Genomic DNA, 55,490 nt, shown 5'->3' on the forward strand with positions numbered 1-55,490 from the left:
TATATATATATATATATATATATATATATATATGATAATTGGGAAGTAATCTCCCAAGGGAGGGATGGGATTAAGGTTCTGAGGAAAGTTTCTGGAAGAAGGTAGGACTTTAGCTAACACTTAAAATAACCCAGAGAAACCAGAAGGGGAGGACGAGGGAGAGAGTTCTAGACATGTGGGACAGTCAACTGGGGAACATAGTATGTGGAATAAGTTGTAAGAAGATTGGAAACAAAGGGAAGGGTCAGAGGATTTTAGATTTGATTCTGGAAGTAATTAGTAACCACTTGAATTTATCAAATGGAGCTTGGGAAGGGGTGTGTGATATGATCAGACGTTCATTTTGGAAAGACCAATTTGAGAGAGAAGCAGAAGATGGATTAGTGCGGAGCAGTGGGGAGGAGGGGGTTGTCTTTCTAGTACTCCAAAAATTAAGAGAGTGTTAGCCACTTCTGTTCACATGAAAGCCCGGGGCTAAAAGGGCAAAGGACACACACAGATGGGAAGTTCAGCAAATGTCACATTTCCCAAGAAAATTCAGATGAGAACAAGGTAGTGCTTTTTACGTCTTCCTCATGGATATCAGCATTATTGTGGATTGCACGGAGGGGAAAGGTCATTGCAAAACTAGAATATTTGTTGTAAAGCCCCAATTTTTCAATAGAAGAGATTTCATAATACAGGGTTTTTCTGCCAAAGGTATATAGAAAACTGGGCTGGGACCCAGTACCAACAATTATTTCTAGAATTATCTCAGGGTGAAAAGAAGTAGAGGCTTCCAATTATTTAGAATTAGAATCTTAGGAAAAGAAAGACTTGTAGAAATGGATTATCTATTCCTACAGATAGATAATAGATAATAGATTCCTACAAAATCCATCAAGGAGCATTTGTTAGGTGGTGGCTGTGTGCAAGGAAGTGGGCAGAGGATAGTAGGAAAGGTAAAAATCATACCTTCCCTCCATGTAACCCTCACAATTAGGTAATTTAAGGTAGTGAAGAAAGCAACTGGACTTGGAATGAGAAAAGCTTGACTTCACGACTGAATTCTAGTAGCTCTAGAACCATAAGCAAGTCACTTAGTCTTTTTGAGAATCAGTGTCCCATCCTCATCTGTTAAATGGGCATAATAATACCTATTTTACCCACCTAATGAGCTGTTGCCAGATTAAATGAAATATCCCCCAAAGCTAATGTGTACTTGGGTTGCATTCATAGAATCATGGCTTATAGCGGAGATTCTCAATCTCAGGTCTATGAACTTTCTAAAAAATATTTTGAAAATTGTATTTCAGTATAAGTGGTTTTCCTTGTAATCTTATGTGCATAATCTTATGCATTTTAAAACATTCTTCTGGTGGTGGAGCCAAGATGGCAGCTTAGTAACAGCAAAAGCTGAAACCACTCTGATAATCTTTCCAAAAACACTTTTCCGAGAAGGGGTCCCGGTGCTTCATCAGACAGCGAAAGGGGTCCATGTCATAGAAAAGGCGAAGAACTGCTGGTTTATAGGAATAAGGAAGAAGCCAACAGTCTGTCCTGGAGAGATAACATGTGGAGTATTGTACTCGGTCCTGAATACCACCTTTTAAGAAAGATGTCAATAAATTGGAGTTATCGGAGACCAACTGGAATGGTGAAAAGCCTCAATTCTCTACTTTGTGATGAGTTGGTGAAGGAAGTGGGAATGTTCAGCCTAAGGAAGAGAAGTCTTGGGGTGAGGCACGATCATAGTCTTTAACTATTTGAAGGGCCGTTCTGTGAAGGAGAGTTTTATTAGACTTGATCAGTTTGGCTCCAGAGGACAGAATTCAGAGGAACAGTTGAAAGTTTCAAGGAGACAAATTCAAGCTTACATCAGGAAAAAACCTATGAACGATTAGCGCTCTCCATAAATGAAATGGACTGCCTCGAGGTGGGGGGTTTCCTCTCGCGGGAGACTTTTAAGAAAGGGCTGGATGACCGCTTGTTAGGGGTAGGAAAGGGGGACCAGAGATATTCTTGCTTGCTTTAGATGGCCGGAAGCTCCCTCCAACTTGAGAACATTTACTCTGCTTTGCCAACCTCAAAGGACCAAGTACGTGTCATTAATTATTATAAAAATTAATTCCTTAGCCAAGGCCACAGCACTCAGTTTGATGTCCATAAGCCATGCTCTTTCTGCCACGGCCTGGTTAGATAAAAGAATCCTGACAGGTACGTGTGGCTACTCCCCTCTGAATAGTCTCTCCTCTTGTGGTTTCCATGACAACAGATTTCCCTGACTTTCTTCCTCTTTCATGGCTAGCCACTTGAGATCTTTTCCTGACTCTTTAAGAATAATCAGCATCCTCTAATGCTTGGTCCTCTTCTCCTTCCCTTAATCTACATTTTCTTTCTTAGTGACCTCATTCTAAAACCTGTGGCTTTGGACACTTACACGTGACCCCAGCTCTTTGTCTCCGTCTCTGTCCTCTCTCTTGAATCCTGAACCCTCATTTCCATCGGCCCATTGGACGACTCTACTTGAATGTCTCACTGGCACATTCACCTCAAGTTTGCAAAACCAAATTGCTGATATTTCTCCCCACGTTCTTCTTCTCCTTCAGCCATCGCTATTTATAACGGTCCATTTCATTTTCCTCTGTTTGAACCCTGATGTTTTCTTTTACTCTTCCCCTTCTCTCCCCTCTCTTATCCATTTAGTCACTCTTATCATCTAGTCTATTTTCCTTCTGCAGCGTCTCAGTTAGCCCATCTCTATTCCCATTGCTACCACTCTAATACACTCACCTGGAAAACGATAATTTCCTAAACATGACACTCTCCCCATTCCAATCTGCTCATCCTACTGCTGCCAGACTAATTAAACATATCTGGCTATGTCACTCCTCTGCTTAAAAACCTTAGGGGGCTCCCTATTGCCTACCAAGTTTAAGTTTGAACTCCTTAGACTGGCATTCAAGGTTCTCCATAATCTTATCACCTCCAGACATTTATATCCTTGCCTCATACTGTTGCCCTTACGTACTCTACAGACTACCACCCATGATCATATTTCCCTCGGTGCCTTCTTTATATCCCACCTACTTGGAATGTGGTTTATTCTCCCCTTCCACCCATTTTCACCAGTTGAATACCTATCTGGTCTTAAAAACCCAGGTTAACTGCCTACCTCCTCCAGGAAGCCTTTCCTGATTCGTGCCAATCTTTCCTTTAGGATCTTGCTTTGTTTTCTTGTCTGATGCATTTAGCATAGATTACTTAGCATGATAAATTACACTTACTGGCTCTGTGACCCTGAGCAAGTCATTTAGCCCTGATTGCCTCAGTTCTTCATCTGTAAAATGAGTTAGGGAAGAAACTGGCAAACCACTCAGTTATCTTTGCCAAGAAAACACAGAGTCTGACGTGACCGAATGATTAAACAACAAAATAGTTGCCAGCAATGTTTGTTTTATTTTTTTCTAATAGACTATAAGTTTCATGAAGGCAGAGACTGTTTCTTAACTAAATTTCTTTAAGTAGTTATTATATTTTGCCCCTAGGAAAATTTCTCATTCCTTTCCCCATGAATTCAGTACTTGGTTCACAGTCTTTCTCTCTTCTCCATCTTCTTTCCTCATATTAGAGTCCTTGAAAATACGTGCTGGTTGTTCACTCATGTGGGACTCTTTGTGACCCCATGGACCATAACACACCAATGCTGTCCATGAGGTTTTCTTGACACAGGTACTGGAGTGGTTTTTCACGTCCTTCTCCAGTAGATCAAGGCAAACAGAGGTTAAGTGACTTGCCCAGGGTCACTCAGCAAATAAGGTATCTGAGGCTGGATTTGAACTCAGTTCTTCCTGACTCCAGACCCTGTGCTCTATCCACTGTGCTACCCAGCTGCCTCCATACCTATTGGGACCTACTCCAATACCCTAACATCCCCAGTTCCTCAATCTACTCACTTTCTATGATCTCCTTCAATCCACTTCAGCCAGACACAGAAATGCCCACCCACTCCCTGATCTTTTTATCATTCACAAATATTACTAGTCATTTTTCCACAAAAAAATTCCTTGTTCACAAAATCTGAAGTTCCTTTATCTAATCATAATTTTTTATCATTATATTTTCCCAGTGCTTTGGACCCTCTCCTTCTCTCTATTACCTCCATTCCCCTCCATCTTCAGTTTTTGTTCTGGCTTATCACCACAGTACTGACTCCATTGCCCTCTTTTTATCACTTATCACACTTTAACTACCTCCCAACCTTGGATAACTCCTGTCATCTGCCTTTTTTAACTCTTTTGTTGCTGACGGGAGGAAATCACAAAACTCTGATGACCTGATCCCCTACTCTCAGCTGATTCCCTTGCCTCATATTCAGTCCCCAAATTGAGGATATTAGGAGAGAACTACCCTTTCTCCTCCCCTCTTACATAATTTAGACATCTTCCCCAACAATCTCCTTCTCCTTTCCATTCCAGATAAAGAAGCAGCCTTTTCCTTGCTAAGGAATCTTTGACCTTATCCCATCCTTACTTCTGTAGCAAATTTTCTCCAATATCTTTTCCACTCTCACTTATCTACATTTTCCCTATCTACAAGCTTCTTCCCTTTACCATCTGGCTACAGATATCACCCGCCAACTGAAACTGCTCTTTCCAAAGAGCAGTGATGCCTTAATTACTAAATCTAATGGCTTCCTTTTCTCGATTCTCATCCTTCTTGACTTATCTTTAGTATTTTCATATTACAGATCAGCCTATACTTCTGGCTACTCACTCTTTTCTAGATTTTCATGACACTGCCCTTTCCTGGTACTCTTACAGTCTATTTGCCAGATCTCATCCAGGTCATGCCAACTAATCATGAGTCTCTCCCAAGACTTGGACCTGGGCCTTTTTCTTTTTTCCTTCTATATGATCTCACTTGGTGATCTCATCAGCCTCCATAGGTTTTATTATCATCTCTTATGCAAATAATTCCCAGATGTATATAAGCCTCAGTCTCTCCTGAATTACAGTCCTACATCACCAACTTCCTCTTTAATGTCTCAAACTGAATGTCCCATAGGTACCTCAAATTCAATGTGTCCAAAACAGAACTTGTTATCTTTTCTTCCAACCTTCCCAGTTCTTCCAAACTTTCCTATCCAAAGAAACTTCTCTGACTTTCCTATCAAGAACACCATCATCTCTCTCTCTCTCTCTCTCTCTCTCTCTCTCTCTCTCTCTCTCTCTCTCTCTCTCTGAGAGAGACAGATATAACCTCAATTCCTCACTCTCATTCACTTATTCCACAAATCAAATTTAATGTCGAATATTTCTACCTTCAGAGCATCTCTTGTATACTTCCCCATTCTCTCCACTCATTCATCCACAACCCTCATTCAGGATCTCATCACATCACCTCTCTCTTGGATTACTGCAGTTGTCTTCTGACCTTGTCTTGCCCCATTCCCATCTATCCTTTACTCAGCTGCCAAGGTCTTTTTTTTTTTTATAATGTGAAAGTCTGATGATGTTTCCCCCTGTTCCTTGAGTTCTGATGACTCCCTATTCTCATTAGCATCCACTATAAACTCCTCTGTTTGGCATTTAAAGCTCTCCACCCCCTGTCTCCTTCTTACCTCTCCATCACTTTTATTATTTACCCCCTCTCCTCCATGAATGAGATCATCTACTTACCTTGACCTGCTGCAGATCCTGGAAGGATGTTCCATCTTCCATCCCCATTCCTTTTTCACTGGTTGTTCCCTAGGCTAGAAATTCTCTCCCTCTTTACCTTCTTAACTTTCCTGACTTCCTTTATGATTCAGCTCAAACCCTTTCTTCCACAGGATGCCTTTCCTCAGGACCCCCAGCAGCTAGTGCCTCCCTCTCCCATATTACCCCCACCATTATTACCTTTCATCTTTCCTGAATGATTACTTACATATCTAGTTATTTGCATGTTATCTTCTCTCCTTTTCCTCCCACCATTAGGCTGTATGCTCCTTAGGGACATGGATAGGTTTGGATTTTTTTTTTTTGCTTTTCTCAGTTTCCCCAGCACTTAACACAGTACCTGGCACCTACAAAGTGCATAAGCTTGTTGCCTGACTGAGTTTGTTTCTCCAATCCTCCCAGCCCCAGGTCTTAGCAAAGCATTCTTCACATAGTCAACAATTAGGAAATGTCTAATGAATGATTTTGAATTACCTGTCCAAGTACCTTTGAGGCCATATTCTTTTAGCCTTGAGAATGTTTTTCAAGGGTAACATCCAAAATCATTTGACAATAAACCAGACTTCAGCTCTTAACAGGCTAAATAACCAATATAAAAAGGCAGTGATCTTCAAACATTTCAAAATTATGTACTCAGTTTTCTGGCCCATGGCCAGCAGTAACCCACAGAAGACCTTTCTGCAACATAAAAAAAGAGAATTCTCTGGCTTGCTGTGTCACTAAAATCAGGATGGAGGTGGGTAGAGACCAGAGTGAAATTAGATATTGTGTGTGTGTGAACTGGTATTGTTTAAAGTAGGCATTCTTAACCTAGAGTCCACAGACCCCAAGATCCATGGAAAGATTTCTAGAGGTCTGTATCTTGGATAGAAAAAATATATATATATATCTTTAGTTTTCATTAATCTCTAGCTGAAATTTAGCATTTCCTTTAAAATTATGACTATAAGCAACAAACTATAGTTATCATAGTATCCCTGTAACTTTGTCATCAACAGAAATCAGATATTTTCATATCATATTAGTAGTTGCCAATATCTTGAAATATCGTTTCAGCTCCTCACACCTTTGAAATTACAGTAATTATTAGATCTGCTGCTAGACATATTGCTATATCACACGTTTCTCTAAGTTCATAACTGTGTTTCAAAATGGTGGGTCACTTTACATGTATTTTATTTGATATAACTAAAAATATTATTCTGAGAAGGGATTCAGAAGCTTCACCAGACTACCAAAGGCTGACAAAAAAGAAATTAAGAACACCTTTTCCAGAAGTTTCTGTCTGCTCTCAGTTTTCCTAAATGATTTTCAGAGCCCCTTAGGTACTTCCATAAGCCCAAGGTTGGAAAATCCATAGCTAACAACAGAAAAAGAACAAGGGATAAGGAAGAGGGGGATTTTTTTCTCTTTTTGGCTCCTAAGGGGTTCATCTTGTGCTTTGCACAAAAAGAAGGGGAAAATGAGAAAATCTGTATCTGAAATCTGGGTTTCTAAATGGCTACTACATAAACTCAGGTTTCTAAAGTGCTTTGCCATCTGCAAAGTACTTGGCTCACAATAAAGGTAGAAATTGCAAGGACTAGCTGCCTTTTGATAGAGGAGTAATCTTCAACTCAGAGATGTTCAGTGGCTTGCCAAGGCAGACAGTAAGTGTTTAAACTGATCAAACGCAGACTTTCTGATCCCTAGCTCATTGTTTTAAAAAATCTATTAAGCCAAGCTGATATTGGGAATATTTATGAGCCTGAAGACATTTTACTGGTCCAACCTGGTGTGTTAATGGAGCAACTGACCCACCCTTCTCACATAAATAACAAGAGATCCACCACCCAAAGGGAGACTCATGTGGAGATATCCAGAGAGAAGCCATCAGCCTCATAATGATAGGCGGATTGTTCCATTCCTGAGTTCTCAATTACTTGAGGTACCTATCATATATAATGGAATGTCTTTCTTTCTTCAGTATATTGTCAGTCTGACCAATGGGGGATCAACCCAAGAGACAAAGAGACCAGAGTAAGGTAATATAACAAAGCTTTAATGAAGAAAAGAAGCAGCAAGGGAGAGTCCAATGCCAGTAGAGGTGGCTGTGGAGTCCCATCTGGGTGGAGGAATCATGAGATCTTATAGCATTAGGGGGCTTCAGGGGTAATACAGCTTTGGGTCACCTCTGTTGGTTGTCTCTGGGGAAGGTGAGCTACTTGGATCAACTTCATTGGATGTTCCTGAGAGAGGTGGGGAGTCCCGGTCTCAAAATTGCAGGATGTTGTTGACAACCATTTTGTTGGCTTTCTTTTGCCTAGTTGGAGTCTGTTTATTTTCTTGTTGCCTAGATGGGGTCTTTAGGTTTATCAGATATGTTCTTTTAAAACTACGTATAAATTGCATTTTTGGAAAAGGAATCCTATTTAACTATCCCCAAGGGCTCTCTATTTACAGGAAACCTATAGCGAATCCTTTTGTAAAGCAAATAACCATGCTCTAATATATCTATTTAGAGGAATGGATTTGTATAGGCTGAATTTTCTTCTTTTGAGACTGGGTCTCCCCATCTCACCTGGACTAGAAGTACAGTGGCCACCCATGGGCTCCATCCCAATATTTAACCTGCTACCTTTTTCTGACCTGGGCTGATTCGCCCTTCCTTGGGTAGCCTGGTGTTCTTCTATTTATGAGTGCTCAGCATATTACAAACACCCAACAGCTTTAGTCCCACTGCAGCCAAGTACTTCCCAAGCCAGGCAATCTACCAGCCTCAGCCTCCCCAAGACAAAAGGGAGAAGGGAGGAGAAGGGTGTGCTACCATGCCAAGCAATGTTGAGTTGTTTTTTTTTTAAGTGGGCACATCTGTAATGCTGCTATAGCAGAGAAAATGAGCACAGGGGTACTTTCAAGACCAGGAATGAATATTAGCATTACAACAATATCGCATACTTTAGAATACTTTTTATTATAAAAATGTTTTACCACCATTAACTGATTAATCTTAACAACATTCGTGGGAGGTAGATAAGCATCACAACAATTTCACTAATGAAAAACCAAGGCAGAGGGAAGTTAGGTTGCATTCAAGGGCACACTTCATGGCAAAGTTAACAATGGAATTGTCATCGAATCATTTTGAACTAAGAGTTGGCCTGAGCAACAGTGCTTTAGAAAGATTAATCTTGCAATGACTTGTGGAATGCACTGGAGTGGGAAGAGACTAATGGCAGTTGCTAAGCCCCTACAGTGGTCTAAGGAATAGGACTTAAAGCTCTATATTGCTCATGTCAACTCTTAGCTCAGAAAGATTCAGTGACTTCCTCCTGCCTACTGAAAAAAAAAAATCCAAACTCTTCAGTCTGGCATTCAAGGTGCTTCATAATCTGGCCTCATCTACCCAGTCACTCACACTTCTCTTCTCTTTATCTCATCATTCCTTCTTCCCTCATCCATCAAGTTACCTGGGGTTACGCTATCTAGTCCTAACACCAGCCTTAGATTTCCATGCACACAAATAAGCACACACAAGTACCAGATTGTCCTGAAAACAGAAGCTGAGAAAACTCATCCAATGGATGGTGTGCTTCTCTTTAGCCAAAACAACAACAACAACAACAAAAAAAAAAAACAAAAAAATCCATATTGCTTTCATTTTGAATACTTTTTGATCATGGGATACAGTGTGAAAACAAGCAATGGCTCTGAAATCAGAGGACTTTGGTTCAAATCCCACCTCTGCTATTTGCTGCCAATGGGACCTTCAGCAGGTCATATTATTTCTCCAGATCTTTTCCCTCACTTATAAAATGAGTGGAACTGGATTAGATGGTCTCTAAGTTCCCTTCCGACTCTAAAGCTATCATATGATTTCCTGCCCCGAGGCATAGACTATTCAAGATGGAAGGCGCTTTAGAAGTTATCACGTCCATCCTTCATTTTACAGGTGAAAAATCAAGGAATTGAGAGTTAAGTGGCTTGCCCAATGTCACATCGCAGTAAGTGTCTAAGGCAGGATTTGAACTCAAGTCTTCTTGACTTTATCCACACTATACTACCTATCATTTAGTCCACCCCCTCACTTTATAAAAGATGGGGAAACTGAGGCCCCAAAGGGGAAGGGACTTGCCCAGTGTCACATTGATATCTAGTGGCAGAGCTGGGTCCTGGATCATGTCTTCTGAATTCCCACACTATTCCCCTCACATTGTGCCATCTTTAATACATCGAAGCCTTGAAGAGTAGATCCATAGGGAACTAGGGAGGATTTAGAACTATGCTGACTAGAGAGGAAGCAGAGACCCAAGGAAATGGGAAAATAAGGGCCAGGCTGTTAGAAAATGAGGGATGCATCCAAAGCCCAGAAGATCTCAGGTGCCTCTTTGCTTGGCACACATAACCCTTCTGCAGACTCATTGTTTTAGGATATTCTTGGAGCTGATCCTCCAAACAAGACAGATCTTTATCCACCAAAAGCTAAGGATAATGACTTACATTTATATTTTTTTAGGGTTTGTCAAGCACTTTCCCCACAACAGCCCTGTGAGGTAGGTCATACAGGGATTATTATCCTCACATTACTGATGAGGAAATAGAGGCTCTTAAAGGTTAAGTGACTTTCCCAGGGTCACACAGCCAGAGAGTGAGAGAGTGTCTGAGGTGGACTCAAACCCAGATCTCCTAACCACAAGTCCAGCACTCTCCTTTGAGTGTCCATATAGATTGTATTCCATTCATCATTATTCCTTAGCTCATCACCTATGACCTTGGGAAATTTTGCCTTGGGAAACTAATGAACTGCCTTAGAGTTTATTAACTACTACTACTACTACTAGCTCACATTTACTTGGTGTTTCACAGTTTACAAAGCACTCTTCCTCACAACCACCCTGTGAGGTAGATAGTGCAACCATTATTGTCCCCATTTTACAGATGAGGTGACTGAGGCTCAGAGGGAGTCACAGGATTCTAGTTTTAGAGCAAGAAGAGACCTGAAGAGGTCATTTGAGTGAGTCTAAGCCCCTCATTCTATAGATGAGGAAATTGAGGCCCAGGTAGGAAGTGACTTACCCAAGGTCATATAGCTAGTACGTGGTACGTGATAGAATAGAAACTCAAATCTTCAATATTGAGAGTACGATACTCTAGTAACTGAATTTTTCCTTAGAGTGTTTATCAGCTTATGATTCCTACCTTTTTTCCCTCCAAATGGTCATTTTATGCTCAGGAAGCTCTACTCAAAATTTCTATTGAATCAGTCCACGTTGGCAAGATAGGTTGGTGAAGGAAAAGCAGCCAACCAGCTCATTACTTTCTAAATGTATAATTTTATCACATTACTATAAGCTAGCACCTTTGGCATGGCTGGTGAATGGGCCTCTCTTTGGGTGTGACTGGAAGCCCAAATAAAAGGAAATCAATAACTTAGTATTATAGAAGTAGATAGGAAATCCAGAGAAAAGGTAGGAGCCAGGAGGGCAGTACCTTCTTCAAATATACAAGGTGTGATTATAAAATAATAAGATAATGAACCAGATGTGCTCAAGTGGATGCCTTCCTTCCTCCTAGTCACTCTGGAGGTCATATACTTTATTCAATGTTATGAGCTACCATTGCTCAGAACAGTTTTAGAATTCAAACCTCTCTCTTCCTCTCTCTCTCTCTCTCTCTCTCTCTCTTTCTCACACACACACACACACACACTCTCTCTCTCTCTCTCTCTCTCTCTCTCTCTCTCTCTCTCTCTCTCTCTCTCTCTCTCCCTCTCCCTTTCTGTCTCTCTCCCTCTCCCTCTCTGTCTCATTCTTTGTCTCTGTCTCACTTTCTCTCCCTCTCTGTCTCTCTACCCTCTCTCTCTCTGTTTCTCTTAATAAACTCCTCATTATTCCAAAACTTATCTCATACGCTATCTATCTTATGTTTACAAAATCCTGGTTCTTTACGGAAGACATCTAACCTTTCTATAGAAGGCTGGTTGCTCTTGAATATCCCCTGACACACATGGCCAGGAGAATTTGGATTTCAGATCCTAGATCTATTCTTGGAAAGGATCTGAGGCTACCTAGTGCAACTCCTTTATTTTATAGTTGACGAAACAAGCCCAAGAAGGTGATCCTACTTGAATCCTAGATCACAGGTAGTAAATGTCAGAGGCAAGATTTGAACCCAAGTGCTTTGATTCCAGAGCTAGCACTCTTCCCCCCCACCCCCACTACACTGTCTTCTTGGCATATTCCTTACCCTTCGTTGCCATTTCAAGACCTTCCATTTGCCTCCATGACTGCAGTCTCTCAACTAAGTTTCATTCCATCATCCTCTCAAGTTTCATGCTTTATTTTTGTACTATTCTTTCTGAAGCTCTAGTCCTGGCTCCTCGTGACTTCTGACTATTATTTTTTTTTAATCAAATTCACCCTAAAAGAATGAAAGTAGAAAAGATTTTTTTTAAAAAAAGATCATGTTGCAACTCTGTAGCTAATCTCCTAAGAAGAGTTTCACATGTGCTCAGAGCAATGGTAGGATCACTGGACCAAGTATTTGGCCTCCCAAAAGGATCTCTTTGAAGATAACAATCCTCATTTTAACATGTACAAATTCTTGAATGTTTGTAAAAATAATCCAAATGATAATAATAAATGCTCACATTATAAATACCTTGTTATTTCATTAAAAAAGAACAACTGAAAACCAAATCCACAGAGTTCTCATATGAATCCTAATTAGACACATCACATTCAGAATGATCACACTTATAGCTATAATTCAGAACCCAAAATCACTCCTTTCTTCATCCTTAGAGGAGGTGGTTCTACAGATAAAGGAGTCAGAAAAGGAACAAGTAGTGTGTGTTCCCTGAGTGTAATCTCAGAAAAAGTTACCACCTTCCATTTGACTCAGACACTTAATTGGTCTCGTTTCGGCTGTGGGTTCACAGATTTATCTCACACACCTCTTTTCCCCAGACACCTTAGTTAAACGTGAATTCACACGTGAGTTCATCCTCTATGGTGAATTGGGGAAGGGCCTGTTAAATGATGCCACAGGCCACTCCTTGGTAAAAGTCTGCAGTTTTCTCTCCCAATACATCTTCTTTTTGTTGAGAACTTCCATCTTTATCCTGTGTTCTTCTTCTGCCATTTCACATTCTCTTTCGATCTGCTGGATTTTGGCCACGTGCACTTCATTCATCTGGATCAGCTGCAGCTGCAAAATGGACATCTGCTGATGGTGCTCTTCTTCGTGCATCTTTTTTAAAGCGCTTTCCTGGGAGGCTCTGCTCCGGTAGTTTTTATTGGTTGTTATTCTGACGGCTGAACACGAAGGTTCAGGTTGAGAGGTCCCTTCACAAACTGGGAAGTGAATGAGTTCCTTCTCCTCCTCGCATAGTTCTCGATTTGAAACGGGAAAAGGTTCTGAAAGACAAGAGCGGAAAACAGAAATTCAAAGGTTGCTCTCCCACATCAACAGCCTATACATGCAGAGGCCAGACTGGAAAAAGTAATCCCAAAATGCCTTGGGAAGGATGCCGGACAAAGAGAAGAGGGAACAGACCTTACGGCAATTTCAACTCACAGAAACCACGTGAAGTGGATTTGCATTGTCTTGGCTTCCTAATGTTAAATACTCTTTTGTAGAAAGGAAGAAAGTATTTTCTCTGTAGGACAAAACTTGGGAGTTTATTTTTGTGAGAGTCAGTAAACTCTAGAAATGGAGTTCTAGGGGCACAGGAGGTCCTAGTTGAAATCTGGCCTCGGACACTTCCCAGCTGTGTGACCCTGGGCAAGTCAATTGACCCCCATTGCCCACCCTTACTTCTCTTCTGCCTTGGAGCCAATACACAGAAGTTAAGGGTTTAAAAAAAGAAATAAATAAAAATATAGAAATGGAGTCCTAGAGTAGGAATTTCCTCCACTGACACAGTTCAGCAACTTATCTATAATTTATGACTTTCTCTAAGACACTGAAAAATTCAATGTTTACCTCTGCTGACAATATGTGTCAGAGGCAAAACTTGCTTCCAGATTTTCCTATTGGTAAGACCAGACTTGTATCCATTAAATCTTCATCTTCAGTTATAAGAACAATATTCAGAACTTTATTTTTGAAGATTTTATTTTTATTTATTTTATTATTTTTTTTTACCAATTACATGTAATAAATTTCCACATAGGTTTTCCAAAGTTATAGGATCCAAATTGTCTCCTACCCTCCTTCTCTCTCCCCTCCTGGAGCTGGTAAGCAATTCAATCTTATCCATAACTTTAAAGATTGCAAAGAGGGGACAGCTGGGTAGCTCAGTGGATTGAGAGCCAGGCCTAGAGACGGGAAGTCCTAGGTTCAAATTTGACCTCAGACACTTCCCAGCTGTGTGACCCTGGGCAAGTCACTTGACCCCCATTGCCTACCCTTACCACTCTTCTGCCTTGGAGCCAATACACAGTAATGACTCCAAGATGAAAGGTAAGGGTTTTAAAAATAAAAAATAAAGATTGCAAAGCACTTTACAAGTGATTTCTTTATATGCTTACAGCATCCCTGTAAGGTAGGTGCTATTATTATCCCAAGAGCAACATGGCACAGTGGATGAAATACTGCCAGACTTAGAGGCAGAAAGACTCATCTTCCTAAATTCAAAACTGACTTTGTCAGATACGAATTGTGTGACCTGGGGCAAGTCACTTAACCCTGTTTGCCTCAGTTTCCTCATAAGTAAAATGAGCTGGGGAAGGAAATGGTAAACCATTCCAATATCTTTTGATAAAAAAAAAAAAAAAAGCCAAATGGAGCCATGAAGAGTCAACATGACTGAACAAAAATATTATTATCTGTATTTACAGATGAAGAAATTAAAGGTAAAAGAAGTGAAGTTTCTCACAGAGCTAGGAAATGTCTAAGATGAGAAGACTCAAACTCAGATCTTCTGGAATCCAAGTCTGCTGCTCTACCTATTGTGCCACCTAATGGAAAATGAAAGCTACATTTATTCTTTTAAGCTATTAACTAAACAGCTATTGTTGGCTACTAGATAGCCATTTTCTTAATGAAATAATGAAACAACCTTAATTTCCTAGAAAAGTAATATACCTTGAAAATATGCCTAATAGTAATCCTAAAAATAAGTTATTTCCAATCATGAATTGCATTTCATTGCTATTTGTGAGCATAAAGTCCTGGTGAGAGAGGAAGGAGGTATAGGTATCATTTTTCAAGTGAAATACCTAGAAATCAGGGGCAGCTAGGTGGCTCAGTGGATTGAGAATAACCTAGAGATGGTAGGTCCTAGGTCAAACCTGATCTCAGACATGTCCTAGATGTGTGACCCTGGGCAAGTCATTGCTTATCTCTTACCACTCTTCTGCCTTGGAGCCAATACACAGTATTGACTCAAAGACAGAAGGAAGAGATTTTGGTTTTTTTTAAAGAAATCATAGAAATCACATTTATTCAAGGTAACATAGGAAGTTAATAGCAGAGAAAGGTCTTCTTTCAAGCTTCTAATTCCCAGTACACTAAGTTACATCCAGTCTACACCTGAGACATCAGGAGATGGCATAAAAAATTCTGCTCCTTTCCTGTTATTCTCTCATATCGTAGTCTCTCACTGTAAGGAGAGGGGGAATAATACCACCTATGTGATATGAACAAGACAAAGGAAATAGTAATGGATTAGGTGAAACCTTTAACCAAAGAGATCAAAAAAGAGGAAAAAGATCCACATACACAAAAATATTAATAGCAGTTCATTTTGGAGTAGCAAAACACACACAAACACAAAGACAAAAGTAAAACTAGAAACAAAGGGGATGCCCACCTATCTGAGAATATCTGAACAAATTCTGGCATATAATTTTAGTGGAACATTATTAAGCAGTGAAAAAATGACAAAAGAGATGGTTTCAGAGAAACCTGGGAAGACTTACATAAACTGATGCAGAGTGAAGTAACCAGAACCAAGAGAATCTATTTATATAATAACAACATTGTAACAACATTTTTGAAAAACCTAAGAATTTGATCAATATGATAATTGGTCATGATTCCAGAATCACTAATGATGGAACATACTGCCTACTTCTTGACAGAAAAGTGATGGATTCATTATATATGAGATATATATTTTTGGACATGGCAAATGTGTGAATTTGTTTTTCTTTATTGTTTGTTTCAAATATTGCATTTTTATTTTATTTCTCAGAGAGGGAGGGAGGATTATAGGAAAGAAGTGACTTACCAATAGTTTTGATTAAACAAAAGAAAGAAAAGAAAAGAAAGAAAATTCAATGAAACATTTTTTCCCAGAAGAAAATTTTTGCTCAGAAGAAAACAAAAAAAAAAAACTTCAAAAGGAAATAGAGAAACAGGATAGCTTTGAAAATAACATGCTAAATTCATTACATGCTTTTTTTTAAAAGCAGGTTGTACATAATAGTCATACTCCTTTTCAGTTCTGTTTTGTATATGGAAATTTTCTTCTTGATGGTTAGGAGGTGTCAAGTACAAAATAGAAACAAATTCTGACCAAGCACTTTATTTTTATTTGTTAAATCCTTCTCTTCCATTTTAGAACCAATACTGTGTATTGGTTCCAAAGCATAAGAGTGATAAGGGCTAGGCAAAAGGGGTTAAGCAACTTAGACAGGATCACACAGCTAGGAATTGTCTGAGGCCAGATTTAAACCCAAGACCTCCCTGGCTGTCAATCTACTAAGCCACCTAGCTGCCCTTGACCAAGCAATTTAAAAAAACAAATAAAGAAAAATATCAAAGGAAAAATTTTCCAAGTCCATCATAATAAAGGCACTGAGAAAAGTGGGAATTTACCTAATTGGCAAACAGCATAATACAGTAAACTATGGATTATCTTATAGGAGGGGAACTGAGGGTCCTGTAGACTATCTCTATCCAGTCACTGCCCTAAGGGTCTCTGCTCAATTCTTAGTAGATACTGTCTTGGGAAGGAGAAAGAGGTCACAGGAAAGTCTAGTTCCTCCATACGTTTCTCAAACACAAGAACTTTGCAAATCTTAAATTCTATTATTATCCAATGTGGTTTTTATTCCCACCTCAGAAAATGACAATGTACCCACTCACCTGCACAGAAAAGTTATCCTTAGGAAACTAGATTCAATAATCCTATAAGAAATCTTATAAACATTAAGAGTTATTTGAAGCCATTTCCCACTTGATAAATGGGCAAAGGACATGAATAGGCAATTTTCAGATAAAGAAATAAAAACTATCAATAAACATATGAAAAAGTGTTCTAAATCTTTTATAATTAGAGAGATGCAAAACAAAACAACTCTGAGGTACCAGCTCACACCTAGCAGATTGGCTAAAATAACATCAAAGGAAAATAATAAATGTTGGAGGGGATGTGACAAAATTGGGACATTAATGCATGGCTGGTGGAGTTGTGAATTGATCCAACCATTCTGGATGGCAATTTGAAATTGCCCAAAGGGCTTTAAATGAATGCCTGACCTTTGATCCAGCCATACCACTGCTGGGTTTGTACACCAAAGATATAATAGGGGAAAAGACTTGTACAAAAATATTTATAGCTGTGCTCTTTGTGGTGGCAAAAATTTGGAAAAAGAGGGGATGCCCTTCCATTGGGGAATAGCTAAACAAATTGTGGTATCTGTTGGTGATGGAATACTATTGTGCTGAAAGGAATAATAAACTGGAGGAATTCCATGTGAACTGGAATGACCTCCAAGAATTGATGCAGGGTGAAAGGAGCAGAACCAGGAGAACATTGTACATAGAGATTACATTGTGGCACAATCGAATATAATGGACTTCTCTACTAGCAGCAATCCAATGATCCAGGACAATTCTAAGGGACTTATGAGAAAGAATGCTATCCACATTCAGAGGAAGAACTGTGGGAGTAGAAACACAGAAGAAAAACAACTGTTTGATCATATGGGTCAGTGAGGATATGATTGGAGATGTGGACTCTAAATGATCACCTAAGTGCAAATATCAATAATATGGAAATAGGTCTTGATCAATAACACATGTAAAACCCAGTGGAAGTGTGTGTCGGGAGGGGGTGAAGGGAGGGGAGGGAAAGAACACAAATCTTGTAACCATGGAAAAATATTCTAAATTAATTAATTAAATAACACCCCCCCTCCCCTGAAGTTATTTGAGGCAGCGAGATGGCTCAGTAGATTGACAGTCATGTCTAGAGATGGGAGCTCTTGGGTTCAGATACTTCCTAGTTGCACCCTGGGTATATCACTTAACCCCCACTGCCTAGCCCTTATTGCATTTGGAACCAATACATAGTATTAGTATAAGCAGACAAAAACCAAAAAGTTATTCACTGGGTTTAAAGCAGGCATGACACAAAGAAAACTTATCAATGTATCATATTAACTTCTATAATTATCTTAGCAGATAAGTGGTTACATTTTATCCACTAACTTTCAAAATATGTTCTTTATTATAGATCTTAAATAGAAAAGAATAATGTTTTGATTATTGTAGTAAAAAATTCATATTTAAAATCAAGAATTGAAATCATACTGGCTAGAAAAATTTCCCCTTAAAAATACAAACAAGGTCCCCTGCAACTAATACAGTAAAGAAATGTTGGTTGCCATTTTCAAAAATGAAAAATAAATGTCATAAATACAGTAAATAAGAAATATAAATTTCATATTATATAGACAACATTGATGAAAACTTAGAAAATCCAAGGGAATAATTTAAAATAACAAGTTCAAAATGCCTTCGGCACTCTGTGTAATTATAATGATCAAGCTTGGGCCCTAAGAAGAGATGAGAAATTGCACCTTCTTTCCTTCTTTGCAGAATATCAGGGACTGTTGGTGTGGAACCTCGCACATATTGTCAGATTTAGTTGAAGTGCTAGACCAGCCTTGTTGAACTGCTTTTTGCTTTATTCTTTGTTAGAAAGGATGGTGGGAGCTGGGGGATGGGATATATTTGGAAATGAAGGTAATGTAAAAACAAAAGATATCTACAAAGAATATTTTAAAGGAGCTGCAAGGTTGAGCTTTATAATTAAAAATCAATTGTATTCCAATATAATAACAACACAGATAGAAAATAAAATGAAAAAATAGGGTGATAGAAAACATTTAATAGTTAGCTATTAGACCCAGTAATAAGTTATTTATGTAAATAAAAATATTAAATTCCAGTGAAAGCAATAAAAGAAAGTATTATTAAATGGGGAAATGCTTTATTATGCATCAGAAGACTAAATTAATGGAGATTTAATGTAATATCAATTTTAGTCCCTGTGGGAAATTCTAAAGAATATGAAAAATTGATATTAAAAATTATTTAGGAATAAGAATACCAAAGAATTTGAAAAGGAACTTGGTCCACCAGACTTTCTTAATCTTAAGAATTGCTTAAAATTCTTCAGTGGTTTCCCATAACCTCTAAAAATAAATTCATCAGCCTTGAGCTCAAGATCTTCCCTAATCTGTCTCCGACTTACATCTCCAACTTTATTTCAAAGTTTTTCTCTCACTCTTCTCACTCTCGTCTTCTGTGATTTCAATTTGATCGGCCAATTTATTGATATCTCTCAACTTTGTTGTGAGAGTCTGACAAGTAGGCTATCTATGTTGACACTTATGTTGGCAGCTAGGTGACACGTTGGATAGAATGCTGGACTTGGTAAAAATATGGCAAAAAATACGAATTATCTGCTGGTTCTGTTTAATTGTTTGTTATAAGAGATATTTCAAGGTTAGGGTTGGGGGTAGAGTGGAAGAATATATTGGGAAATGAGTTTAATATAACAAAGCCCCAAAGAGCATAAATTTTTTTAAATGCCAATAAAAGCTTACTGTCCAGATACATAAAGTGATATATGTGATATTACCGATTACATTTGCTAAACAGTAAAAGAAGATCCTCTTCTTAGCAGAGAGGTAATGGACAAGAGGTACCAAATGAGACGTACAAATTAAGAGATAATAAAAGTGTGGAGTTGGTTTGGGTGATACATTTATCTGCTGCAAAGGGCTTTTATTTTTATTATGGCAGGGAATTGGAGGCAATAGCAAATTAATGATAGAGATACTATAAAAAGGAAGGAAAGAAAAGAACATCAAAGGATGATTAAAGAGTAGAAGTTAAAGTTCAGAAGGTGCCAAATAAAGAGGATGACATTGGATCCACCATATAACATTTAAAACATAGAAAAACACACTCTGTAGCTAATTTAAAAACAAACATTGGCTAAAATGAAAGAAGGGGAGAGTAATGAATGCTGGAGGGGATGTGGCAAAACTGGGACATTAATGCATTGCTAGTGGAGTTGTGAACTGATCCAACCATTCTGGCTGGCAATTTGGAACTATGCTCAAAGGGCTATAAAAGAATGCCTGCCCTTTGAACCAGCCATACCATTGTTGGGTTTGTACCCCAAAGAGATCATAGACAAAAAGACTTGTACAAAAATATTTATAGCTGCACTTTTTGTGGTGGCAAAGCACTGGAAAAGGAGGGTATGTCCTTCAATTGGGGAATGGCTGAACAAATTGTGGTATATGCTGGTGATGGAATACTATTGTGCCAAAAGGAATAATAAACTGGAGGAGTTCCAGGTGAACTGGAAAGACCTCCAGGAACTGATGCAGAGCGAAAGGAGCAGAGCCAGAAGAACATTGTACACAGAGACTGATATACTATGGTAAAATCGAATGCAATGGACTTCTACCAGCAGAAATCAATGACACAAGACAGCTCTGAGGGATTTATGGTAAAGATGCTACCCACATTCAGAAGAAGGACTACAGGAGAGGAAACATATAAGAAAAACAAATGCTTGAATGCATGGGATGAGGAGGACATGATTGGGGATGTGGACTTGAAACAACCACACCAAGGCAACTAACAACAATTTGGAAATAGGTCTTGAACAAGGACACATATTAAAACCAGTGGAAATGTGCATCGCCTATGGGTGGGGGGAGGTCGGGGGGGGGGAGTGAAGGGGAAAGTAGGGGCATGAATCATGTAACCTTGTTAAAAATGAATATTAATAAATGTTTTAAAAAAGATAATAGATAAGGCAGAAAATAAAAAATATTCAAAAAAACAAACAAAAAAAAAGAAATGTAATACTATTTTAAAAAGGAGATGATTCTGTATGCTGCAGTCTTGAAAACGTATTTTCAAGCTAATCCTTTAAGATAAGATTCTTTCCAGAGGAAAGGAAAATGTAGAATTTTTTTCATTATTTGTGAGCATTTGTTTAGGGTATTTTTTGTATGTTTACATTTAATGGACAAAAACACTCAAGTTCTCATTTGTGACAATAGAAAATATCCTTTCCATATTTAAGAAAACATCTTTTAGTAACAGCTGTGAACACTGACTAAAATATTGTTTTAAGTTTCATTTATGTTATTTATATAAAATCTGACATTCTTCTCTACCAAATGGTTGTCACCTAGTCTAAGTAGAACAGAAAGGACCACTTGAAAAAATAAAAATAACTTTAAAAAATAAAAAAGAATATTATGAAATCTAATAAGAGTGAGATATTGCTGGTCATCATGGACATCAGTTAAATCTCAGCTCCAAGCATACATTTTTACAAACAACAGATGTATAATCAATATTTGTTGGATTGATTCCATGGGAAAATGTGTCCCAGTTTCTAAATAACTGATTTTAAAATAACTTTTATTTTTAAAAAATAGTACCTAAGTTGAGAGTTTCCAAACTGATATAGAAATATTTTTTGACATTATTCTAAAGATGAAGTATCTCTGCATAGCTATTTCTTTTTGCTTATTACTTATCTATAGATATTTCAATAGTTCAATGATTACCAGCCCTTTGAATTGTGATACCAAGCCATTTTTTAAAATTTTTGCAATAATCCTTCATTTTCCTTAAATGAGTTCTTTGTAACATGTTGTCAAAAAGTTTATAATTCATGAAGTCAGGAAACCTTGTGATCAAATTCAGGCTTAGACATTTACTATCTGTGTGAACTCTGAGCAAGTCACCTAAAATCTGTCTGTCACAGTTTCTGCATCTGTAAAATGGGGATAATATAATAGCATCTATTTTATAGTATTGTTGAGAATCAATTGTGACAAGATTTATAAAGCATTTTTTTTTCTTAAACCCTTACCTTCCATCTTAGAATCAATACTGCGTATTGGTTCCAAGGCAGAAGAGTGGTAAGGGTAGGCAATGGAGGTTAAGTGACTTGCCCAGGGTCACACAGCTAGGAAGTGTCTGAGTTCCATATTTGAACCCAGGACCTCCCATCTCTAAGCCTGGCTCTCAATCCCCTGAGCCACCCAGCTGCCCTCTTATAAAGCATTTTAAAACTCTTAAAGTGGGCAGCTGGGTAGCTCAGGGGATTGAGAGCCAGGCCTAGAGACGGGAGGTCCTAGGTTTAAATCTGGCCTCAGACACTTCCCAGCTGTGTGACCCTGGGCAAGTCACTTAAACCCCATTGCCTAGCCCTTACCACTCTTCCACCTAGGAGCCAATGCACAAAAGTTAAGGGTTTAAAAAAAATAAAAATAAAACTCTTAAAGTACTATGTAAATGTTAGCCATGATTATTTCTTTAGAATTTTTTAAAATTAATTTTCTTTTGAGAATTTTTTAGTTCCCTAAGGAACTGTTAAAATTTGGGAATCAACGGGGAAAAAAATTTTGCAATAAACTTTTAGAAATGCTCATTTTGCTCTATTTGATAATAAGCATTAATGCAAATCCTCCTTGAAGAATGCCTGTTTCCATCCCTAAGATGTATTCTGATCTATCATATTAAATGACATAATCAACAGAAGTCCTTGGGTAATTAAATAAAAAAATTCTCCCATTTTTGGAAGTGTCTATAGACCCTCTAAGATGTCACAAGGATGAGGTAGAAAGGTAGCTCAGTGAACAGACCACCATCTTTCAGGGAATACTCTATTTTCCTTCATTTACTGGAGAAGGAAATGGTAAACCACTCTAGCATCTTTGCCAAGAAAATCCCAAGGTAGTACAGGATCACAAAAAGTCAGACATGACTGAATGACTAAATAATAACCTCAGGCTTTAAGGGGCAGTTATTGCTAGCACAACAGACAGAGAACCAGCCCTGGAGTCCAGAGGACCTGGGTTCATTACTGGCCTCAGATACTTCCTTGCTATGTGACCCTGGGCAAGTCACTTAACCTTGATTGCTCTTCTGTCTAAGGTAGTAAGGGTTTAAAAAAAGATGCCATAAAGTGTTGCAAACATATAATTCAACACCTCATTCTAGCATCTGATTCCCCAACTTTCAATGGGGAACATCAATAACTAACATCAAAGTTTATGTAAAAATTTAGAACATTATACACACACACACACACACACACACACACACACACACACACACACACACACACACACACACAAATGTAGATGGCATCCCAATGAACAAAGCAAGAGGTAACGGGAGCATTTATACCTTGGTTTGCCGTGTCAGGGTGGTATTCTGATTCTTCTTCTGGAGGACTCTGTAAAAAGTAAATTTGCTCAGGGAGCATGCTGGCAATCTTCTCTTTCCCTATTACCTGTGTGCTTAGAAGTGGACTAACGCTCCGTTTTACCTTCTCTCTCCTTTCATGCGCCATTATCTTTTTGGTCCGTGCCTTGATGTTTTCCCAACACTTCTTCAATTGTTTGAAATCTCGTAGTGAAACGCTCGGTTGAGAATTGTATTCATGGGCCAGGGCTTGCCAGGTCCGCTGCTTAAGTGCAATTGTCCTGGCATCACTTTTCTTACATTCAAGCACATATTTATATTTTTCCACTAATGCAAGCAAGATACTCTTTTCCAATTCAGAAAAGTATTTGGCAGGTTTTATAATTTCGTTGTTTTGCATTTTCTACTCTTTTTCTCCAGGCAGTAAGAATCCTGTAAAAAAGGAAGTTTTAAACAATAATTATATGTTCCATCAAATCTTCAGCAAATTATCTTAGTCTAATTCACAAGCAAAGCCCATATTTATTTCATTTTTAAAAATTAACTTTATTTCATTAAAAATTTCCCAATTACATGTAAAAATTTTTAATAATCTTTAAAAAAAATTTTTTTGAAATCCAAATCTTCTCCCTTCCCTATCCTTGAGAAGGCAAGCATTTTGATATTGATTATAGATGTGAAGTCATGCAAAACATATTTCTATATTAGCCTTATTGCAAAAGAAAACAAAAACAAAGTAAAACAATAAAAATAAAGATTTTTTTTAAGTATGCTTCACAATCTACATTCAAAGTTGATCAGTTCTCTCTGAAGGTAGATAACATTTTTCATTGTGGGTCATTAGAAATTGTTTTGGGTTATCGTCTTGAACAGAGTAGCTAAAGCCTTTCACAGTTGATCAACCTTACAATATTGTAAAGCCATAAATTTAAACGTTCTCTTCTCTGCTAAAGCTTCAATTAAATTTTATAAGAAAATATATGTTATATTTAAATGTATCTGTGTTCAAATATATCTTTTGAATAAATAATAATAATAACTTGACAAATGGGGTTTTTACAAAGAATTTTATATATTACATATATTTCTTTTTCATACACATAACAACCCTATGAGGAGGTGCCTGAGGACACCATGGAGCCAAGGGAAATAAGCAAACCTGATGGGACACGGAAAGATGGCTGTCCTGGGAGTCCTCCTTGAAGGGAGGTTTTGGAAAGACTTTTGTTTTTTTAAATTGTGCCCTTTAGTTCTCTAATTGAGGACATACCACTAAGACTGGAGTACCAATGCGGATGTTTATCTATATTTACATAACTTCTATCTATATTTACAACTATAATCATAAATATACACCCATATGTGAAATGTGAGATACATAATACATTATGATATATACCATACACTATTTATAATATCTATATAACATATAGTTAACACATAAAGAAATATGGTATAAATAATTGTGGCATAATTGATTAACACTGCCTGGGGTAATAAGTGGAATCACACATGTGTAATGTCATTTATTATATATGGGTAATATGCTACATGTAACTCATGAGTTATATATGTTAATATATTTGACAAGAGATGACTGGCCTGGGAGTCCTCTTAAAATGCTGGCTTTGAGGGGCAGCTGGGTGGCTCAGTGGATTGAGAGTCAGGTCCAGAGATGGGAGGTCCTAGACTCAAATCTGGGCTCAGACCCTTCCCAGCTGTGTGACCCTGGGCAAGTCACTTAACCCTCATTGCATAGCCCTTACCGCTCTTCTGCCTTGGAACCAATACACAGTATTGATTCCAAGATGGAAGGTAAGGGTTTAAAAACAATAATAAAAATAAAATAAAATGCTGGCTTTGGGGGACAGCTGGGTGGCTCAGTGGATTGAGAGCCAGGACTAGAGATGAGAGGACCTGGGTTCAAATCTGGGCTCAGACCCTTCCTAGCTGTGTGATCCTGGGCAGGTCACTTAACCCCCATTGCCTAGCTCTTACTGCTCTTCTGCCTTGGAACCAATACACAGTATTGATTCTAAGATAGAAGGTAAGGGTTTTTGTTTTGTTTTGTTTTTCACTAAAAAAAATTTTTTTAATTCTGGCTTTGGAAGGAGCTCTTTACTCTGTATTCAAGTACTCTAGCATTCTAATTAGAAGGCTATAATATACTATAATACTGACCTTTTCTTTTCTTTGGACCCTCCCTTTAATTCTACAGTCTACCCTTATCATCCATTTATTTAAAAAAAAAATAGGGGGCAGCTGGGTAGTTCAGTGAATTGAGAGGCCTAGAGATGGGAGGTGTCTAGGTTCAAATCTGGCCTCAGACACTTCCTAGCTGTGTGACCCTGAGCAAGTCACTTAACCCTCATTGCTCTTCTGCCTTAGAATCAATACTTAGTATTGATTCTAAGACAAAAGGTAAGGATTAAAATAAACTTTAAAACATTTTAAAGGACATCTAAAGAACTCATATTTTCCCTAGCCCTTTTTCCCTTACAAATTTTTCTGTTATCGTGGGGAGAACCACTAACCTCCCAAGTCACTGTCTCACTCTCATTCACTCGCTCCATATATTGAATTCTTTGCCATATCTTTTTATTTTCACTTCCACTGCCTCCCTTTTATACTTCCTCTTCCCTACCCCCATTCAGCTACTATATGAGCTCAGGACCTCATCACCTCACATCCAAAGAGGCCTTTTTTCCATGTCTGGAAGGCTCTCCCTTGCCATATCTACCTCCCAGCTTCCTTCAAGTCCTAGATAAAACTGCACCTTCTACAGGAAGCCTTTCCAGATCCCCATCTTAATTCTATTGTGTTCCCTCAATTCCTAGTTTATCCTATAACTAGCTTATCTGTACGTGATTGGTTTTGCATTGTTTTCCCTATTAGACAATGATCAACTTGAGATCAAGGACTGTCTTTTGTCTTATTTTGCATCTCCAATATAACACTTAATAAATGCCATTTTGTTTATTCATTCCATTTTCAGTGGAAGGAGTAAATAGTGGATAAAATAATAGGGCCCAGAAGTCCTGAAATATAGTAACAATACAGGGTGAAGGGGAACTTACCCAACTTCCATATTTTAAAACATTATAAAGCAATAACCATTAAAACTATTTGATTTAATGGGCAGCTAGATGTCTCAATGGATTGAGAGCCAAGCCCAGAGATGGGAAGTCCTGGGTTCAAATCTGGCCTCAGATACTTCCTAGTTGTGTGACCCTGGCCAAGTCACTTAACCCCCATTGCCTAGCCTTTACCACCACTCTTCTGCTTTGGAACCAACATACAGTATTGATTCTTAGACAGAAGGTAAGGACTTAAAAAAAACAACAACACCCAAACTACTTGATTTAAAAAAACAGACCAGTGGAACAGAATAAGGATCCCAGAAAGGCATCTGAATAGATTAAATGTTTACTATATGAGAAATCAGATGAAGCAAATAAAACTTAATGAAATAATATAAATGTTATATTATTAAATATTGCCATTTATAATGTATTAAAATAAACCAATTAATAATATTCCTTAAATTAGAAAAATTAAATATGAAAACCTATTTTAGGGTTAAATTTAATGGTTAGACAATAATTTTATGAAATTGTATGGTTGCCAATATTTATTATATATTGAGTCAGAAATTTATTTACAAATATTTACAAAATGGAAAGGAAACAATAAAGTAGAGAAATGTAAAGAGGTTAGAGAGGTTATCTATCCTATCAACCTAAATGTCTGCTTAATTCAGGCAGAGATTAATTAGTTCTCATCCAGGAAGGCAGCCTCCTCCAAGATAGAAGCTAATCTCTTAGGAAACTAGGAAAGGAGTCAGCCTTTCACTCACCCAATGAAGTAGTCCAGGAGTCATAGTCTAAGCTGAAGCTGAGCTCCAAGCCCATGATCCAAACCACAGTCTCCAGCAAAGCTCCCTCGAAGACTCCCCAGTCAGAAGACTATCTCCAGAAGACAATCTCTTTCAGACTATCTTTTCAAAGACAATCTGCTCTGAGAGAGTTCAGGGCTTGCTTTTATGGTGACTTCTTGTCCCTTCCCCTTTTCACAGGGGCCAATCACAGTTTCCAAATTGTCTAGCACTGCTCAGAGAGATCTGTCTGTAGGATCAACTTCTCACCTTCTGAAGGTTAAATTTTCATCAAAAGGATTCACAGCTAAGGGTGTGAATTTTCTAAATCTCACCTTCTGAAGGTTAAGTTCTCATCAAAATGATTCACAGATAAGAGTGTGAATTTTCTAAATCTCACCTAGCACTAAGTAGGGTGTACAAATCTTTTGTTGATTCAATTTAAAAGTAGACAAAGGAGAGTTAATCCTGTCTTCAGTCTAGTGAGGTACTAAGCTGGGGCTCTTAAGATAGTGTTAATTCAAGATAGACAATAGAGTAAAGAATTCTCTTTCATGCCTACAGTGATGACAGGGCTATAGGAAACAAGTAATCATATGGTATTGGTAGAAATATAACTTGCTCAAATGTTTCTATAGAACATGCGATCTTGATTGCTTTTCATGTCATGGACCCCTTAGCTGGCTGGATAAACCTATAAACCTGTCCTCACAAAAAATGTTTTTAAGTGCATTAAAATAAAATACACAGGGGGGCAGCTGGATAGCTTAGTGGATTGAGAGTTAGGCCTAGAGAGGGGAGGTCCTAGGTTCAAATCCGGCCTCAGACACTTCCCAGCTGTGTGACCCTGGGCAAGTCACTTGACCCCCATTGCCCACCCTTACTACTCTTCCACCTAGGAGCCAATACACAGAAGTTAAGGGTTTAAAAAAAATAAAATAAAATAAAATACACAGGATCACAAAGGAAACCAAATGTCAAAATTATTTTTTTTAAAGCCCAGCAACCGTTAGGTTCATGGACCTAGGTTAAATATTCCTGCTCTAGAGTCATCTAGCAAGTAATAGGAAAAGCTACAAATTGGTCATATTATTTGACTGAATAATCTCACTACTGGGTATATATCCCCGGGAAATTGGCTAAAAGACAAAGGACCTATTTGTTCAAAGGTGTTCATTTTACTGCTATTTATAGAACCAAAACCTGGAAATATCTCAAATGCCCAAAGTGACAAAATGACTAAACAGACTGGTACGTCACTGCAGTAATGCACCAGGCTAAATCGCCACCAGAGAATGACAACTAGGAAGACTATATACAGATATATGGAATGGTCTGTGTGGGATAATGCAAAGTGAACAGAATAGAACAAAGAACCCTATGTACATACTAGCTGTAACCATTTAAAATGTTGATCAGATCGAAAAAGGTTATAAGTTAGTTAATCGATATTTAAATGTATGTTTATTTTTTTCATTTTAAGGTAACAGTGCAAAAAGTCACATGTTGGAAGAAAATAGGAAAAACTTTTTTAAAAAGGTAAGGATCATGAGAATATATTATCAGAGATGTTTCTTAAGTAACAAAAACCAAAGAGAGAGGGAAAAGCTTCTGAGAGTCCACTATTATTATGAAGTCTGCTCCATAAGTTAGGTAACATACTAAATCTCCCAGAAATAATACAAGCTTAAAGAATTCCAGCATCTGCCCTCCAGGAGCTTCCATTCCAATGGGAGAAGGAACAAGGGAGCTGAAAAAGGTGTGTGGGAAGGGGGGAGGACAGATGGGAAAGAAGGTGAGTGAAGCTTGGCTATTTCAAAAATGGAAGTTCCTAAGGGAACTGGCCACTGGGAGAAGGGAGCAGAAGGGCAGAGGGGAAAAGCAGCTGAACCAGAGTGGACATCAAAGGGAAAGATCAGGTTAAAACAACTCCCAAACAACCAGAATACTGAGTTATTGTGAGTTAGAAGAAAATCTCACTCTGTAACTCCAGCCGATCTAGGATAGAAGCTGAAAAACAGGTCAGGCCTTTGTTTTAGGAATTCAATACTGGAGAACACTCAGAACACTTAACAACTGTTGGGTAGGGTGCCTAGGGTTGGGTAGCCTGACTCTAAAGTAATCAGCAACATTTGCTTTGCACCAAGTGGGTAACTCAATAATGGCTTATTCAAAAGAATATTTAGTATATTAACTTCTGGAAAGGAAACACTAAATGCATGAAGAATGTCTGGATTTCAACATTCATCGGAATAGACTATAAAGCCTATCCATCAATGCGGGTAAATATATAGGATAGAGAAATACAATAAGAGGGATCCAGAAATTTAAAAAAAAAAAAAAAAAAAAGGAAGTTGGATTGCTTTTGGGAAACTGGCTTCTAAGCAGACCCATGTTATCTGTATAAACATTTTTTTTGATGTCACCGTAAAGTGGTGAGACTTGAAACACTATCATCTCAGAAAAACTAAAGATATGTATCACAGAGAGAAATGGAAACACATCTATATGGTAGGGATGGGCAGGATGCATGACATAAACAATGAAGAAAGCTGATGAAGAACAAGAATGGAGGATGTCATTTGAGAACTGCATGTCAAAAAGAAAAGAGGAGCTGGTGAGATGGGAGTAGCCGGAGCCATCTATCATACCCTTGAAACTTCAAGAGAAATTGAGGAAGAGCTCCATCCCATTGATTGGGCCCCCTGTCATAGAATTTGGGGAAGAACATGCAAGAGTTACACAGAATAGGTAAGGGGAGGATGGGTTATGATCTGCATTACTGTAAGACCCTCATGAATCAATGAGGTCATGGATCCACTTGAATATGGACATAAACATTTTGTGTTTAAGGAGATCTTTAAGATTATCTAGTTTGGAAATCAAAAATTTTACAGATGAGGAAACTGAAGCCCAAACAGAACAACCCTTGCCAAAGGTTATATAGCTAACTATAGAGCAATTAGGGGAACCACACCGGAACAGACTTTTTTTTTTCTTCTCTGATTTGAGTTCAGTGGCACTGAGGGACTGATTTCCATAGAGTGGTGAAAAGGACTAACTCTGAGCCACAAATGAGGCTGTGACTCAGCATTGGCCTTAGGCAGAATTGTGCCTTGCAGACGTATGAAACCACCTAGGCAAAGGCAAGGAAAATGATGCAGGAATAACGAGGAGCAAGACTGATGGGGATAGACTGGAAAAGCAGGAGGGAGCCATATTGCGGAAGACTTTGAATGACAAGCTGAAGAGTTTGAGAAGGCACTGAAGATTTTTTGAGGAAGGGAATGACATGGGCATATCTGTGTTTTTCTGAAGATTAATTTGACCACTGTGTGGGGGATAGACTGGAGATGAAAGTAGTCTGGAAGCAGGGAGACCAATTAGGAGGCTATTGTAATGGTCCAGGCAAGAGGTGAGAAGGGCTTGAAGTTGAGTGGTAGCTCTCTGAGTGATGAAAAGGGAATGGATCCAAAAAGAGAATGTGAAAGGAGAGTCAATAAGATGTGATAATTGGTTGAATATAAATGATCGGGGAAAGGTAAGAATCAATGGTGACTCTAAGGTTGTTCATCTGGAATGATTTGAAAAATTGTAGAGCATTCCAAAGGGAAAAAAAAAAAAGGAAGAGTGGAGAAGGGATAGGTTTGGATGGAAATAGAACAGGAGTTCTTAAATCTTTTTTTGTGTTATGGACCCTCTCAGATAATGTTTTTAATTGTATAAAATAAAATACATAGGATTACGAAATAAATTATATTGAAATGCGGTTATAAAAAAATAATTTTTTAAGTTCCCCAATAACCAGTTAAGAACTCTTGAGACAGAATGAACTCCAGTTTTGGATATATTGAGTTTGAGTTGCCCACAGGACATCCAGATAAAGATGTTCAGGTGGCAATTGGTATGTGAGATGATGGAGTTCAGGACAGTTCATCCTCTTATCATGCTTTCTTGCCTTTACCTTAACCCTAGTTTTAAGAGGTTATAGAATTAAAAAAGCTTTAAGAAACTTTTTTAATGGTTCTTTATTTTTCTTTTTTTTATTTTTTAAAACCCTTACCTTCTGTCTTGGAGTCATTACTGTGTATTGGCTCCTTGGTGGAAGAGTGGTAAGGGTAGGCAGTGGGGGTCAAGTGACTTGCCCAGGGTCACACAGATGGGAAGTGGCTGAGGCCAGATTTGAACCTAGGACCTCCAGTCTCTAGGCCTGGCTCTCAATCCACTGAGCTACCCAGCTGCCCCCTTAATGGTTCTTTTAAAAAAAAAACCCAAAACATTTTAACTTATTAAAGGAATAGGAGAGGCAGTGAAGTCCATAGAGGGACAATCTTGGAGTAAGCAAAGCTTTGAATTCCAAGTCAAGTGTCTGACGACCCTAGTTTTTTGTTTTTTTTTAACCCTTAATTTTGGTGTATTGTCTCATAGGTGGAAGAGTGGTAAGGGTGGGCAATGGGGGTCAAGTGACTTGCCCAGGGTCACACAGCTGGGAAGTGGCTGAGGCCGGGTTTGAACCTAGGACCTCCTGTCTCTAGGCCTGACTCTGACTCTCACTCCACTGAGCTACCCAGCTGCCCCACGACCCTAGTTTTAAGAAGTTATACAATAACTAGGAGCAACTAGGTGATGCAGTAGATAGAGCATGAGGCCTGGATTCAGGAAGACTCATCTTTCTAAGTTCAAATGTGGCTCCTACACTTAACTAGCTGTATGATCCCAGGAAAGACCCTTAACTCTTTTTGCCTCAGTTTTCTCATCTGTAAAATGAACTGGAAAACCACTGAAGTACCTTTGCCAAGAAAACTCCAAATGGGGTCACAAAGAGGAGGACACAAATGGAAAAACAATTGAACAACAGTAAAACAAGTGTCTGACAACCCTAATTTTAAGAAGTTATAAAATTTAAAAAGCTTTTAAAAGTCTTATTTCTGATTTAGAAAACATTTTAACTTGTTAGAGAAGTAAGAGGAGATAGTAGAGCAAAGTCAGTAGAAGGATGACCTTGGAGTCAGAAATATTTGAGTTCAAGTCAAGTTTCTGACCCATTATGGGGTTACCATTTGTAAACCTCTTAAGCTTTCAGAGTTCCTGAGGAAAATGTTTAAAACATAAGAGAAAGGTTTGTTTGTTTTTCCAAATGGACCCTGCAATGAAATGATTGGTTGGGACAAACAACAACAACAACAACACAGCCCTAAATTAGAATGGGTCAGTTTATTAATGTCCTTCCAATAACAAAACCACTAATAACTCCTATTTAGATAGTGGTTTCCAACATGACAACAAGGTTAAAGCAGGTTTGGATGGAAAGAATTGTGCAGGGGGCCTTCCTAGGGAACTGAAGGGTATGGTGACTTTATTTTCCAAATCAAAATATGGGCAACATAGACTACCACATTTGCCTTGTTGGCACAGCTGAGTAACAATCTCTTATATTTACTATTGAAGGAATTAGAACAGCAAATGGTCGTGGGAATTGAGTGAACCATATTGACTCCATCTTGTGACTTAATTCTGGAACTAGCTCAGTTCCCTTTCTATTCAGTTATGGGTCTTGTCCAAATTCTGCCTTGTAAGAAAACTTTATTCAATTGTAGGACTTGGGAAAACATTTTATTGCATTGTTTGAACCTGGTTCTGTGTAACTAGACTACCAAGACCTTGGTTATGGTGACCAAAAACTCAGCTCCAAAGACTGATGAAAGTTTTATCACAATTATACAACTCAAACAACCCACCTATCTTATCTGAAAACTACTGGTTGATGAGTTATTGTTTCCATGTTCCTTTGATTGTTTGCAGATACTTGTGGGGAGCAGAACATCTCTTTTTCTGATTTCAGGGAATTGTATCTTTTAGCTCTCCCCCCCCCTTCCAACTAGAAAAATCCCTCATCTTTCCTCCAAATAGAAATCAGATCATCTAATTTTGTATCTTTTAATTAATCGGTTTTATTTTATCATTGTTTGCTTTATAACCCTCTTAGAATCAATACTATATATTGAGCAGCAAGGGCTAGGCAATGGAGGTTAAGGGACTTGCCCAAGGGCACACAACTAGGAAGTATCTAAGGCCAGATTTAAACCAGGACCTCTTAAGAACTGTGGGAGGAGAAATATAGAAGAAAAACATCTGCTTGAACACATGGGCTGATGGGGATATGATTGGGGATGTAGACACTAAACGATAACTCTAGTCTAACTATCAATAATATGGAATCAGGTCTTAATCAATGATACATGTAAAACCCAGTGGAATTGCGCATCAGCTAAGGGGAATTAAAGGGGTTTGGGGGAAGGGGAAAGAACATGAAATATGTAACTATGGGAAAATATTCAAAATAAAAACTTAAAATAAAAATAAATAAATAAATGACTGAGCAAATGAATGAATGAAATGAATAAACAAACAAATAAATAAATGTGTGAGTGAATGAATGAATAAATGAATTAATTAATTAATTGATTGATGGATGGATGGATGGATAAGCTAGGGCCTCTTGTCTCCAGGCCTAGCTTTCTATCCATTGAGTCACCTAGCTGTTTGTATTTAATACATACAAATCTGTCTCCCCCTGTATTCATGGTCCAAAAGCTAAAGCTGTGGAGGCCTGGTCCCAATTTGCTATACAATTGTCATATGTGTCTTAATAAATGTAAATGCTCGGAAGCTTGAAACTGTGTTTCCTTGATCATTTCATCTTTTTACCTGATTCTGTGTTCTAAATTTTCTAGGACCATTCTGATTTCAAGAAAATGAAGTTTATTTTTAATCAGACTTTGTAAAAAAGAATAATCTTTGTCAGTTTTGTGCTTAGGTTTAGGGTTTAAAAAATATGGTCACTGTAATATAGACATAGAGTATGGTATTCCCAGGCTTTATGACTAGAACTGTCAAAGCCAATCATAATAGCTCATAGTTTTAAGAGTGCCATAAAATTTATGAAGAACTTTTCTACCTAAAAATTCTGTAAGTTAAACAATAAAAGGACTGATATTTCTGTTTTACAGATGGAGAAACTAAGGCTCTGAGTAGTGAGGTGCCTCGTCCAGAGTGAGGCCTTCTGATTCCCAGCTCTTTACACTTTCCATCATACATTATAGTTTCTCATTGCCACCACATCTCCAATCATCGCAAGGGGTAAACCCCTACTATTATAAACCGGGCAGATCATAAGTTTTAGAGTTGGAAAAGACTTTTAAAACTTTCTAGTTCAACTCCCTCATTTTACAGGAGATGAGATTATAACCCAACTGGACTCTTCCCTAGTTAGAGCACTTCTAAACTCTGCATTAAGTTCTGGGTAACACATTTTAGCTGGGACAGTGATAAGCTGTAGTATCTTCATAGGAAGGTGATTAAATAGTAAGGGGACTGGAAAACATTCTTGCCATACAAGAATTAATTGAAGTCCTGAGGATGTTTGCTGTAGAGAAAGGAAAATTTAGATTGTAACTTTTCATGCCAAAAAAATTTCTTTATACTTAGGGAGCTACCTCAGTTGGTAATGAGTTTCTTATCACTGGAGATCTTCAAGTAGAGATCAATATTTAACCCTGCAAAGGCCAGCTGCATTGTGGGAAATAGATAAACTCATGATGACAAACCCACTCTGATATAATGTTTTAATCACTCTGCCTAGCTATTATAAAACTACAAACTTCTAGATGTCTGCTATTAGAAGACCTCAAGAATGATGAATACCATTATCTCACTTTCCTGGTAAACAGAATTACCTTTATGTCAAATGAGACAATATATGTCAAATGTTTTTGCAAGATTTAAAGTGCTATGTAAATGTGAGCTGTTATTATTATCATCCCAATATCAAATGGAAAGGCTCAACTATTAAGGTACATCCTCACAGAGACATATACCAATGCCTGGTCCCACTTTATGATGCTTCACTGGTTTTATAACAGCTTAGATGTCATAAAGTATAACTATTTAGAATTGCAGGATCATTCTTTTGTGCCCTCCCTCCTAAGATTACCTCCCATGTACTCTGTATTTATCTTGTGTGTACCACTTTATGCATATGTAATCTCACCCATCAGAACATAAGCTCATTGAAAGAAAAGGCCATTTTTGCTTTTTCTTTGTAACTCCAATGCTTAGCACAGTGGCTGGTACATAGTATGCCCTTAATACCTAACATTCTGAGATGGCATCACTCAAAGCATAGCTGCTTACTAGCTGGTCCCATCTATCACTTTTCTTCCACTGACAATCTTACGGCCATAATGGTAAGAGCTGACATTTACATCACACTTTAATTTTTACAAAGTCTGATGTATGTATTATTTCATTTGAGCCTCACAACAACCCTGAGAGGTAAATACAACAAGTATTGTTACCCTTGTTTTACAGATGAAGAAACAAAGGCTCAAAGAGGATATATCCAGGGTCCAGGGATGTTTAATGACAGACTCCAAAAAGCGGCCCCAAATTTTTAAGTTTAACATGCATAATTAACATTTTCTCCATCACTTTCTTAAATCTAGACAAGCGATAATACAATAACCCTGATTTATAAGCACGTGCCAATTTCGTGGAGTAATGCACACAAATAAAAATTTAACAATAGCCTCTCAAAAGCCAATACAAGCTGGTTCTAGCACACCCCTGTGAGAATCCCACAGTAAGTTTTAAAAAAATGTTTTTTTTCCGGGATTACATGATTCTTGTTGTCTTCCTCCTCTCCTTTCTCCCCACTCCCAGAGTTAACAAACAATTCCACTAGGTTATACATGTATTATCACTCAAATACTATTTCATATTACTCATTTTTGTAATAGAGTAATATTAAACAAAACCCCAAATCGTATACCCATATAAACAAGTGATAAATTATGCGTTTTTCTTCCGCATTTCTACTCCCACGGTTCTTTCTCTAGAGGTGGAGAGCGCTCTTTTTCAGAAGTCAGAAGTTGCTCATAGTGGTCCTTTTTGCTTTTAGTAGCAAAGCCCATTGCGTTTGATCGTCCCACAGTGTTTCAGTTAACAACAGTAAGTTATTTATTTGTTTGTTTGTTTATTTATTTATTGTTTTTTAAGCCTTAACTTCTGTGTATTGGCTCCTAGGTGGAAGAGTGGTAAGGGTGGGCAATGGGGGTCAAGTGACTTGCCCAGGATCACAGAGCTAGGAAGGGTCTGAGGCCGGACTTGAACCTAGGACCTCCCATCTCTAGGCCTGACTCTCAATCCACTGAGCTACCCAGCTGCCCCCCACAGTAAGTTTTAAAGACAGATTTTGAAGCCTCATCTTCTGAAGCCAAGTCCAGCAGGACATCCATGTGATTGTCCCTGACCCTGTTTTCTATATACACTTTATTGTCTCTTAACTACTCTGTCATTTTCCTCCCCTACTGTTTACTGTTCCAATTCTTTTCATGTACATCCCATAATTCCTTTACTTTTACATTATTTCTACATGTACTTATTTTATTTTTTATGTTTTCCTTTCCTCTGCTCCTCTCCACATTTCTATGCATTATTCTGTCCTTTGGTGAATTACATATGATGTTTTTTTTAACATCTGTGTGAATTTGTATGTCTGTGTGAACTAGAGCATAGTGTGAGTTGAGGAGCCCTCTCTCTCCCAAATATCACTCTTTGAAGTCTATTCCAATGCCTAAAATCATCCTATTATTAAAATTATTCCTTTAGGATGAAAAAAGCATTGTCTTCAAAAGACCCAATAGGGTTAACACATTCCTCCATTAGGACTCAAAAATGGACTAAAGCAGTGTGTCATCCAGTCACAGAATTGGTGCTGAAGGATTGTGAGACAAAACAGGCAAATTATGATTGGAAAAGAGGCTCAGAAATGTGACGGCCATGAGCTAACTGCACCCCCACACACACACCCAAAGTAGTCTAACACAGGCTGGCTGTTATAATGAGGAGGAAGGAGGAGGGAGAAGGGAAAGCAGGGAAAGACACTAAAGTCATGTTCATACTTGTGAGTGAGAGGAAGGAATGTGTAAATTGAAGGCAGGAAATGAGGTGTCAGTTCCTAGCGAATGAAGACTCTAGTTCTCTGTTCTGGTCTTGCAGGGTAATTGCCAGTACATTATCATGTGCTTAAATACTGTTAGACAATGAGGACAACTCTCCCAGGGAAAGAATGTCGCAAAGGGATGCTAAAGGAACTTCTGGCCCTTTGGGTCTTGTAACTCCCTGGCCAGACCACCTCCTAAACATTTAAAATGGTTTTATGTGATGTCTCATCATTGGAGATGATGTCAGTCTCCTCAGAGCTCAGGACAAGGTCCTACTCTACTGAAAAGTTTTTACACACAGCCAGGTGATTGAATAACTGTATGGAGGCTGGACTTTTGAGGCTCAGTATAGCTAAAGAGGCTCATCATCAGAAGCTTGGCCACTAAGGGATCAATTTTTTTTAGCTCCAACAACTCCGAAAGACCATTTACTCAAATGAAGAAAGGTTATCGTGATCAGCCTTTGGGATAGGCAGTACCCAGAGGCATAAAATCACATATTCTTGAAATATTTAAGTATTCAGATGTGAGAGAGCTGGAGGGGAGGGGAAAGGGGAGACCAATGGTCGTTTAAGAAAATATGCTGAGGGGCACTGAGATGGTTCCCTGGATAAAGAGAGCCAGACTCAGAAAGAGGAAGACCTGGGTTCAAATGTGATCTCAGATACTTTCTAGCAGTGTGACCATGATATAGTATTGATTTTCTAAGATGGAAGCCAAGGGAAGAAAGAAGGAAGGAAGGAAGGAAGGAAGGAAGGAAGGAAGGAAGGAAGGAAGGAAGGAAGGAAGGAAGGAAGGAAGGAAGGAAGGAAGGAATCCTGAATGGAGATAGGTTTTATCCTAGTTGAATCTCTCAATATTAGGCAGAAAAGCTACTGGCCTAGCTAATGGGTACAAAGAGGTCATAGATCTCCAAATACTGTACCCTTTTGGAAAAGGTAAACTAATAGATTAAGAACAAAGACTCTCATATATAACTCAAGGACAGATATATCATGCTTTATGCAAAAGAGGTTGACAAAGAAATTGTAGAATCTTGGAAACTGAGAATATTAAATGCACTAAAGAAGCTCACTCTCTAAAGGTATCCTAAGATTAATTTTTTTTTAAACTGGAAGAATTCTTCAGTAAAACAAATAATTCCTATTTTAAGTTTTATACTTTTGTTAAATTCATTTTTAATTTCTTTATTAAATTCAATTTAATTTCTTAAAAGTACATCTTTAGTGGAAGTTTATTGGTTTGAATTGTTTTTCTTAGTCACTTGCAATAGTCTGGATGATGTGTTACAGTCAAGTTAAAACAAAGGGCACCAGAGATTTAAGAACCTAAAAACAATGATAATGACTCCAGAGTGTCTATAATGGAATATGCTACCCACCTTCCAACAGAGCAGTGATAGGCTTAAAACACCAAATGAGACAGACATATTAAAAATGGTCAATGTGGAGATTTATATTGTTTGACTGTGAAGATAGTAAAAAGTTTGTGTTTTTTCCCCCCTCAAAAAATATAAGGGCAGCTAGATGGCTCAGTGGATAGAGAGCCAAGTCTGGAGTCAGAAGGATTTGGGTTCAAAACTGATCTCAGACATTTCCTAGCTATGTGGCCCTGGGCAAGTCATTTAATCCCAATTGCCCAGCCCTTAACACTCTTTTGCCTTGTAACTGATACTTAGTATTGATTCTAAGACAGAAGGTAAGGGTTGTTTTGTTGGGGTTTTTTTAAACACACCACTATATTAGAAGACAAAGTTATGGTCATCTTAAAGCAAAAGACAAACAGTCATACCTTGAGTAATTAAATTTCCTGGAAACTCCTTTATATGAAGTTAGCCATGTTAAAAAAAAAAAAAATCTCAACTCCTGTGAAGAAGTTTCTATTGTTTGCTGGCTTCACCAAACCCTAAATCTACCAATCCTTTTTGCCTCCACCCTCTTCAACACTTCCAGATACTGTCTTTAGTTACATCTGACATTATTTTGGCAAACATTTCATATTATTACTGTATGGGTAATCTCCCTTAACACATTCTTATGCCCCCTAGATTATTATTATCCAATTATAAAGTTTCTGACAAAGGGATATCACTGAAATGCATCCTTTCTGTTAACAGAAGAATCACTATAAAAGTAATGCTATAACTTTTAATTTTTAAAAAGTGCTTGAACAGGGGGCAGCTGGGTAGCTCAGTGGATTGAGAGCCAGGCCTAGAGATGGGAGGTCCTAGGTTCAAATCTGGCCTCAGACACTTCCCATCTGTGTGACCCTGGGCAAGTCACTTGACCCCCATTGCCTACCCTTACCACTCTTCTACCTTGGAGCCAATACACATTAACTCCAAGATGGAAGGTAAGGGTTGAAAAAAAAAGTGCTTGAATACAATTTTCCTTGAATTTAAAATTCTTCAACTGCATTTATTAAGCCACACACTAATTCCAAGGCACAGGACTAAAGTGCTAGGATTATAAAGTTATCCATAAGATGCTGTGGAAAGGGGCAGCTGGCTCTCCATCACTGGAGCAGCTCGGTGACTTAACAGATTGAGAGCTAGGCCTAGAGATGAGAGGTACTGGGTTCAAATTTGACTTCAGACACTTCCTAGCTATGTGACTGTAGGCAAGTCACTTAACCCTCATTCCCTTGCCCTTACGGCTCTTCTGCCTTAGAATCAATACACAGCATTGATTCTAAGCAGAAGGTAAGGGTTTTAAAAAAAAAAGATGCTGTAGAAAGTATGGTGGTTCTGGAATCAGCACATTTGGGTTCCATTCCTGGATTGGTTACTTACAACCAATATGACCTAGGGCAAATTACATAACCTCCTTAGGCCTCAGTTTCCTTATTTGTAAAATGAAAGGCCTAAACTCCATGACTTCCAAGGTGTCTTTCATCTCTAAACCTATGATCCTATAGAAGACAAAAAATTAAATAATCCCTGCCCTCAAAGAGTTTACACTGCCATGAGTGAGGGCTGGGGAGCTGGGATACAATACTGTGTAATCATATAAGTAAATAGAAGGAATTTAAGGAAGGGAACCAAGGGAAACTTGTCGGGGAGGGGAAGAAGATCAGGGAGGGTTTCTTGAAGGAGGTGGTGCTTGAGTTGAACTAGCTGCTTGACAGGTCTCCCTTGGTGTTTCCTAAAGTTGAGCTAATTTCATCCTTTCTTTTCAGCTCCTATTAGATTTTGGAATCTTCTCTCTAACTCCACATTTTGTAACAAATCAGGCATGTAGATGGATGTATTTTCCATGTATATGCTCACCTTCATTGTCCTCTTTGCCCTTCCCCCCAAAAAATGTGGGGCTCACATCTTTCCCTGAGGACAGTGAGACAAAAAGGGGTGCCAGAATAAGTAGGAGCAACAGTTGGAAAGTCTGGGTTTGAGGATAGCAGGGAAAAATCCAGGAGAGGCGAGACAAATGCTCAAGATGCCAGACCACTAGAAATCTCTTCTAGGGGAGCAGGCCACACTCGTGCTCTTTCCTACTCCCCTACACGCAAGCCCCAAAGAAAAGTTGATACCGAAATTGTCCCACCAACTTTTTTGGTAACTTCATCCTGGTTGTTGTCCCTAGCCTGACACGAGATCCTCTCCAAAGTGTCCACGGCCATTGTTGCCCTCTAGGTCACCGGGATGTCTTTCCATGGGCTTGTCCACCCGAGGGTAGATAAATGACTGAAAATAGTGCCCTACTGGACGCGGCGCCCCAGTGCTACTTCGTAAGGTAGGCGCAGGCCCGGCCCTGCTAACACAGCCACATTAGCCCATGGGACTGGCATCTGAGGGTCTCCGAGCCCTGCGAAGCCCGAAGTGCCTGGGAATGTCTGTTCTGAAAATTCATAGTTCCAGTGCTAGGTAATCGTACCTGCCCTGCTGGTTTAAAACACAAACTCGGCTGCTTGCAAGTTCTTCTCTCCACAGGGGAGAGAAAGGGCTGGGGTCGGTAAAAAAAAACAAAACAAAACAAAACAAAACGTAATCCCTCATTTTACAGCTGCTCTCCGTGAAACAAAATGTTGCCCGGGCATTCAGGATAGAGATGGACGGCAGGTTAGCCCCATCTTCTCTCTACATGCAATTCCTGGGCAACCCACCCTGTTGGTTATGGAGGACACCAAAGGCAGCTCAGCTCCGAAGTCCCGGCTGGGAGGGAGATGGGGAGCTGGCCCGCTCGGGCGAGTGCTGCCTGGGGAAGAAAGAGGTAAAGGGTGAATCCTACCTGATACTGCAGTGCATCCGGACCGCAGCGCCGCGGAAGCTGGGGGTGGGATGGGATGGGATGGGGTGGTGCGGGGAGGGGGGGAGAGGAAGAGGGAGATTCGTGCTGGCTTCCCCGCTCACCTCTTTTCCTCCCCCTTCTTATTGCAATGCCAGAGAGCGCGCAGCAGGGTTCCAGATTGACAAAGAATAAAAGCACCACCCACCGCACCGGCAGCGGCTGGCCCACGGGCGGGGAAGCAGCGTGGTCCGGAAGCCAGGCAGCCCGCACGGCCGCTTCCTCCGGCGGCGTTCATCTTCCTAAGTAGCGGGCTCCTCGCCCCTTCCCTCCCAGCTCCCCGCCTCGCCGCCAGCCGCGGGAGCCCGGGAGGGCCGGCCACGGATGCTCGACAGAGCGCAGCCTGCCCCTCCGGCCTACCCCCACCCCTACCCTCGACTGCTCTGGGGGCCAGAAGGGACTCGGACCGCCATGGGGCTTGGATCCGAGTCTGTTGCACGGGATAGGTGGCCGGTATAGAATCCAGACCCACCCAGCGCTGGGGCTCCCTTTCTGCAACTACCGAGGGAAAGGCTTAGATGGAGAAGCCAAACTCCTCTTGCTCGGCAGCTTTGATTCCATACGTAGGAGAGGTGCAAAGAGGCCTGCCTGATTGTTCCTTCTGGGAGATATAGGGACCCGGGGAGAAAGCAGCAGCCCTTCTCCCCCACTTCCCACTGCCTGAGGGCCGCAGGCCTCTGTCTCCAGGAGTTAAGCATTTGCATTCCTCTCCAGGAATTCCTTGCTCATTTTTTCACTTACTTGGAATATTCTATTGTTAAAGCAAGGGGGGGAAACCCCAACCCTTCAACTTTGAAGTTTCCATGTAAAGAACCCATGCGTTCTGGAGATTGGTATTTTAGGTTTGCATTTAATGGAAAGGGCACTAACCTCTTTTGTTGGCCTGCTTCGAAGGTAGTTCAGATGAACCGGCAGCATGTCTGACACCGCAACTAACTTTTAGGACAAACAAGGTGCCTTTGCTTTTCTCAGCCAGAACCGTACTTGGGTGCCCCTGATTTCTGTGAACTGATTGGAGCTAGGGCAGCACTGGATGGGAAGGGAGGGGGAGGGATGAGTCGCTATCTCACCCACATACTTTGTCTTAATTTCTTGGTCTCCTTTCAAACTAACAGTCCCTTCCTTTCCCACCTCTAAACCTAAAATGTTGTTGTTCAGTAGTTTGAGTCTTGGACCCATTTGGGTTTTCCTTCTCCAGTTCTTTTAAAAAAAAAAAAAAAAACTCTTACCCTCCACCCTAGAATCAATTTTGAGTAATGGTCCCCAGGCAGAAGAGTGGTAAGGGCTAGGCCATGGGGATTAAGTGTCTTGCCCAGGATCACTGAGGCAGCATGTGTCAGATGGAGGACTTGAACTCACATCTCCCTAACCTAGAGGCTGGCTCTCTATCCATTCTATCATATATAGGTTAATCCAACATTATTCTAATTTTACTTGGTAACTCCTTGACACCCTAGTTGGTGTTAAATGCAACATTTTATTAGACCATAAGCTCCTTTAGGGGCAGTTAAGTAGTACTAGTTCAAATATGACTTAAAACACCAATTAGCTGTGTGATTCTGGGCAAGTCACTTCACCCAGTATGCCTCAGTTTCCTTATCTGTAAAATGAGCTGGAGAAGGAAATGGCAAACCACTCCAGTATCTTTGCCAAGAAAACCCCAAGTGGAGTCATGAAGACATGGCTAATGAACTAAAAACAAAAAGAAAGCTCCTTGAAAGCAGGGTTGGTCTTTTTTCTTCATATTCCTGACATCTAGCAAAATCCCTTGACAATAATAAAAGCTTTAATAAATTACCTTAAATATTTAAAAGGTATCATCAGGATGAATTACTCTTTTCTCCTCCAGTGACTTTATTGTGGACTCCATTAGAAGCAGCTTACAGCACAGTAGATAGAGCACTGAGTCTGGAGTCAGGAAGACCTGAGTTCAAACCAAGTGTCTTAATGTCTGCATGCCTCAGTTTCTCAAACTCTAAAATGGAGATAACAATAGCACCTACTTCACAGGGTTGTTGTAAGGATCAAACTGGATAATATTTACAAATGCACTTAACACAGTGCCTGGCATGTAGTAGGTACTATATCAAAACTTATTCCTTTGCCTCTGGTTTTCTGCTGTAAGAGACAACAACAGTTAAGTTTTGCTTATATGCTTTCCCAGAGGAGTCATGATGTCAGGGGAGTCTTCACTTGTGTGTATGGGTCGTTGGGATCCCAGAAATAACCTGGATCAGATAGGGTGACTGGCAATTAGCCTATGAAAATAGTTGACATCCTCCTGTGTTTCATGCTTCAGAACCCCTCTTCCTCACACCATTTTTGCTCAAACAGCTGCGTGATTGATTTAGTTCTGGGTATTAATCCAAGCCAGGCATATTTACTTCTCATTGAGCTCCAAGGCCTTACCCTTTGGGAATTCATTGACATCTGTCCGAATCTGGGTTTCTTCCAAGTATCTATATCTTCTCCAGGGACCCAGGAGAGTGGGTAAGTGAATGAATGAAAAGGCATTTATGTGCTTTGGCATGCACTGAAATAGGCTGTGGTGGTACAAAAGTGAGACAGTCCCTGCCCTAATAGGGGATACAACACAATAGGAGAGTGATAACCAGGAAGGGAATTTTGATCTAGGCAGCCACAGGGACTGAGAGATTGACCGCCATAGGGCAGTCAATTTTCCTGCCCTTTTCAGTAGCAATGGTAGTATTGATTTGAATACTCTTTACAGAGCAAGAGGCAGAAAACATTAATAAATGCTCGTTAATTCATTGATTTACCAGAAAGGCAGCCCTCACCCTCCCACTAGGAGAGAAAAGAGGGAAGGAGGAAGGAAGGAGGGAAGGAAGGAAAGAAGGGAGGAAAGAGGGAAGGAAGGAAGAGAGAGAGAAGGAGGGAGGGAAGGATGAGGGGATGGATAGCTGGTTGATGGCTCCCTTCACTTCTTCTTGGGCTCCAGCCCAGCAAATTCAGAAGAAATCCTTGAGGAGGGTGCTGTTTGTGGCCTAATTAGGCTCTTCTCCAACCCATTATATAGCTAAGTTATTATAAAATTTGGCTTTTTGAAAGTTGCTAAAAGCTGTATCCCCTCTCACCATCCAAAACCATTATGTAGTTTAACAAAAGAGCAAGGAGGAAAAGAAAGAAATGGGAAGCAGTTGAGCTGACAACTTGATCCAAAGCATTGGTACCTACCAGTAAATGCTTCCAGTTTGACAATAGGCAACTCTGGGACTTGGATCCAGAACTGGAAGAGGTTCCTTCTAAGTTTGTCATTTCTGGAGAAAGGAAATCTGAATGTTCATTCTTTGTTTTTGTTATGTTTTTGCTGAAAACCTTATTGCATTTTAATTTGGATATGTTTGTATAATAATCTGTACCTTTGATATGTGGTACTTATGGTTTTTATATCATTGCCTTGTTTTTTTTTTGGTTTTTTTTTTAACAAATCCTAGTAGTTTGGTCCAAATCCCATAAAATTTGTATAAAGAAATAAAAAAAATAGGTACTTATATATTTTTTAAAAAATGAAAAGCATACCTAATTTTTAAGGTATGGAAAAACCTTTAGCTGTTTTCCTTCTCCTTTGGAGCTTACTAGTCCTTAGAGATTTATTGGAGATAGATTTAATTTCTCCAAAAAAAGAGGTTTCCCCTCATGTCCTACCCCATTAAGTTCTTTAGGAACTCAGAAAAATTAGTCAGCTAAGTAGTGTTCACAGACATGAAAGCATATTTTTTAGTATTCATTTTCTGCACAATTATAGTCTCTCTTCATCTGAAATATATATATATATTATAATTACCCTTTATTGTCTGATTGTTAAACCCTTCTAAAATCTTTCCTAAAACATTTTAGAGACTTTACTTTCAACAAACTGCTAAGGGCTGTCTGAATCTGACCCTACTCTCTCTCTCTCCACTCTATCTCAATTCTTGGTTTCAAACTCATGGCTTGATTATACATGTGTAGTAATTGCCCTCAAGCCTTCCTAGTCATACTCAAACCCCACCTTCACTAAGACTGCAGTGATATAAATAAAAACTATATTTAATTTAATTGTATTTTATACCATTCCTACCTCTTCAACCAAACTCTGGGCAAAGTCCAAGGTTAATGAGGATTGGCTGAACAAACTGGCATGGGAACATAACAGAATATTATCATGTTCTAAGAAATGATGACCTTGAGGAATTCAGAGAAATGAGAAGACTGTATAAAATGAAAAATAATTAAGGAAGTAGAACTAGGAGAACAAAATACATGTTGACTACAACAATGTAAATGCAAGTAGATGAACCTTTAGTCCAGGAGAGTAGATAATGAAACATTCCCCATTCCTCTCCATAGAGCTATAGGGTATTAAGTGGCATGGCGGGATACAATGGACAGAGTAGGTCTGTTGGTTTCGCCTAAATTTTTTTTCTTTGTTATAAGAGAGCATTATTAAATGTAGGGTCAGATGTATATCCAGAAATCACTTATGTAAAAAAACAAAAACAAAAAAACTCAAAGTTCTATTTAATGTAGTTTTTAAAGTGACAAATATAATCACCAGTTTCTGTAATATGTTGCCAAAATTAAATGCCACGTTCCTTATTTCTGTTAATACTTGTTCATCTACAAGCATTCCACTTTCCTTACTGTCCAATTTTCAGTGTCATACATTACCACTGGAAAAATCCAAGTTTTGATTATTTGGACCTTTGTTGGCAAGGTAATATCTCTGCTTTTTAGTATGCTGTCTAGTTTTGTCAAAGCTTTCTTTCCAAGGGGCAAACATCTTTTAATTTCATGGCTGCAGGCATAGCCTGCAGTGAGCCCAAGACACTTTTTTTTTTTCTAAACCCTTAACTTCTGTGTATTGACTCCTAGGTGGAAGAGTGGTAAGGGTGGGCAATGGGGGTCAAGTGACTTGCCCAGGGTCACACAGCTGGGAAGTGTCTGAGGCCAGATTTGAACCCAGGACCTCCTATCTCTAGACCTGGCTCTCAATCCACTGAGCTACCCAGCTGCCCCTCTGTATACTTTTAACATGTTTAACTTGCACTCTTTTCCTTTCTTAAATTACTTTTACTACCTCCCTTTTGTCCCATGACTCTCCTGCTTAAATAAAAGCTTTCCCTTTTGACAAATAAATATGGTTAAAACAAAAAAAATGCAAAAAATTACCTGTATCTGAAAAACTCTTTTCTACATGTCTGATTAATCCTTTTATTAAAATAAATTTTACTATGCTCTGAGGTCCTTTTTGGTCATTGTAGTGATTAGAATTCTTAAGTCTTTCTAAATTGTTTTATTTTGCATTTGTTGTTGGTCAGATTTTTTACTGATGTCTGACTCTTAGTTTGCTATTTCCTTCTCCAGCTCATTTTACAGATGAGGAAACTGAGGCAAAGAGGGTAAAAGTGGCTTGCCTATGATCACATAGCTAGTAAATGTCTGAGGCCAGATTTGAACTCAGGAAGATGATTCTTCCTAATCTAATTTCAGGTTTAGCACTCTATGTGGTTTCCTCCTGATTCTCCTCACTTCCCCCTTCATCCATTCATACAAGTCTTCTGAAGTTTCTCCGAATCCATCTCTTTCATCATTTCTAGAGATATAATAACACTCCATTATCATACTTTTCTTAGTCATTATTCATTGGCACGCATTTTGATGAACACATTTTTGCTATGTAGCTTTTCTAAGAGACTTGGGCCATTATTAGGTCTCAGAAAGCCTTTCTAAATTCAAAGACAAACAAAATAATCATTCATTACATCATGGAATCATGAATTCTTACAGTTGAGAACAATGTTAGAGTTCATTCAATTTATCCTTTCTTTGAAGCATGAAACTCCCACGTAACATTCTAGACAAATGGTCATCTAGCCTATGCTCACACATTTCCAGTGATTGAGATCAAGAAGTGCCCTTCTATTTGTTACTGAGAAAATATCTGCCTTCTAATGTCACCTCTAGGCAGATGTTGGCCTCTTGGCAGATGTTCTGCCCCTTGGCAGAACTTGGCAGAACTCTCAATAAGTCCAATCCATCTTTCAGAAGAAAAACCTTCAAAATGACTTGAAGTCAGTAATCCTTTCCTTTTACATCTTCTCTTTCTCTAAGCTGAATATTCTGTTTCCTTCCATGAATCTTTCTAACGCCCTTTTTGAGATGGTCTCACTCTTCTGTTTGCTCTTCTTTGGACTTCATCTATCTTATTAACATGCCTCCTAAAACTTGGCATCCAGAGATTTCTGACAGCAGAACAATTAGAAAACAGGAAACCAGCCCCACTAAGTAGTCTGCAGCAAAATCAACAATACAGTAATATGAAAAGCCTGACCAAAAAAATCCTCTAAAAATAATAAGAAATGTTCGGAAGTTGCTATTGCCATTTGATGCCTGCCCTAGGTCTGACCCCAACCCTGTTCCCATCCCCTGCTACACAGGATTAAAGTGGAGAGGGAAAAAATAAGAGTGGGAAGGAGAAGGAGCCAGAGTTGGAACTTCAGCTACTGGCTGCCCCAAACCTAGGGTGAATGCAGTTCAAATGAGGAGTAGAAGGGAACAGTAAGGGGCAGTCTGAAAAATATCAAATAATATTTATATTTTTATATAATATATAAATTATTATTACATTATATTAAATAATATAAATAATAAAGCATGGTGAAAATAGCACCCCAGAAATAGGTCAAGAGCTTTTGGCATTTTGGAATAATATTTTTTTAAACCCTTACCTTCTGCTTTGGAGTCAATACTGTGTATTGCAGAAAAGTGGTAAGGATAGGCAATGGGGGGTCAAGTGACTTGCCCAGGGTCACACAGCTGGGAAGTGTCTGAGGCCAGATTTGCATTTTGGAATAATTATCAAAGCTTCATCTTTCTCCTAGCTGATAGGAGATTACTGATAAAACTATTTCTTTGCAACTACCTTCTCTCTTGCAGGAATGGTGGGATCATCTGCTCTCAAGATATTGATCTAAAACAGTGGTTCCCAAACTTTTTTGGCCTATTGCCCCCGTTCCAGAAAAAAATATTACTCATCCCCCTGGAAATTAATTTTTAAAAAAATTTAATAGCAATTAATAGGAAAGATAAATGCACCTGTGGCCATCACCACCATCCTGGATCGTTGCAGCACCCACCAGAGGGGAGCAGCGCCCACTTTGGGAATCACTGAATTCTAAAATATCCATAAAAGCAATATTAAGAGAAAAACAAGACAACAAACATCCTCTAAATAAAAAGCAGAACAAACCAAAGAAACTCCTTTGACAAGATAAATTTGCAATGAATGGAACTAAAAAAATTCAACATAGGAAGAAATGATGCAAATGTAATGAGCGCCATCCAATGGTGCATGCATGAATGCTTAGAGTTGCCAGTCCTGATTCTAGGGAAGGGAGCCTGAGCTTAAGCACTGAGGGTTAAGTGACTTGCCCTGAGTCACACCTCTAGGAAGTGTCTGAGGCTGGATTGAGTTTATGCCCAATATGTTGTACTAATTCTAGTTGTTCCCGTTTTTTCCCTATAGCAAAGGGGAACAAGTGGCCCAGATAATGGATTGTGTTGTTTTGTTTTTTTCTCACGTTGCTGGATTGGACAATTTTTTTAATGTTGAGAACTATTTCATTAATATAACCTTTTTTTCTACCTCTTTCATTTTATCTATCTGGGTCTCAAGTAGTGACTGGGGAGTGCTGAAAGGACTTCTTTTAGTAAATGAGACATTATATAAGGAACATATATATGAAGACAATTCTTACCTCCTGTAATATAATGCCATTTTTTTTCTTGTGATAACATACCACTTCCCCTAGGGCTCTGTATGTCTGCTATACAGGAGAATCAGTTGGAGTCCCTGTGCCAATGCTAAGGGTTCCTTCTTACTTCAATCAAGGAAACTTTTTCATGTTCCATAAAAGTATAACAGGGTAAAGACACGTTTTACACTTAATTGAACATATGAATACTTTATTACCTCTATAAGTTGCCTTATTCACTCATTCTATTTTCTTGGACAAGATGTAGAGATGGGAACTAGAAAATAGTATAATGGAGACAAGTAGGGGGCTTAGTGAGTGGATTGACAGCCAGGCCTAGAGAGGGGACGTTCTGGATTCAAATCCAGCTTCAGACACTTCCTGGCTGGATGACTCTGTGCAAGTCACTTAACCTTCATTGCTTAGCCTTACAGCTCTTCTGCCTTGAAACCAATACATAATAATGATTCTAAGACAGAAGGTAAGAGATTTTTTAAAAAAGAAAGAAAATAATAATAATTTACTAGATTCAAAATTGATTGAGTATCTAAAATGAAAGATATATAATACTAAGTAAGTATGAATAATTTAAATAACAAAAGATATAATAATAATTAAAATTTATTTAGGAGGCAACTAGGTGCTTCAGTGGATAGAGAGCTAGGTATGGAGTCAGAAAAACCTGAATTCAAATCCAGCCTGAGACACTAGCTAGCAAGTTACTTAACTTCTGTTTGCCTTAATCCACTAGATAAGGAAATGACAAGCCTCTCTAATATCCTTGCCAAGAAAACCCCTTGCACAATATGGTCCACGGAGTCACAAAGGGTTAGACACAAGTGAATCACTAGACGTCAATAATAACAAGGAAAGATTGCTTCCCACGGAAGGAATCTTCAAGCAAATACTGGCTGGCTCCTTGTCAGGTATATTGTAGAAAGGATTCTTGGTCAAGTGTGGTGGGGACCAGCTCACTTCTGAGGTTCCTTCTGTCTCTGAGGTTCTTTACTTATGGAATTATTTGCTTTCTTACTGATTTTCAAGTTTGTTTTATATTTGTAAGACTGCTCCACCACAAGCCCAAAACCTTTTAGTCTGCCAGAACTTGGATTCAAATTGTAAAGCCTTTGAGAAACAGAGTGGGGGACAGCTGGGTAGCTCAGTGGATTGAGAGCCAGGCCTAGAGACGGGAGGTCCTAGGTCCAAATCTGGCCTCAGACACTTCCCAGCTGTGTGACCCTGGGCAAGTCACTTGACCCCCATTGCCTACCCTTACCACTCTTCTGCCTTGGAGCCAATACACAGTATTGACTCCAAGATGGAAGGTAAGGGTTTGAAAGAAAGAAAGGAAGGAAGGAAGAAAGAAACCAGAGTGATTTTCTCATTACCAGAAACCAGAGTGGGACAAGTGGAAAGTTTATACTTTATATACTTCCTAGAAGAAAAGATGTTTGATTAAAAAAAAAAAAAGCCATGTCACTTTCATGACATTTTCATTTTCTTTGTTCAAGGCGTTTATTGCATCTCAGAAGGCATACATACATGCACTGAGTTTTTAAACCAAAATACAAAGAAAAGCCATTTTGAAATTAGCTTTATGTTATTCTTCCCCATTACAGTGTATGTTATCCCCACAGTAAATTCAGATACCACACATCAAGGATAATGCCTAATTATTGTACCAATTCCAGTTGTTCCATTTTTTTTTTATGGCAAGTGGGAGCCAGTGGCACGGACAATGGAGTTTTGTCACACTGCTGGACATTTTTTTAAATATTGAAAACTATTGCATTAATATAACCTTTCTTCTACCGCTTTCCCAACTGGGTCTCAGTTTCCTCAGAAGTAAAATGGACTGAATAAGCACTGCTGAAGTCACCAGTGAGACTCAGACAAGACCCTTTATCTCTCCCTCCAGTAATCTCAGGTCTTTTCTCTCTTTCCTACCAAATGCTGGAGGAAAAAAGGTAATTATTACAAAACTTCGAAGGGGATGATGGGTCTCCAACAGGATTAACAGGACACTAGAAAGAGAGGTATTGTGGGAAAGAGTGATTTGAGTTTTCTAGTTCTAATTTTGTTACTAGATGTATGAATTTAGGATAATAGGGAGGTCTGAGGAGAGGGAGAGAAATGGAGAGGGAATGGCCGGTAGGTGGAGCAGTGAGAACACACAACATTTATTGATTAAGTTCCCGGGTCTTTATATGGGCACAGTTTGTGGTGCCCCAGAACTATTACAATAATAACATCAAAGATCCCAGATTCCAGATCCCCATAACAGATATCATAAAGAGAAAGTTTGAAATATTGTGAAAATTACCAAAATGTCACCTAAAGACACAATGTGAGAACATTTTCCAAATTTTCCAAATTGTCTAGCGCTGCCCAGGGGGCAGTGGGTCTGTGGGATCCACCTTCTCACCTTCTGAAGTTCTCATCAAAAGGATTCACAGCTAAGGCTGTGAATTTTCTGGTCAGTCTTTTGTTGATTCAATTTAAAAGAAGACAAAGGAGAGTCAGTCCTCTCTTCAGCCTAGTGAGCTACTAAGTAGGTACTAAGTTACTGTTAACTTAAGAGAGACAATAAAGAATTCTCTTTCACACAAGTCTTCTGCCTCGGAACCAATACACAGTATTGATTCTAAGATAGAAAGTATGGTTTGTAGAATAAAATCAAATCTCTCGTCTGAGAGTCTGAATATAAATTTTCCCCTAGCTATAGTTGTGAAAGATATAATCAATCATTTTTTACTTTTAAAAATCATATCAAAAGACACATTGCCAAAGAAAAAAAATGGACTGAAAATAGGCTTATGCTATAATGTGACATGTTCTAGTGCAGAGGTATCAAACTTGCTGCCAGCAAACTGACAACAGAATTCCAGAGGATGGCATAAATCCGATAAAAATGTAATTAGGAAATGTTTAATCAAATAAATAAAAATACAATAGAGGTGATGTTAATTTGTAGTTTTCTAAGTCAATGTTGTGGCCTAGAGGGATGAGTTTCTTTTTGATTTTGACACCACAGTTCTAATGGATTACAAAGATACTTCGATGTAATTCTGCTTTTAAAATAATTACTTATGTTTTCTTAAAAGTCTGAGCTTCAGCATTAAATTTGTGGTACCTTTTCCTTGGTCTCAGAAAAAAAATGATAAGATGTTAAAATGTTAAATTTTAAAACATACTACAACTCTAAGTGATCACCCTAGTGCAAATATTAGTAATATGGAAATAGGTCTTGATCAATGCCACATGTAAAACCCAGTGGAATTGCTCCTTGCCTACGGGAGGTGGGTAGGAGGAGTGGAGGAAAAGAACATGAATCATGTAACCATGGGAAAATATTCTAAATTAATTAAATAAAAGTTTTCAAATAAAAAAAACAACATACTACACAAATATTTTTATAAGTCTGAAGAATTGGAATTTTAAAGTTATTTTAGTTTTCTTAAAAGTTACAGTAATTTTAAATTATATAACTAGTTATAAGAAAATTACTTTATTTGTAAAGATATTTTGTTTTACTAACTATATGTAGTAACACATTTCCACATAAATTTTCTGAAGTTATGTGATCCAAATTGTCTCCTTCTCTCCCTTTCTTCCCTCCCTCTTCCCAGAGCTGTCATGCTATTTGATCTGGGTTGTACGTATACTGTCATGCAAAACATGTTTTTATATTGTTTGTTTTTGTAAAAGAACAATCATACAAAACCAAAACTCCAAAATAAAAACCCAAATAAACTAAAGAGAAAAATGGTATACTTTGATGTGCATTCCAACTCCAATGGTTCTAAGAAAATTATTTTAGACTTTTAGAGGAAAATTCTCTTACATTTCTTCATTAATAAACAGAACTTTCTTAGTTATTGAAATAGAGTTGATTTCTTAAAGATTTCTCCTCAGGAGGAGTCTCTGCTGAGCTCAGTTCTCCCAGCTGTAAATATTAATCATCTTCAGGAAACATATTATGTGACCAGTGGGATTGTTCATTAGAATAATAGAACCACTGAGAATATTGATTGACCACGAAGAGCTTTTTAGTGAAAGTTCTTTTTCCTCCTTAGGAACTTATTTTAAATATTGCTTTGTCAATAACTGATTTTTTTTGTCTATGCTTTAAAACAGTATGAGCTTGTAACAGATGTTAAAGATGCCTTAAAAACTATGGGCATTGGTAAGTACCACCATGCAAGATGATTGCTTTGGAGAAAAATTTTGAAAAAGCACACAATCTACAGATATTTTCTGTAAACTTTGTCAACATGTTTATTTTGAGCACAAATGTCTTTAAATAATGATGTCAATGTGAAAAATTATAGTTCTGCTGTATTAATATAGCTTTTCATGTGAAAAAATAGGAGAGATGCTGTCTTTGATATGTCAATAACATGTCAATAGATGTTACTAGCTATCAGTATTTTGAAGAGGAATGAACTGGAGTATTGATGGGTGAGCTCTTTGGATTCTACATTGGCCGTGGGGAATACAAATGACAAGGGAACACACATTGTTTATACTTTTGAAAGAGTTTTAATGTGAAAAATCAATTTAATTAATTTTAAATTCTATTATGAAAAACTATTGTTTAGTCATTTTTCAATTAGGTCTAATTCTTTTTTACTCCATTTGGGGTTTTCTTGGCAAAAATATTGGAGTAGTTTTCCATTTCCTTCTCTAGCTCATTTTATAGATGAGGAAACTGAAGTAGAGTTAAGTGACTTGTCCAGGGTCATATGGCTTCTTTCTGAAGCCAGATTTGAACTCAGGACAAGGAGTCTTCCTGACTCCAGGCCTGACACTTGATTTTACTAGACCACCTAGCTGTCTATTGCCTTTCATAAATTAAAAAGTTTCTAATCATTTGTCATAAAAGAGAAAAAAAGTGTCAAAAGACGCACTTATATTCATATATCTCATCAAAATCTTCTTGACATGTACATCTTAAAGAGAGACTATGTTACTTCAGAAATATCCTTTCTACAGGAGTTTTGATAGAAATAATTGAAAATTTTCAAGAAATTAGCATTAAGGGGCAGCTGGGTAGCTCAGTGGAGTGAGAGTCAGGCCTAGAGACAGGAGGTCCTAGGTTCAAATCCAGCCTCAGCCACTTCCCAGCTGTGTGACCCTGGGCAAGTCACTTGAGCCCCATTGCCCACCCTTACCACTCTTCCACCTATGAGACAATACGCCGAAGTACAAGGGTTTAAAAAAAAAAAAAGAAATTAGCATTAATTATAGTACAGTAACCAACCCCAAGTTGTTTGTTTCACATTTATCTTTTTTATATTTTAAATGGTACTCTTGGTAAATGTCTTAAATTCTTTTAAATAAAAAGGATTCACACATTAGCTTCAATTAATTATATTTGAACAAATATATTGCACCTTTTCAAAATAATTAAATTGGAAAGAGTTAAGATCTAATTTTGCTCATTGACTTTTGAAACATTACAATCTTTTTTTCCTTCTGTAGACAGCAGACTAGAATGAGGAAGATAGGGAATGAAAATGAGAGTGATAGACTTTATATGTATACATATCATTTTGTCAAATAATTAATGCCTTCTCTAATGGGGGAGGGAAGGGAGGGAGATGGGTATTGTAATGTAACAAATGTTTTTAATGTTTTAAAATAAATGTTTTAGGGGGTGGCTGGGTAACTCAGTAAATTGAGAGCCAGGCCTAGAGTCGAGAGGTCCTAGGTTCAAATCTAGCCTCAGATACTTCCTAGCAAGTCATTTAACCCCCATTGCCTAGCCTTTACCACTCTTCTGCCTTGGAACTAATACATAGTATTGATTCTAAGGTGGAAGGTAAGGTTTTTTTTAAAAAAAAATAATGTTTTAAATAAATCAAGATAAATGTTTTAAAAGAAATAAAAATTATTAAAAATAAGAAATAGGAATAGGACTAGAGTTTTTGCAGAAATAGAGAAAAGTACAATAATTGCCATTTATTGTATGACTATCAGCATTCAGGTTCAGAGAAGAAATTTACCTTCTGGTAAAATCAGGCCATAGTTAGTGATGTGTTCAAGAATGACTATTAGACCCATTAATGACTGAAAAGATGGGAAAGTAAGAAATAGAGGTAAGAGAAAAACTTTGGTTATATAATAACTAGCCATTGAGTGCCAAGGAACTATTTTCTGCTTGTTACTGAAGAGTTTTGGTACTATTACTGGACAACTTCATTTCTGAAGAGTAAAAGTATCTTTGAGAGAAAGAGGTGGGGGTGAAAGAGAGAGAAGGAGAGAGAGAGAGTTGGGGGAGGGAGAAGGAGAGGGAGAGAGAGAAAGGGCAGAAAGAAAAAGAGAGAAGGAGGCAGAGACAGAGAGAGGGAGAGGGGGGGAGGCAGAGAGAGAGAGAAAAGAGAGAGAGAAAGTGAGGGAGA

At 38.5% G+C, this 55,490-nt stretch overlaps 1 protein-coding gene across 1 annotated transcript; it reads right to left on the reverse strand.

Annotated features, from left to right (window-relative positions):
• Positions 1 to 12,686: 12,686 nt before the first annotated feature.
• On the reverse strand, positions 12,687 to 23,568 carry MSANTD3 (Myb/SANT DNA binding domain containing 3). The gene is made up of 2 exons (XM_044657221.1): positions 23,151 to 23,568; positions 12,687 to 13,096 (listed from the first exon to the last, which is right to left on the reverse strand). Exons 1-2 carry the CDS (start codon positions 23,566 to 23,568, stop codon positions 12,687 to 12,689), a joined length of 828 nt encoding a protein of 275 aa, XP_044513156.1.
• Between the last annotated feature and the right edge of the window lie 31,922 nt (positions 23,569 to 55,490).

Source organism: Gracilinanus agilis, chromosome 1 (genome assembly GCF_016433145.1).
Source record: "Gracilinanus agilis isolate LMUSP501 chromosome 1, AgileGrace, whole genome shotgun sequence".
In the NCBI taxonomy this organism is placed as follows: domain Eukaryota; kingdom Metazoa; phylum Chordata; class Mammalia; order Didelphimorphia; family Didelphidae; genus Gracilinanus; species Gracilinanus agilis.

Coding starts and splice junctions, on each gene's coding strand:
- MSANTD3 (XM_044657221.1), bottom strand. CDS start 23,568: ATGCAAAACAACGAAATTATAAAACCTGCCAAATACTTTTCTGAATTG. Junction 13,097..23,150: donor CCCTGACACGGCAAACCAAG/GTATAAATGCTC, acceptor CTTGTCTTTCAG/AACCTTTTCCCGTTTCAAAT.